The sequence below is a fragment of the Urocitellus parryii genome, chromosome 12, assembly GCF_045843805.1.
Source record: "Urocitellus parryii isolate mUroPar1 chromosome 12, mUroPar1.hap1, whole genome shotgun sequence".
NCBI classification, from domain to species: Eukaryota; Metazoa; Chordata; class Mammalia; order Rodentia; family Sciuridae; genus Urocitellus; species Urocitellus parryii.
In genome coordinates this window covers 79906180-79978268 of record NC_135542.1, presented here as the reverse complement: position 1 = coordinate 79978268, position 72089 = coordinate 79906180, and positions in this window count along the sequence as shown.

Sequence of the window (72089 nt, the reverse complement as noted above, 5' to 3'; positions counted from 1 at the left end):
CAGGTTTTCTTATATGGCTTGTTGGAAATTGATCTTGTTGCTTTAGAGTCCAGCCACGATTGTTTTGGTATAATTTCCAGATAGACGGTTCTTAATGTACTAACTTTCTGGACACCTCTTTGCCTGAATTGGGTGACATAGTATTTTTCCCCCTTTTATCCCAGCAGAGTGCTGCTATGACACAAGCTCACACCTCTAAGCACAGATTTGCTTTACTTCTGACTTCTTTTGGAGTCACCTTTCAAAAGTTCTGAGTCCCTGTCCTCTGCCTTATAAGAGTTCATGACTGGCCTATGGCTAATTCTATAAGCAGAACAAAACTACCAAATACCTTCAATATTTTTATATATAATTCCTGAAAAAAAATCAACTTGATTGAGTCTGTTTGTTCCAAATGGAGAAATCTTGTGTCCTGTGTAGACATGACATTATTCACTGAGAATCTCAATCCCTAGTTATTTATGCATATATATAGTCTTATAAAGTCCAAACACCCAGATTACAGTCAGTCATCCTTTTCTGTATAATACACCAAATAAGGACACTGTAACATATGTACATATCCCAATAGTTAACACCATGGGCTAAACATCCTGATTAGTTCGTGAATTTCTTACATTTCAGCTGGATGTTTTGGCTTTGTGTAGACAGAGTACAGCATGCTTCCTAGTTTGTATCCCTTTGAATCTGCTTTACTGATGTAGAACAAAGTTTCATTTGCTTGCAGATTTTAATTTAAAAAAGAAAAGCTAATGAATGTTGGATCGTATTCCTCAGTGAAGGTAATAAGCCTCGAATGTTATATATAAAAAGCTACCGCCCTCTGATTGTCAAAGTTTACTTCTTTCTTTTCAGATTCTTCTTTGTATTGTTTTACAATCTAGGTATATCTGTTTAACATGAAATGCAGAAAATGACAGGGCTCAGACAGCTACTGCATCCAGTGACAAAGATTACTGTCATCCTGGCTCATCAGTTAATTCATCATTGGCAATGGTCCATTCCATTTCCTGGTAGCCTAGCAACAGCCAATGATGGGGAGGGCTGTTTGCCATGTGACAATGGTATGTGGTACTTTCCAGAATGCTTTTACATAAAAATAGGATGATAATTTATAAATTTACATTTTTATTTTAATAAATGGGAATATTTGGTTTTAGGGGTTGACATTCAAAAGGGAGACAATTTTATTTTGCCGACCATGACTTTAAAGTGCTGAATTGGTGACTTGATAACAGACATGGAGCTATCAATTTCACACATAAACAGGGTTTAAAGTTGAGACTGTGAATGCCTTACTTTACCTCAGTGTGAGTGGTATTTCTCCACAGATTAACTATACAGAAATAAAATAATTAAATGAGAGCTATTCTTATATCAGTGCACACGCACATGTACACACACAGGCACACTCACACAGGACATAGGATTTTGAGGCTGAACTTTGGCTCCTAATTTGTTTTTATCACTGGCTAGAAAAAAAAAAGCCAAGAAACCTTTGAGCAACAATAATAATTGTTGTCCTCAATAGTAAAAAAAAAAAAATGTGGTTTCTCAGAATCTTCCTCAGCCTCTATTGATGATTCATGGTTCAGTAACTCATTGAAAAATCTGCTCATTTGTTTTCACTGATTGAATTCCCTGATTGTTAGTGTGTATAAATGTATTAGCTGCTATTGAAGCTATCTGCTGTTAAAGAAGTGATAGAAAATTCTATTTAAATGTCATAATGCTTTTTCTCTTGTTATGACAGTATCACTGAGTAAATAGTTTTATTTTAGTGCCATAGTTAAGAAAATCTATAATCACCTCTGCATAATTTAAAAAAAAAAACCCTATATTTAGTCCCATCTGCGGAGACAGGAGTGGAAAATAGGCAACTACCTAAGACATGAATTCCGTTAAATATTAAAGAGATCTCATCAATGATTTTATTAGTCTCTGAGCTCCGTAAAGGCCTCCCTGACATCTAAAACCTAATGATTTTTTAAAATATATTTAAAGCCTTGCACTGCACCTTTAAATATTGAACAATATTGAAAAATATTGAAGCCCTTTTTTGTATATTAGCTTTAGGCAGAACTGTTGTATGATTTCCACTCCTTTCATGACATTGTAATGATGTTACCACATACAACTTTATCTTGCATGAAAAGGTGAAGTCATGAGTGATTTCTCCAATTTAAAAGCACTCAACCCTCACAGTGCTAGAAATGAATATTTTGCATATATTCATGCAACAATGATTCAATTTAAGATTTCTATTTTCAAACATTGCTTGAAACCTTCACTATGTTAGTAGTAAAATTGCCAAAATGTGTAATAAGATTTATTATAGATGAGTAGCATTTTATTTAGTATTTCATGTTAACACTAGGGTTACCTGGTTTAGCAGGGGAATTCATCTTTCTTTTCTAATCAGAGATAACATTTTATTATATTTTTAAAAATACTCTTTCCATACACATATATATGTATATTGTGGCACAAACTGAATTTTCTCTTGCTGGCAACGCAAACCCAAACATTGCTCATGTCAATGCTCAGTGTACCCTCACACAAAACCGCTCCGATTAAAAAAAGCAAGAAAGACTTCCATTTCTTCTTTGTAATCCCGGTCTCTTTTTTTCTGCAAAATAGCTCTAAAACCCTCCTGCTATACATCCTGAAAATGGGCTCAGAATTTTGCTGTGGACTTTCCCCTTTGACGGGGGCTGGTTTTACTCTTGTTTCTATGGTTTAGATGCTTGACATCCTAGCAGCATCCAAATGCACCTAAGTTTTCTAGAAGCCGCATCAATGTATAGGTCACAGGCACACAAAGTATAGGTTGGCAGAAGCTCTTAATTGAGGGGCTATGTTTCTGCAGGAGGTCTGCACAGATGGAGGGAGAGATGTATCTAAACGTGGTTACTTACCTGTGGGCTTGGAGAAGAGCGATAGGGAGGGTGTGTAACCATTTCATGACCGCACCTGTGACTGTCACAGGAGAGGCATGAAAAGGTTTAGACTCTCACTATTTTAGTGTTCATTATGCATTTTTAGGCTCTTAAGTCTTCTTTCTAGTCCAGGTTTTCAATCATTTCAGCAATGAAAGAGAGTACCTTCCACAGACAGGTTTTGTAGCATTGAAGCAATGCCCTTCCTCCCCAAGCATATTTATAAAGCATTCTCTCTCTCTCTCTCTCTCTCTCTCTCTCTCTCTCTCTCTCTCTCTCTCTCTCTCTCTCTCATTTGTAAATACACGCTTGCACACAAAACAAGGCTTTGTTAATGTGAGTGAGCTTCTAGCACATGCCCAAGCACAGAAAGGAAACACGACTCTGGTCTTTCAGAGGATGGCTGGAGTTGCCCACAGCTAACCTCAGTTGCTTAAGAAAAGCCACTCACTGATGACATGGACACATGAGTGAGATTTTTCTTTGGTTCTCTTTTATTTTTATGATATAAAAAAAGTTATTAAAAGCTGGAGCAGCAGCATGCCAGTTAGTGACTTGTTCTGCATTTTCAGTTGGGCAGGAGAGTGGTGATCTTATTAGGCCCCTGGGTGGGCCAAATTTTCCTAATTACATGGAAATCAAAGGCAGCCCCTAGACTGTGGTATCTTACCTGTAAGGAATAAACACTCCCCTGCTGTCACTAATGTTCTATAAATCATGTTAAAGAGAAGCATAATTAACATTTTTGATCAAATCAAGCTTCCAAGCCATGAGGTGCTTGAATGAGTAAAGTCACGTTTCTGCGTCAGCAGTGAATAGATTCTCCAGGGAATGAGAGTGCTCAAGCTGGCTTGGCCCTTGTCCCCAGCCACGCACCCCTACTTTGGACACCTGCTGAGGACAATGAGAGTTTAGATGAAAAAATCCTCAGCAACATACCGCACCTAGTTTTGGGAATGGAAGTTTATCTAGAGGCTTGGGGCGTGGGGTGAGGGAGCAGCCACATGCCATGTCTGAGAAGCAGCCCCTTTATGTTTTTGTCCTGATGAAAGTGTATCCTATCCAGGAAGGTCAAAATTAGTCCTGCTTGTCCTTCAAACCACTTAAAAAGGGCAGCATTCCTGGTTAAAGGACAGGTAGCTTGGCACAAATAATTTCTACCTTTGTTTTTCGTGAATCTTGAGAAAATGTGTACCCAATTGCCAAAGGCTAATTAGACCTCAAGCTCATCTGGAGGAGGGTGCCCAAGTGGAAGACATTTCAAAGACTTCCAGTCCCCAGGCCATCATACATGCAGAACCCTGGAGACAATGCTTTCCTTTCTTTCAATGACAGAATAAGAACTGTAGTTGCAAGTTTCCTTGGAAGTTACTTGTGAATTTGCAATCATACATGAGTGTAAGCAGTTCATAGCAAAGCATTAATAAACCCAGGGAGAGAGAGAGAGAGAGAGAGAGAGAGAGAGAGAGAGAGAGAGAGAGAGAGAGAGAGAGAAAGAAAGAGAGAGCGCCCTGGATGCCCAAGTAGGCCATAAGAGGAAGGAGAAAGAGGCTGAATGGGGGAGGTTAGGTGCGGCATGCAATCCTCTTCTTCAACATTATGGTTTTGATCTGGGTTTGAGTCTGGCTGTGAAGGTTTTAGAAAGTAACATTAATAATAACAATAATAATAATAATAATAATAATAATACAGAGGTTATAATGAGTATTTCCATGCCCACACCAGTACATCCAGTGAAACTGGGAAAAGACATTTGTTTTTAGTTCCTTCTTTTCCCTGAGTACTCAGGGAGGAGCATCCCCTGCTGATAGTGGGACCCTGGAAGTAATGGTACCTGGGATTGTGGTCCCACATTCCTCTAGTTCCTCCCTGAAGCATAGAATGTGGACTCGCTTTCTCTCAATTTCTTCTTGGTGAGTCTTGCTTTATTGCTCCTGCACTGGGATGAGACAGAGCCCCTGCGAGGAAGTGATCCAGGCCATTTCCTGTTCCCTCTGTTGGGTGTGTGGATGGGGATGGGTGACTGGGGTGGAGGACACAGATTATATTAAGACTTCTTATTTAAACAAATTGATACAATTTTAAGAGTCCAGGAGCTGTGTGTACCCTGGAAAAGAAGTATATTATCTATTAGGATAATATAAATTCCATTGGTTTTGATGAAGGTGAACTGTACATATTACATACAATGGAAGGATCTGAGTTTCTGGAAACTATCCTAATTTTGAAGTTTCAAATACTGTATTTACTAATATAGATATGCCTGTATCTGTATACGCTGGTGAAATGTATGTTTTTAATTAACTGTATTCTTTTCCAGAAATGAAATTTTAAAAAATCAGAGCTGAGAGTGCTTTTCAGTGTGTAACTTTGATAAGGTTTGTATATAAATTTACATCTCAGAATAATAATAGTGAGTTCTAAATTACATGAGTTCCAAAGTATAACTTGGGGAAATATGGTCACTTTGGATATTCTCGTTGCCCTTTTTTTCTAAATGCTGAGAAAAACAATGGTTTAAAAAGACAAATCAGGCTAAATAGAATATTTGTCTTCTTGGGAAGACCAGTTCCCCCTTTTCTCTCCCTCATATCCTGTCCAGAGAGAACGTACTCCTTTCCTTTTCTCTTGCTTTATGTCGTTTCCCTTTGCTGAATTTAGACAAACTGATCTGTGTTTAAAATAAAGGGAGAAATAGAGTTCCCATTATTCTGAGAAAAATGTGTTCATGTCATTTCTGTGAAGAGGAACCATGTCAACGTGCACACATATTGTCACTCAGGAGCTCCACTCCACGCAAATTCTTCTTGGAACCCTTTGATTGATGTGCCAAGATTATGTTTTCAAGAGTTTGCTGGATTGGCTTGATCATCTTTGTCCAAAAAGAGGGAAAGAAGAGCTCATTCAAATAGTTGACTTAAGTTTTAACATAAACACTCCAATGGTCCTATTCAAACATTGCCTTTATGGAGAGGTCTTTACTGGCCATTACATTTAAAATTGCGTAACAGCTGCCCACTCTGCACATGCATTCTGCCTTACTTTCTGTGTTTCATTGGTCTCCATGGTACATACCACCGTTGGACCTACTATATATTTTATTTATTTGTTTCCTTCCTCCACCCGCCACCAACTACCCACTTTGACATAATGTGAGCGCTTGTCTGCTTTGTTCACTAAATCCTCCGGCCCTAAAATAGTGACTGACATTAGTAAGCAATCAAGAAATATTTGTTGAAAAAAAGAAATGAAATAAATGGTTCGGATTTATCACATTGACTGGTTAAATTTTTAATGTATGACAAATTTGAATTTGATTAACAAGCCCAATTTAATTTTCTTTCTTTTCTTTTCTTTTTTTTTTTTCCTCTTTCATTCGTATGTTTGTACCATGTGGGTCATTTTCTTTTCTATGTATTGTTTCTTTGACAATTTATGTGACACCAAAATGTAGGGAAAGAAACACACACACAAAAAATTCATCATTTAAGTTATTCTACCTCCAGCAGACCAAGAAAACTGGCTGTGTCAGCAAATTTTTCACCTTCCAACTGGTTGTTTTGACACTTTCAGGACACCACTTCTGTTTTATGCACTGTCATTTAGTGTTCATGGTTTCATAGCATGGGAATTTGTTCAGAGGACACTTGACACATTCCCCAAAGTAAAAGAACTTGGGTGAGTAGCTGGAGGTGCCATAGCAGAGTATTGAAGCCTGGAGTCGGAAAGTACTGGATCCCACAAATCTTCCCGATATTCTTCCTCAGTGTGACACATAACAATTTGCAGTATTCACAGTCACTGTCCATCAATGGTTATTAACAAACTGGGCACCTTCTTTTGTGTCACAAACACACACACACACAAACACACACACACATACACACATACACATAAATCTGTCTTTAGAAATTATCTACCTACCTATTGAGATGGTCGGGGGATGACCTCCCCAAGAAGAAATGGTAAGATGGGTGGTGCTTCCCTCGGTGTAACTGAGCACATTTCTGCTCTCTGCTTTAGGCTTCTTCTACCCTGCAAGAAGAATCTGTCCTTGTTTACTTTCTGCCCCTTGTTGGCTTCCTTTTGGATGAGGAAACATGCCTTACACCTGCTGGAGTGCTTTTACTAGATGTTTGGGATTTTCTGGGGGTTTCCCGAGAGGTGACTGTATTTCAGTGGTGAGTGAATAATGCAAAACAGTCTCCAGGCTGTATGCACTCAGTAATCACAGGGAATTCTTCAGAACAATCTCAGGTTGGTAAAATTTTCCACCCAAAATAATAATAACGGTAACAATAGCAGCAACGGCAACAATAAACAAGATATGCCCTGTATGCTTCCACCCAATTATTAGCTAATAATGCATAATTATGATTAATTCCACTCTTTAAATGCAGATTCTAAAGAGCAATAACCATTTATTTTATGTTTTCGAGCTATTTTCCTGCACGTCCTTTATGTCAATTATGTGTTGTCAGGCACATCTGATTGTGCTCCACTGTGGTTTCGATGGTTTGGTAATTGTACATTAAAAAAAAAAATAACAACACGTGTTTAGTATAAAAATTAATTACGTTAAGCATTCCTACTAATTTTGTCAGGCAAAAAAAAATGGCATCCCACAAATTTTCAGCATAAAGCGGGTGGCCAGCCTACTTAGGAGCTTTATGATCTGTGGCTGGGTTTTGTGAGTGAGCTCTGTCAAGGCAGTTTGCTCAGAGCTGAGACAGAATGCAGTGGACAGCAATCTGCCCCGGCTCTGTTCCCTTAAAATTTGTCTCTGGCCTCCACCTAATCAACCACTTCCCAATTACGATTATAATAACAGCGCCGAAAATATCATTTTGAAATGTCGCTGCCATCCAAATTGACAGAGCTTCTGCCAGCAAGCTGGACGGTCAAGGATGTAGCTTCCTTCCTTTGGTTTGGTCCTATTTATAAAAGGCTGATCCTGGGGAGTCATGAAGAATAACACTAGATATGCTATAAAACTCTACCCAGAAAATCTGGGTGCATCGCGAGGGGAAGGAGTGGCGGGGAGAAAAGGACAGGATAAACCAGAGAAATTGGCTGGGGAAAAAAAAAAGTCTGCTCAATATTGTTATCTTTGGGGAATATTTTCTTGTGATGCATTAAAAATATCTGATTCTTCAAAACAATTTTCTGCTCCTGTACCTCAAAATAGCGTTTGTTAAGGGGGAAGGGAGATGGAGCAATTAGTTGGCTTTATTTCTGAGGTTTTATTACTTTGATTCTTTTTAATTTAATCAGCCACGAACACAGCTACCAGCAGACGGTGACTTTTCCCTGAAATGTGCTTCCTGCCCAGAACAGTGCCTTGTGATTGTAGGTTAATGTTAATGAAACATGAAAAGGCAGACCCTTTTTAGGAAAATTTGTTATTAACAAATAACGGCTTGGTAACATTTAGAATCACACCAGGAATCACACCATCAGAAATATGGCTGGAGCAGCTTCTAGAACCAGCCTGCCATGTTCAAGTGATAAATTTGTTTACATCCTTTAAAAGTTCTAACTCCGTCCAGAGCGAGGTGACGTCCTACTTTTCACATTCATGTTCAATTCACAAACATAAAGAGACTCGGAGCCATTAGGAAAGCTTTCATTTTGGCTGGGGAAGGATGAAATGATAGTGATAGTAGCTTTCATAGCAGAAAATAATTGTATACTTTTCTTATTATTATTTTTGGCAAGGCGCACACATTTCAGCTTTCCGGTGTATTACATCATTACATTGTATAATGCATCATAATGATAGAGTGAATAGAGATGAAGAAACGCCAGCGTCTGCTTCAAGTTTAGAGAGAGAGAGAGAGAGAGAGAGAGAGAGAGAGAGAGAGAGAGAGAGAGAGAGAGAGAGAGAGACATCGCACGCGCTTTCAGCTGGGAAGGCTGCTGTTCCGCAAAGTGTTCTCCGAGATGAAACAAAGCTACCTTCCCACTTGGCATTCACATTAATTGTAGACTTGCCAACCGGCCAGTTTCACTGGTGTATAAATTAGTGGGGAATAATTCCACTTGTCTCAAAAACCAGAATATCCAAGGAACGCTTCCTGAGATGGTGACAATTCTTTGTTTTTTCTGTGGTTTGCATCCAGTGCCCAGGAAATCTCACACGATCTTCTAAACACACAAAAAGCCCCATGTTCCACCCCAGCATACCTGGGAGAGGCAGCAGCTGTCAGAAGGACAAATACAAGTTGCATCCTTTCAGCTGCGTAGTTTTCAAATGTATTAAAATGCATCATTTTTCAAATCCTTGTTATTGTGAAATGAAAGACCACAAGGCTCTTTAGAGGGAATTTAAATAAGCTGATTGTTTTTAGTAATAATAGCAGGAAATGTTAATTGAGAGTCAATGATGGTCTGGGAGCTGCCATTTAAGATGTGTCCATAGAGTGCTAAGATAACCTGTTGCAAAAGAAAAAAAAATTCATTATGACTATTATATTTATTTACAATTATGTTGTGAAATGCATGTTTTCTCAGTGGCTAATTTTTTTCCAAGTAATCCAAATTTAGCCAAATTATTTGACACTGCCTCCTAAAGTGGCTTATATTTTTTAGTTCTACAGTACACAATTTTAGTGATTACAGATATATGGCCCAGAGCTTTTCAGTGTCTCTGTAACCTCTTACAGTAACAATTACAATTGACTGAATGCTAACCTCATTTCTTTCATTCTATAATCATAAGCTTGTGGTATGCTTTGTATTGGGTTAGATCAGGGATCTAACAGTGAGTGAAACAGACTTGGACCCTCTCCCTGCACAACTTGCAGTCTGAAGATGTAGACCTCAATGTACCAAAACAACTTGCCAGTTCTGGTTATGACAGGATTTTCAAACTTGCATCAAATCTATTCTAATATTCACAAATACTTGGATCAACCAGCCTTGGATTTATTGAGAAAGATCATGTTGGTCTTAGCATTATTCTATAGCTTTAAACCCTGGCAGAAAAGAAAAAAAATTAAACCAGTTAGTTGGAGATAAAGTATGTGGCTGTTTTCAGTGTCACCTGTTTGTTCGGATATCAAAAATTCCCAGATTTAGGGGTGGGAGTGTAATTCAGTGATAGAGCACTTGCCTCACATGTTCAAGGCTCTGGGTTTAATTCTTAGCACTGCACTGCAAAGCAAAGCAAAGCAAAACAAAACACCTATTTTTTTTTTACTTTTTAGATATTCCCTTATTTTGGGTTTTCTCCACTTTTGCAATGAAAGGTTTATATAACTAAATAAAATGGGGGAGTATTTGGTGATAGGGATTTTCTGCTAGCCAACTAGTCACTTTGGTGTTTGAGGATGTTTGCACATCATAGCTGCCAAGTGCTTTAGACTTTACAAACATTTTTTTTTTTAATATAGCACCTCATTTTCTTAGTGGTTAAAATCATGGGTTTTTGAGTCATATAGATGAACAGGCCTGGATTCAAATAATAATTCTGCCATAAATTTCCTAAGTGACCTTACATTCTGTAAGCATCAGTCCCATCCTTGTAAAAGAGGAATAATAGCCATTTCTCAGGTTTGCTGAGAGAAGATGAGATAATCCATTAAAATAGCTTATAGAAAACACTCAACAAATGGTATCTATTATTTTGTAAAAATAATTTCTAATTCTTATTACAACTTTATGAAGCAGCCTACTAATGATCCCATTAAACCCTTCTGTTTATTTTTACCTCTACATGGCTACAAAGGCAGACTTTCCTTTCTGGAATTTCTGCATCTTTTTTTCTCCACTCAAGTGTTTTCTACTCATTTCCTAGAGTTCAGTTAAAGGCCTCTTTCCTGACTTCTGCACTATACTTCAATACATTGCCCCACTATGTATACGTTTTTAGCCTCCTGATATGCACATCTCCATCTTAAGGGGAATACAGTGTTGTAGTAGAAACGAGAGACCCTGTTTCCACACAGCTTACATTCCAACAGGGGAAACAGGCCGTCAATAAATATTGCAAAGGAAAGTTTTTACCTCAGGTTGGTGAAGAGCTTATAAAAAAGATGCTCGGGGTATTAAGAAAGCATACTCCTGGGGATTGGCATAGTATGTGTTGAGAAGTTTCCTTCAGAAGATGATATTGAGTTGAGACCTATTATGATTTAGATCTGGATGTCCTCAAAATATCTCATGTGTTGAAGACTTGGTCTCCAGTGCAGCCAAGTTCATAGATGGGGCTTTTAGGAAATGATTGGCTCATGGGAACTCTAATCTTATCAGTGAATTAATCCATTTGATGTGTTAGTAATTAAATGGACTACTTGGAGGAGGTGAAAAGTATAGGTAGGGAGGGTCATGGTTGGAGGAAGTAGGTCATGGGGATGGGGTTGGGGGTGTCCTTTTGGAATATATCTTGTTCCTGGCTCCTCCATATCTCTCTTTCTCTGTTTCCTGGCTGCCACGTTCTTCTGCCATGATGCTGTGTCTCACCTTGGGCCCAAAACAATGGAGGTGGCTGCTCATGGACTGAAACCTCTGAAATCTTGAACCAAAATAAACCTTTTCTATTTTAAACTGTCTTTCTTAGGTATTAGTCAAGGTTATGAAAAGCTGACTAACACAAAATCTAAAAACCCTTATTCTCACCCCTGCCCTGCCTAATCATGGGCCTCCTGACAGTCCTACCTGAGAAAGTCTTCTCCCCATCTCCTCCAGCCTGGTCAGTGATCAACAAATTGGAAGAGGATCCAACAGGTGTGTTTAAATGTGAGATGAAATGTCTTGGTTGTACCTGCTTGTGGTTTAGTTTTGTATTTAGGCAAACAAACAAGAAAGGAAATAAACTTAAAAATTACTTGGCATTATAAAAACAAAACAAAAAATTAAAATACTTATTGCTAGTTGGGGCCAACAAAACAAAACAACAACAACAAAACAATGGTGAGGATTATTCCAATGGAAGAGTGGAAGAGGGTTGAGTGGGATGGGAAGAGAATCTGTCATGTTCTTCTCTTGTCTAAAGCCCTGTGGTGGAAGCATGCAATCCTGTCTTCCAGGAGCAAGGAACACCTTAGCTAAACCCCTAGAGAACAATGATTAACCTCTTCCTGGCAGCTCAGATATGCTTACTGTTGAAACTATTCATTTGAATTCTTTCCAAATAAGACTTGTTTATCCATTCTCATTTCTTCAACACATAGGGCCACCTCAGGAAAAGGCAGCTTCCATATTCTGCATGCCATTTATACAGTCACATATCTCTTAGGCATATTTTTTATAACTCTAGATCTGGTCTTGTTTACTATCTGCTCTTGTTGGAATGTGTCCCCCAAATTTTCTATGTTGGAAACTTATGCCCCAGTGCAATGTGTTGAGAGGTAAGGACTGACTCTGCCCTCATGAATGGATTAATGCCATTATCCTGGGGGTGAGTAAATTGGCATGGGAGTGGATTGCTGATTAAAGGATAAGTTTACCCCTTTCCACTCTCTTGTTCTCTTGCCATGTGATACCTTCCACCACGTTATGACACAGCAAAAGACCTCATCAGATGTGGCTCCTCAATCTTGAACTTCCCAGTCTCCAGAAACTTGAGTCAAACCAAGTCCTATTATTTATAATTAATCCTGTCTGTGGTATTCTGTGGTATTCAGTAGCACAACACAGACCAAGGCGCTAGATTATGATGCTGATAATAGGAGACCTGTTTCAATCCTAGTCAGTTACTTGTACACAGTTGGCACTCAATAGATGTTGATGACCCCTGGTGACCTCTGTGCTGATCTCTCACATGGCTCTTATCTGCTGTGCTTTATAAATCCCTGGCAGCATCCTACAATGTTGAATGTTTCTAGTCTAACAAAAAACATAATTAGGAAGGTAAATCTGCTGAAGCTGAAACAAATCATTTAATTCATTCCACAAGCCAAATGGAAAATGATTTTGAGATTATCCACCGTATTGGGTTATCTGCTCTACTGCTCCGTACCATTAGCTCAGGCAGTTGGGAATTGCTTGCAATTCACAAAGAGGCAGATTGTGTTTGGTTTGCGTTGGCTGCGAACCCTTCTCTGAAGTGGCTGCAAGTCCTCTCCAATACAGCGAAGGGAGCCAGTCAGGATGGCCAATAAGCCAAGTTGGTTTCTCCCATGTTGGTGCTTCCGTGTGGTGTGAGCATCTGCACACGTGTGTGCCTGTGCCTTCTTCCATCTAGCTCTCCATCCACTGAGAGGGATACCTGCTAGTTATTTAGCCATCTGGATTTTGGGGTGACATGTGGTTTCCTGTTAACATTCTACCTTTCTTAGCAGGTAGAAGGACCTGCTGCAGCCCTATTCAGAGACCTTTTCTATTTACAGGAGGAGCTGTCTTTCTTCAGGAGGCATTGGAGGGGCATCACAACCATGCAGAAGCTCCCTTGCCCGAGGTAGAGGTTGGGTGCTGAGCATTTTAGCAGTTGAATTCCTTTTGCTGCTTTAATGTAGCTCATGCTGCATGGAGTGTCTTCCTGGATTTTAAAAATTTCTGTGTCTAATGTGGTAGAATAGGGTAGGGCCATGATGAGACATTCTTCCCAAGTTTGGTGGGAATCCATCCTTAGACCAACTTGCCTTAATCCAAAGACAACATGGAAAAAAACAGTGGAGGAAACCGTGCTCATGAAAGATGAAGTTCTAAGTAACTGGGGTCCAGTGCTATGGTTTTAAAAAGGGTGTGAATGTCTGTTTGCAAAATCTGAGAGCAAGCTTTTTAGTAGTGGATTGATAGCAAAGAAGATCCATATAAATGGATGGGTCAGTAGGTGGATAGATGATCATTGAATGCATAAGCATTTCCCATTATATATTTTCTTTTGTGGACTTGTTTCCAGAGTGGCTAGGAAGTTAGATATTCAGTGAATATGGGGTCTCTTTCTGTCCTTTGGAGGTATGAAATTCATATGGCCACTGGTGGTTAGCAGTCCACCAAGTCCTGGCTGTAGCTGTAGGACTACCATGGGCCATTCTGGCAAGGCTTGGCTTATGAGTTCAGGAGAGGCAGACTCAGGCATGAGCGGGTGTCATTCTTTGTTAGGGAGGTTGCTTATGAGTTAGTTGTATATTCTCAGAATGTGGAAGACTAAAGTCTTGCAGGGGTGGATAAGTTAATAAAAATAAAACACCAGATTCAAAGCAGATTAAATTGATTAGGCAATTTGATAATATCACAGTTCAAAGGTTCCTTTTTTTAAAATGCTAACCCAGGTAGAATTAAAGACAACTGAGAGCACCTTAGAAAGAGTGCCACAACTTTTGTATAAAAGTATTGCTATAATTCTAAAGCAGGATGGTGTCATCTGCATGAGTGTGCTTTTGTAAAAGATCAAGAAAGGCCTCAAAGGTATACATCTTGCATGATGGTAGGGTGGCACCAGACAATAAAAACTATTGCCCAGAATTTTTATTCAGGGAAAACTTCTAAATTATTAAAACAAACAAACAAGCAGAAAGATAAGACCTTCTTAATCTTAATAGCCCTGAAGAATACCAAGTACATGAATTCAGATAATGACTCACTTTGAGTTTCTCTTACATGTATATATTTTTTTTCTTTTCTTACTTCTATTTAAACTTGCATTAAAAATGTAAAGACAGTTTCCTGTGGCGATGGCCAGTGAGCAACCAGGATTCTCAGCCAATAACCACAAGCAACTGGATTCTGCTGACTACCAGGTGAGCTTAGGAGAGGCTCTAGAAAGGAACTCAGCGGTTTACTGATGCTTAGATTGCAGCCCTGTGAGATCCCGAGCCCAGAACCCAGCTAGTATGGGCAGATCCATGACCTACAGAGACTTGGAGAAAATTAATAGATGCTTTTTGCTTTAAATATTTTTGAAAGTGGTTGATGGATCTTTATTTTTATTCTTTTATTTATATGTGGTGCTGAGAATTGAATCCAGTGCCTCACACTTGTGAGGTAAACCCTCTACCCCTGAGCCACAATCCCAGCCCACAGATATTGTTTTAGGTCACTAAATTTGTGTCAATTTGCTACATGGCAATAGAAAACTAATGTAATTAGCATTACATAATAAGGGTTGTGGTTGTTGCTCCATGGTAGAGTGCCTGCCTAGCATGTGTGAGACACTGGGTTTAATTCTCACAACCACATATAAATAAATAAAATAAAAGACCATCAACAACTAAAAACAATATTTAAAAAAAATTTTCATGATAAAACTTTTAAATAGCCAAGTCACTGGATACCTTTATATAGGATTTAATGTACAGAATAGTAGTTGAAACACAATTTCTGGAATAGAAGCATTACAATTTAAAGCAATAGGCTTCTCTCCTGTGTCTACCGAGCTGCCTGCAGCTCCCTGGGAGGGGCTTTGATTGCTATTTGGTACCTGTGAACCATCTGGCCTGTCCCACAGTCCACCCCCACCCCCCGCCCCAGGCCGTAGACACTTTCTTCAGTTGTCTCGGTGAAGTCCTATTTGATTCAGGAGGGGATTATTAGTGCTGAGGGGCCTGGGGGTGGGTGTCGATGGTGACAATTCTCCCTCCACTGACAGCCCTAACCATACTTAGAATTTCAACCTACAGCTGTACATTGAGACTTTCAGGGTGATCCAGACAGCCTTCATGCCAGTCCTTTTCTGTTTCGCCCCAGGGAGAATCTGACCAACTATATATTCATTGCTATTTTCCCCATTATTTATTACCTGGACAGAATAGCATGATTAATTATTGATCATAGACCAGTAACTGATTAAAGTGTGGTTCTGATCAGCAGTCAGAAGTCATTTGTTTCCAGGCATTCTTACTTCCTGCATTGAGAATGGCAGAACAATACTCTTTTCTCTTTTCAGTGCATAAAACATGACACCTGTAGACAGGCTGCAGCTATAAGCCAGCAACAGAGCCCTTCAACTGTACTTTGTCTTAATAAATGTGAAATAATGATTTGCCAAAAGAGAGAAACTGTTTGGGAGATTTACATGTGGGGAATACGATGTGAAATATAATAGGAGGATTCTAATTAGAATTGTTTCTCATGGACTAAACACTTTGCTGAAGAGAAACTCACCAGGAATAGCTCTTTACCATCTGGGAAGCATATCGAATTCTCTCTCATTCTTACTTTATTTCCGTTTTTTTTTCTTCTATCTACCTTTTCCTAAAGTCTCTCCTTCTTTCTCGTCTTTTCCTCCTTCCCTCTTCCCTCTCTCTTTTCCTACGTCCCTTTTCAGATTCTTTTTCACTGGATACTCTATGTCAGGAATTGGCAAACTATGGCCAGAAGGTCAAATCTAGTTCCCCACCTATCTTTGTAAAAAAAGGTCTTGCAGCAAAACCAGGTATGTTTTTGCACTACAGAGGCAACTGCAGGACAGAGAACATGTTCTCTGCAAAACCTTTTTCAAAAGAAAGTTTGCTAACCCCAATTCTGTGTTTCAGGTACCAGGAAAACTGTCACTAAGGCATGGTCCCTGTCCATGGTGGCTTCAGAGGGATGTGAGTAACTAATAGTACCATGTTCTGGAAGGCAGACGGCTGGGATGATGGACATTCTGAATGCAGTGCTGTGGGAGCCAGGTGACAAAAGTGATGCTTTTAGCAAGTGGGATTGGAAGAGGACATTTTGGGGAAGGTAACATTTGAGTTAATTTCCTGGCAGATTGGAAGTAGAGAAAAAGAATCAGGACCTGATTTTGATAGCTCAACTGTCTTATCTCGACTACTTTATCTCCAATTAAAAGTTATAATTCCATCTTTGGAAAGGATTCACTTTTTTTTTTTCCTTTTCTGGCCAGTACCAAAATTATTAGTGAATCCTCTGCTTAGAAACATCTCCAGAAATAGGTGGCTTTGAGGAATCTCATTTTCCTCTTGGCTATTGAAAAAAGATGGCAGGGGGTGGCTGAGGATCTTGATTGGAGAAATTCTTTAAGACCTCTGAAGATGTTCACATGGGCTGCTGCTTTGGGCTTAAAAAAATTAAAAGAACCTGTGTCCATTGCTTTGATAATTGCAAACGGAAGTCAGTGGGCACCAAATAAAGGGGAGACACTCGTGTTCCCATAGACATCAGTGAATTTAGGGTTTTAAGCAGATTTGCTTCTAAAGAGATGTGTCCCTGCAGTTCTGGTGGTGACCCCTTCCCAGCTGCCCTCATCTGAACTTGGCTGGAAGTTCATTTCAGAAACTAGCAAACATTATGTTGTTTTCTTCTCTCTTCTTAAAAAAAAATATTAAAATGCTCAATCTCCAAGTGGGCATTTAATTTCAAGAATCTAGTTTCAGTCCACTTAGGATGCTTTCCAGGCCATGCACAAACACAACCCCAATTATGAAAATCAAGTAAAGACCAGAAGCCAACTGTGTCAGATTTGTGAACTCTTTTCATCAAAGCTGAAAGTGAAACTGGTACCAGTTTGCTCTCTGCAAAACAGGAGTAGTAGAAAAATGCTGTAAATCATTTTGAAATAGGGTTTAAAATATTGGGGTAGTGAGCCTTTGACAAAAAAAAAACAAGACAAAACAAAAGAATACAATTCATGTGAGTAGGTGAAACCTTCAGGTTTCATGGCCCAATGATCAAAATATCAAGTACTAAGTGAGAAGATTTTAATTTAAATTTTCTAAGAAAAAGAGAACTCCCTTTACTGAATGCGAAATGAGTGATGATCCAGGAAGGGCCTCATTTTGACTTTTAGACTTATATGATTAGCTGGGCTCAGTGGCGCGTGACTGTAATCCCAGTGGCTCAGGAGGCTGAGGCAGGAGGATAGCAAGTTCAAAGCCAGCCTTTGCAAAAGTGAGGTGTTAAACAACTCAGTGAGACCCTCTATCTAAGTAAATACAAAATAGGGCTGGGGATGTGGCTCAGTGGTTGTGTGCTCCTGAGTTCCCTGGTATCCACCACCCCCCTCCCCCGCAAGAAAAAGACCATACACAATAAACTCTGAACTCTCCTCCCTGGAATTGTTAGATTCTCTCATCCCAAAACTGTAGAAGCTTCTGGTACACCCAGGAAACTTGTTGGTGTTGGGTTTATAAGAAGCTCAGGACTTAGCCAACCAAGCTTGTGTTTGAATCTCCCTCTCCTCGTTCCTGTATTCCTTGTTCATTCACTTAATTTCTCTTGACCTTGCCACCTTTCTTTGTAAAATGAGTACAGCAATGGTGTCTTCTTATGGCAACCATTAGGTTTTCATGAAGTAACATATAAAGCAGTTAGGACGACCATGAACAACACATAGCTGGCGATCAATAAATCCAGAATACGTTTATTTTTAGGCTAATGTTACAAGAATTGGATATCCTAAAGTGTTTTAAGGATGGTAGAGGATGGCTTGGACTTCAAGCTCACACATATTATATTTAGAAAGAGCTCTTTGAGTCAATTAAAATCAGAATGGCGCTTATGGAGCAATTTGCGAAGGCAAATTTCTAAATGTCTGCTTGAAGAATGGACAACAGAAAGGACAATGGAATCTTTAGGAGACAAGTCTATTTACTCAACATCCATTGAATACGCATTATGTGCAAGACACTGGGCAATGGCTCGGGAGACAAAGATAAATAAAATATTGTTCTTGGCTCAAGATTTTATAGTCTAGTTACTCTATGGACATGTTAACAGAAGATTATAATTCTGTGTGAAAAATGCCACAGTGGAGTCTATGGCATTCAGATGGCAGCAGGGGAACAAGGAAGGCCTCGTGGAAGAAAAAGCTTTTGAGCTGAAATTCAAAGACTGAGCAGGTGTTTTCCAGGCAGACAGGTGAGGGGAGAACATGCCAGGCAGAAGGGACCACGCAGAAAATGCAGAGGCACGAGACAGGGAGCAATTCAGAGCTGCTGGAGCAGGAGGTGTAAGTAGGAGATGGTGGACAGTGATGCAGCTGGACAGGTTGGCTGAGCCCTATCTGGTGGCTTATATGCCTCCTAAGTCACTCGGTTTGAATACTACTGGTGGGGGAAACCATTGAGAAACTACGAATAAAAAAATCACCTCATCCAATATGTTTATTAGACAGATAGTCTGGTTGACAGCACAACACGACTCATTGGAGACAGGGAAGCAGGAAGTTGGGTTAGTTATGAGGCTACCGCAAGTATCCAGGCAAGAGATCATTTGGTTCTGACTCTGGTGGCAGCAGTGAAGAGGAAGGGAAGAAAAGGGACATGGATATGATACTGAGGACCTGGGACCCATAGGAATGGATAGGAGTCGTTTACTATGCTAGTGCAGTTTGGATAAGCAGTGTGGCTACTCACACCACTGACAAAATTTGGCATAGGTGTCCAACACCTTTTGTGATCTGAAGTGGGATATAGATCAAAGCATAGCTCTCTTTTTTTGTTTGTTTCATCTGGGACACCAAGGTTGGACAGCTCATGTTAGCTCCTTAGAACTCTAAATGGCCTAGAGACAGTCCTGTAAGGTCAATCCTTGTTGATTGATAATGTGGTTATGTATCTTACAGTGGCTCTGCCAAAGTCAAGGTTAAGGGATGCCCACAGTCTGTGGACCTTAGTTTGTCATCAAAAAGAAATAACTCAGCCGGGTGCGGTGATGCACGCCTGTAATCCCAGTGTCTCAGGAGGATCATGAGTTCAAAGTCAGCTTCAGCAAAAAGCAAGTCACTAAGCAACTCAGTGAGAATCTGTCTCTAAATAAATACAAAAAAAGGGCTGGGGATGTGGTTCAGTGGTCCAGTGCCCTGAGTTCAATCCCTGGTACCAAAAAATAAAAATAAAAATCAGTTGACAAAAATTAAGTTTATGCATCGCCTACAAATTCTGGTTTCTTAGAAACTCTAAATAAAAATAGCAACTTCTCAGTGGTCATATTTTAATGTAAGACTACTCATGATTATCCAACTATTCCTCTCTTCTTACATGCCTCTGTCCATCTACCACTGATTATCTTTGGTTAGCCATGAAAACCACTATCGAGATTTAACAGATCATAGGAATCAATTCACTGACCACTATCATGAAAGAGTTGGAAAATCCAAGATGTAACATTAAAAACATCTATTGTCAAATCAAAAATCCACAGAATCACATGGTTTACTTGCTGTCCTAATGCAATTTTTATGTTTGTTAATATTGAGTATGCAATTGTATAAATGTAACAAAAGTATTTTATACATATAAGATTTGTGTGTGTGCATGCATGCATGCATGTGGATAAGACCTTTCTTTTTTAAAGGATACATCCTAAGGAAGTAATTAGTGTGGACACATATTTGGCAGAGCTGTATGTGTGTAAATATCTGTATGTTTGTGTGTATGAATACACACACACACACACACACACACACACACAGTCAACCAGATTCTTAACTTCCACTTGTCTCCATAGCACATGTTTATAAAAGGCAACTTTGGTAAAAATTAATAAGTTTTGCATATATCCGTTAGCAATTATAGAGGCAACCACTTAAACATAGGGAAAGTACCTCATCACATATATGCCAGTAGATTCGTACATAAGGATTGTCCTTAATGATAATGATTTGCTTTTACAGAGGACACTTAAAATAAGTGTTACTGAAAGTCCTCATTACACATATTGCCGAGATTAGTACATTAAGGATCATGTACTTACATAGTACTAATGCATTTCTGCCACTTAAAATACTACATTACCCATTTCTGATATCTAGCAAATATCTAAGGCAATTTTGAGAATTACTGACATCCTAAAGGAAGTGGTACTTTTATGATTAAGCAGGTTGCCTATATTTTGCTCCAATTTTTCTAAAACTAAAGTTCTGCTAGATGCAGAAAAAGAGAATTAAAAGTGAAATTTATGTGATGACAACAATGATATTTAATTGACTATATATTCAGGCACCCAAGGTGGGGGGAGAAACTCATCTATTTTTATTTTTAACAAGTTGCCCTTTTATAAACAAGACAAGTGAAGTTAAGAATTTGTGGACCATAAATTGGTCCAGAACTGATTGTACCCTTTTTGAACTTGCCTTATCTCAGAAGCAATAAGCAAATAAACACACAAGTTAATAAACATACAAATTAATAGAGGAGCACCTGTCCTGGCCACTTATGTCCTCCATACAATTCTCCCAGTATTATTTTGGTCAGAACTTGTGCTGAGATTATCATCGATATTGGGACGGAATGGTAGGCACCCACCCAGATGGCACCTGGGTGCAGGAGAATTTGTGAGCATGTCAATAGAGTGTTGTTGGTCCTTCTCAAGTGCCTGAGAGTTCTGCAAGAGCAAGTTCTGGTGAACAGCATGACAGTGGCACCAGGCTTGTAGATCAACCAGGGAAAACTTTGGGACATACCAGGATATTCTGAGTGCTAGTTGAGGTGTCTCTTTTACACTTACCGTCACATTTTTAAAAGATTATAATATGCTTTGAAAAATAGAGTTTTCCAGCACACTGTTGGTGGGAATGCAAAATGGTTTAGCCACAATGAAAAGTATTATAGATGTTCCTCAGAAAATTAAATATAGACCTACCATATATGATCAATCTGGGTATTTATCCAAAAAGGTTGAAATATGCATCTAGAAGGGATATTAACATTCCTGTGTTCATTACAGTTCTGCTCACCATGTTGAGGAAGCCACTGAAATGTCCACGGACAGATGAATGGATGCACGATGTTGTGTATAACCCAGTGGATTATTATTCAACCTTGAAAAAGGACATTCTGTGATACACAGCAGCATGGATGACCTTGAGGACATTAAGCTCAGTGAAAGAAGCCAGTCACAGAAAGAAAAATATGGAATGATTCCACTTATGTGAGAAATTTAAAGCATAGAGTCAATGATTAGAATGCTGGTTGCCAGGGGCTGAGGGGAGACACTATCAGAGGGGTATAAGTTTCAGTGTAACAGAACAAATAAGGTTCTAGAGATATGCAGTCAGCATTGCACCTATAGTTAACAATACTGGATAGTACCTTTAAATTTTTGTTGAGAAGACTGATCTCATGTAAAGCACTGCTACTGCAATTAAAAAAAATAGAATTTCCTAATTAAAAATAAAAATTGCGGGCACGGTGGCACACACCTGTAATTCAAGTGGCTTGGGAGGCTGAGGCAGGAGGGTGGTAAGTTCAAAGTCAGCCTTAGCAACTTAGTGAGGCCCTCAGCAACTTAGTGAGATCCTGTCTCTAAACAAAAATATTTTTATAAAGGGCTGGGGTTGTGGTTCAGTGGTTGAATGCTCCTGGGTTCAACACCTGGTACTAAAAAAAAAAAAAAAAAAATCAAATCACTGTACACTAAAAGATTTAGGGTCACTCACTTTCACTTCTAGGACACATGGGTCATCAACTGTGGACCCTAAGTTCTTTCGCTATTTAGATTCATTTATCTTCACCTTCCTCTCTGCACAGATTGCCTGCTGCTGTCTACACCTGTCACCGTGTTGAAGGGCTGTCCCGGAGATGGACTTTCTCCTTCCAGTCACAGTCAGGAGACATCACCTTATTTGGTGCTGACTCAATGGGAGCCAAATCTCTAGCAGGCTACCAACTCACACCTGCAGAATTTGCCGGCACATCCGTTTTGCAAACACACAAAATGGGTAATTGGGCACACAAATGCCTATTTGCATTGCAATTTGGCATTTGTATACACAGTGATGGATTTTTTCATGTGCAAATGAGAGGGATGCAAGTGCAGAATGGATGTCCTCAAGTAAGAAGGGTGCCTTTAAAAAACATATATATCTTTGCAGAACCCTGCTAAACATTTGAGGGATGCCAGGAAAATTGTCAGGTACATGGATGTGTTTCCCTCCCCCACTTGCCCACCTTTGTGGGTAAAATCCCCATAGAACGCAGTTTGTTTGTTATTTTTGGAAGAAAGGCTACTTTTTCCCAGATAGGCAGAGGGACATCCAGAGTTTTTCACTATAACAAAAGACTTGCCTAATGTGTCATGAAATCAGCTAATACATATTAATTCTTCAGCTCTAATGAAACGTAAGAAGCTTTTACATTGTTAGGATGTTGGAATTTTACAGAGAGTGTCATTCTCTGGTTTGGGGTGCATTGTTGTGCTCAGTATTCAAGTTATCCATACAGAGACACATTTGGAACCATGTATTTTTGCAACTAATCAGAATGAGGCCGAAAAATTATAATGGGCTTTGAACAGGGAATGCGCGTAGAGTTTTGAGGGGTTCCCCGTGTTCCATCTTGTTCTCTGGTTTCTTTGTCCCTTCTGTATGTCCTTGCGTTACAGGACTGGGGCCTTTCGGGTAACTGAGGCAGTACAAAGACCCTCCCTTCAAATCCCGAGTCCCACAATCAAGTCCCACAAAGATTTCAGACATGTCACTCAGAGCAGGCATGAGATTATTGAAGAGAGAGGAAAAGGGAAAAGGGAGCTCTCTCAAGGGAGAGAGTGGCTCCTCTCGAGATTGGGACAGCATGCTTCTCCTGCAAGTAAACTTCATTGGGGGATCCCAGAGAAGTTTCCAGAGATTCCTGCCCAAGTTCACTTCTTGACTTCTGACTGACAACAAAATGACTTCAGACTTCCAAGTCCCCACTGCCAAGATAACTCTAGGTCGCTTTGGCCCATGCTGCCTGGTTCTAATGGATTCTTAACCAAAAATTCTTAACAGATTTTATGGTTAGGAAGAATTATTGTTATCTTCCTGATAATTATTGTTATTGGGATCTGGTCTATAAAAAGGGTCACAAAATCTCCCCTTTCAGGGTAACTTGGATCCCTCTTATGAACATTATTTCAGGCCTGCATTTCTCCTGCAGATAGCACGTAGTTTGCTGAGAAATGTGACATGTCCTGTCCATTTAAGCCAGGCAGGTCTGCAGGTGAATTGCTTCTTGGAAAAGAAAGCATGTGGGCATTAGCACAGCAGGCCCATTTTATGGAATTATTCCCTTGACCTTGTGTTCCCACCGTTCGCATCTGTCACTTGGACTATTAAGCCTGGGTGTTGCCTGCTTAAATCTTATCATGACAGAGGGGCCTAAGAAAGGAAGCTAGGAGCATGGAAGGTGTCTAGGTTATGAGCCAGGCCTGCGCCTTACTTTGTCCACCCCTCACCTGCTGATGCTGGTTCTGGCCCTGATCTCTTGCATCGGAGTCCATATTGTCCTCTGGCCACTTCTGCTACAGGCATCTGCGGGGGATTTCTTTTGGCTCTTTCGGATGCTGTCTTTCTTGGTTAGTGTGGCTCTACTTTCTTGCTTTGTTCTGAGAGTACCTGTGATGTGTGGAGGAAACTACTTCTAGAAAGGTCTGTCTTGCAGCCATGAGGTGGATCCTATGTGCCTCCACTACGCCTTTGCCCAGGCTCTCCTCCCTTCCCTCTGGACAGTCTTACTTTCCCAAACTCAGACACACATGTGACATCTTCGCCACCAGCTTGTTTTTGCTGTCATCTGATTCCACATGCCTACGGCCAGCTGTGCTTTTCTCTTCCTAGTTTTCTCCTCCCTAGCATTTGACTCGCTCACCCAGTCTGGTCTCTTTTGCAACTTTTATTTTATCCTCGTTGGTGCCTTGTGTTCCTCTTCCGCTGTCATCTCAAGAATCATTAAGTCTTGTTGTCAAGTCTCCCAGGTTCTAAACCTCTCTCTTTACTGTGCCTGGTCCTCTTACACCTAGATGGTAGGATTTGCTGTCTGAGCCATCTCTGTGCTTGACTAGGCTTCACAGGATGCTCCTCTTACCCTGGCATTGGGGTGATGATGAGGTAGGGAGATCCCTCAGTACCAGATGGAGTTCCGGCTGTCCATCCTGACCTGCAAGGCACATGACAATATGACTTTACACAGTAATAAAGAGAGCTCCTTTGACAAGTTTGCTTTTTTTCTTTCTTTTCTTTTTTAAAAATTCCATACAGATTTTTAATTTGCTCCTAAATGCCTCTCTTCTGTTTGGGGATCCTTTCTCATGTAGATTCCCAACCTGCAATATTCTATTCTTCCCATATTCACCTAAACCCCAAAACAATTCTCAAGGAAAAACAACTCTAGCTCTTTAAGGAAATTACTTTAAAGTTTATTCCAGCCCAATACAATTTTGCTATCAGATTCCTCCAGCACAGGGAGCCTCATACCAGTGGCTCAACAAGTCACAGCAGTTCCCTGATTTGTTTTTCTATTTTGGGGGGTAGTGTGTGTGTGTGTGTGTGTGTGTGTGTGTGTGTGTGTGTTGGGGGATGAATTTTATATCCTTTGCCATACTTAGCACAGTGCTAGCCATATAGAAGATTCTAGATTCTAGCTGAATTCTTCTTGACTTTGTCTTTGCATCTTGGAGGGCTGGAAGTCAGCAGTAGGGAGTTGGCAGGGGGAGTCACCAGTCCATTCAATATTTTCTATTTCCAATGCTGCCAGCACACCAGGTTATTATTATTGTTTTATATTTAAACTCCGGTTCCTTCCCTTTCCTCCTCCTCCTCCTCCTCCTCCTCCTCCTCCTCCTCCTCCAGAGTAACAAGGGCCTAATAGGCTTCATGTACAAGTGCCTATTTTTATTAAAGACAAGTGTAATCTTTTGTAGACCAAATGTCCCTATCATAAATGCTAACGGAGAAAAATATTAGGACTCATTTATTTATGAACCTGTTAATAATGAGGTGCAGTTATGAAAAAAGGCTTCCTCAGCAAAATCTCCTGAACAAACAATGCACACTGGGGAAAAGGAGCTAGTTAGCCTTCTTGACTTAGATAAAGCTATGGAGAAATGACAAGTGCCAGTAATTAGCGCAGCCTCTTCAACAAGATAACCCTATACATCTTTGTCTATTTCAATCACCAAAGACTCCGATCCAGTGTAAAATTAAACCTTGGATGCCATCAATTTCTGTTAACCTCTTTATATTGTTCTGTGTTCATGCCTATGTGATAGATAGATTTTGTCATTTTATTAAATGGTGACATCGCTACAGACACGTGACCTAAAAATCTGTTTGCTCCTCAGTAAAGTATTCGTCATCATCTCCTGGTGTGTTTCATAACTAGGGGACTAGGTTTATTCCAACACACCCTTGGGAAACTTGCAATCTTTACGAACTTGGCACTGCTGTTTGTTTGAGCAACCCTGCATTTGACTGCTAACCTTGACCTGCCCTCCCACAAGTAATCTAGTTAGAATACTAATCAAGGTCTAGGCTCTGGATCAAGCTGTTTATTATACTCACACATCCATTAAGAAAACTGTGATCTGGAGCATCTTTCCCCTTACATATTTATTTCCTTCTTCTTACCCAGTACAACCCTGCAGCCTATTTTAAAGGCTCCTGATTAGCCACTGCTTCAGCATTTAGTTTTAATCTAGGCTCTTTTGAAATTTTATTGCTTAATATTCTTTGCTGCCAATAGGCTTTTATTAATTTATTCATTCATTATTGCAAGGAATAACAATAAAGGTTATCATCTAAATTGGGAAATAATTGGAAATTATAAGAAATCAGTTTGACCTTGGGGTCCAGGTTTATGTACAGGAAGTCTTGCGTGGTTCACGATGGAGCTGGAGGAGCCAATAGGCTTTGTGTGTTTTAAGCTGTCCTACCAGGCGCTGTCTGGGATGATGATGTTGCTCATGGATGAGGGAAACCTCCAACCAGGGCAGAGGAAACAGAGCTTCACTTGAAAGAAAAAAGCTGTTTTTATCTTAACATGCTCTCAGTCCCCTGTTCCCTTTTACTAACTTCCCTCCACATTTTATTTCATGACAGTATTTTCTAGCATTTAATTTTGCCCAGCTCTGCATTCCCTCTGGTCTTCTTCCTAGGAGGCTCACTTCCCTGGTTGAGTGACATTTTTTGCTTCAAGGTACTTCCTCCATCTTTTTCTGAACTCTGTTATGATTCTCTCTTTCTCTCTCTCATTGTTTCATTCAGTAGACATGTAACATAACTACCATGCTTACTCCCTTATGGAGAGGAAGGTGTCAAAATTCAGCATCTGGAAACTTCTCCTCATTTGGAGCCCTGATTACAGTGGGTCCATGGAAATTTTTATCCACTATCATTTAAATATGTATTCACACAATATTTTAAAGCACACGTTCTCCAGCCAGCAGAGCAAAACACCCCACAACGAGGAAATGAAATAAAGCACATCTAAACAGTTTGAAAGCATAGGGTTGCTTTGCGGTAAATGGTAAGGGAGACTTTGAGACAGCCATTTCTCAAGGACCCCCGATCAGGGTTTCTGCCTGGTTTCTGTGATTGTTTTCTGTGACCTGGGGCTTCCCCCTGGGGGTAAGATTACCACTGAGTAAAAGTCACTCTGATCTTTAAATCTCTAAAGCTTCTAATAGTTGAAGAAAGATAGCAATAGAGGGAAAGGAGAAAGAGGTAAGGAAAATTAGGAAGCAGGGAAAAAGAAAAGGTTAGAAGAAAACAGCATTGATATTTTGCAAAGAAAACCTATCAGGTAGATATTATGAGCTAAAAAGGGGTGCAGATCTCTATGGAACAGATATATGCAAACGTGCTCTTTGCTGGAAACTATGATTGGGGCTACTGAGGTTATCAGCACCTCCTGCCCCCCACCAAAGGCTGGCTAAACAGGATATGCAACAACATAGATATGGATTCTATTGAAAGCTCCATCCAACCAACAACAACCACAGGAGAGCCTTGATTTTTACAGAGAGCTTCTGTCCAAATCACGTTTCAGGATGTTAAAAAGTTTACAGAATTTAGCACTCCAAGTCATATTCAGGTTTTCATTCCCTTGACCTGGCTTTTCCCCTTTGGTAGAATTTCTAATGGCCTCCATCTAGAACCTCCCAGGCTGGGCTCAGATTCTAACAGAACTGTCATTTCTGCCCAGCCCTCCGACAGGCACCTGCTTGTCCGCTCACCTTCCCTCCTTGGTAGCGTAAGCTCTTCCCCAGACACATCTCGAAATTTCAGGTGTGTTATGAGTGTCCCTTCCCTATTAAAAAAAAAGAGAGAGAGAGAGAGAGAGAAGAAGGAGGAGGAGGGGGAAAAAAAGCTCATGTGATTTAATTTTCATTATTTTTAGGTGTTAAGTTTTAGATTAGCATACTATGTCTTAAACTACTGTATTAGAATGCTGCTTGACTCACTTCCAAATTGAAGACCTTTTAAAAAAATTGAAGCAGTCCAATAATTTTAAATCACTCTACACTGTGCATTGCAATTTAAAATTATTGGAGTGCTTCAAATTTTTATAAGCCCTTGAATTTGGAAGTGATCAAGGTTCTAGGCATACTCAGTGTAGAGCAATTTAAAATTATAAGAGCTGTCAAATTTTTATATAAGCACTTCAGTTAGAAAAGGGATTTTGGTTCTGGGCATGTGCAGAGAAGAGCCATTTAAATTATTAAAAGTACTTCCATTTTTTTTTTTTCCCCAAGCACCTGATTTTGGAAGAGTTTTGGTTTGTGCAGCCTAAAGTGACAACTTCCTTTGAGAGAGTCTGTGTAAAAAGAGACTTTCAATCTTTTGAATAGGGGCAGCCCTGTGAGGATTGAAGCAGGCAGCTGGCTTTCTGGAGCAACCTGGAGGACACCGAGGGCATGTTCCCCATGAAGTCTTCCCCATGGATTAGCATCGTGTCACTTTTATGGTTCTTATTTTGGTAAAGGTTATTTCCAGAGACCCCTGTTAAAATGCTAACTTCTTACATTAAATCACAGGTAAGAATAGGATTGGTGCATCAGTGAAGAGTTTTTCTCAATGGGTGAGTGAAAACACACTTTTGTGACAGGTCTTTGAGGCAAGACCAATCTCCTGGGGGCACTGTGGGTTGGTCCAGAGCAGGCCCATGGCTCCTATGTCTGTGGCTGACCATAGTCCAGGCGGTGGCCTAGGAGAGAGGGAGGTCAAGAGCATGAAATTCACTTTATCTGTGTCAAGATCCCCTCCCCTACCCAAACTAAAACTGATCATTTAAAAAGGTGAATTCTCTTATACTTTTAATGTTCATTTGCATTACGGCTTGCCTGGGATATCCATTTTCTCTTTTCTGAGAAGTGAACTATTATTCATCTGAAGCATTTTAAGGAGAAAATTGAAAGGAAGGTAGAATCGATAGGTTCAGCTAGAAGGTTGATTTTCCTATTTCATCCTTTGGTTAGGAGTTTCGATGATGTCAAAGAAAAAGAAGGAGGCAAATCTAACAAAATGAAAATAACGTTTTTCTTTCAAAGGTTTATTTACAACAAAAGGAAGGAGCAGATAAATGATGTAAATATTTAGTAGATACTTTTACGATTGTAATTTGAATCAACTTCTTAACTTGGTGAGACTTGGACATCACTTAACATAATATAATATAACATTTCTTTATCAGAAATATGATAATCACGTTGTCACATGTGACTTACCACTTAGAAAATGTTTATGAGTCCTCAATCGCTTAAAGGGGGAAGGCTTTAATAGGAAAACTTTAACATTCAGAAACGAGTCACTCAACTGATCTTCTTCAGAGGGATGTTGATTTTCTCTGAAAGTTGAAAACCCTCATTGTTGCAGTGTGAGCACTCAATTGATCTTGCATTTCCTTAAGGGCTTCATGTATTTTATTTATCATTTTCTCTCCTAGACACCCACAACCAAAGCAGTGGGCCAGTAGAGATACCTTGACCCTACATAGAACATTCTGGTTGCTTTGGGCCTCCCTCTCCTGGGTTGCAAAGATCAGAGAAACCCTGGTCTTTCTGTTTGTCCCCTTGAGGCCTGAGCAAGCATTTGGAAGATGGAAACTTGGTAAACTATAATCCCTTAAAGAGTAACAAGACATTAGAATATGTCTCTGCCTTTGTCAAAAGTCAGTGGATTCACTGTGCATCTACTTGAGGCCTGTGGCCTGTCCAGAGAGAGGACATAGGACAATCGCTGAGGGATCAGTTAATCCTAGTTCATCAGATGAGGGCATGAGCCAGTGTTTCAGAGTCAGCAATGCGAAAACAGCTTCTTGTTTCTTTCAGGCCAGATGAGTTTGAAGTTAAAGTGTCATTCCTTCACATTAATCCAAAAGTTAACAGATTAATAAATATATTAATTAATGAGTCACCATCTGTTTATTAAATACGAGTCATTGTGTTAGGTGCTAAGAGACACAAAGATAAATGAGAAACAGTTATTCTCAAGGAGCAGCTGTAGAAAGATGTACACAAATGGCAAGACTGTGCAATTTTATTTTATTATAATGCTTGTTTGTAATATATTCTAAAATATGACAAAATATTTAATACATAGCTCATATTATTATTATCTTTTATACTGGGCCTGATTCATTGTAGTATCCCTACATGTAGCCTCATTGTTTTATTTATATGGTCTATTTGCTCAATAAATAAATGCTAATTAAATGTGAAAAGTAGAAAGGATACAAACCAAGTACTTGAGCAGAGCTTTCTAAACTTGGGCCCAAGCTTAACCTGTAGGTTCTTAAGAAGTGTTGACTCCCCAGGGCCTCATTCCCTAGGATTCAGATTTAATTGGAACAGGAAATCAGCATTTGAAAAACCTAGTTCCCCCAATATAAGAAATGCTGTACTAGGGGACCTCAGGAGGGAGCCATGAACTGCAGGTGGGGACCAAACAGAAGCTGCTTCAAGGCTGAGGTCATCCGTGAGCTTGAAGGAAGGATGTGTGTGATGGGTACAGCATAGACAGGGTGTGGTGTTAGGTTTGGATCATTCTTAGAAGAGGGAGCAACATGGTCAATAGCAGAGGCAGCAAAGGACATGGTATGTTCTGGAAGTGTCAAGCCTGGGGTGGCCCTACCATCTGCCCTGTGATAAAGTGTGGTGGCAAAAATAAAGAGAAGAGCCCGAGGCAGTAGGTAGGGGCCTGGTTGCAGAAGGAGAAGCAAGCTTCTCCAAAATGTCTGAATTTCTTCTACACGTCCTGGGGAACTATTGGGAGTTTGAAAGCTGAAAGTCATGGTATCATATCTCTGTTTTAGGAAAACACTGGATCACGGTGGAAAAAGGACTGAATGCAGGGAAAACTGGGGGGAAGGAAACCCATTTGAAAGCTGTGGCATCCAACAGACTAAGAGAGGAGGAGGCACATCAGAGCTGACCAGCTTGGATAGAGGTCAGCAGAGGGGAGAGTGGATTGGGGAGACACTTATGAAAAAGCCGATTAAATATGGTGGGTCATTGTGGAGTGAGTTGGAAGACCAGGGTTCAGGCCATGGGCACTAGAAGGAATATAAGAGGAGGAGCAGCTTCTGAAAGAGGCAATGGTGTAGGCAGAACAACTGCGAAGAGAGGTCCAGCGGACAGTTAGAAATATTGGCTCATCCGCACGATTCAGTCTAATGTGCCATTCTGACCCAGAACCCCCCTCCTCCCAGGGCTCAGGCCCTTGCTCTTGGTTTTCCTTTTATCCACGTTATACAAAACAAGCACACGTTTTGTTTGACAGCACACATCAGATGCCATTTCTCTACTTCCGATCACTGGATCGAACATTTTTCTCAGACCTTCTAGAAGAAGGACATTTGTAGTTTATACACCTTCCTGAAAAGTGAAATTTTTGAATAAAAGCCAGTCATAGAATTAAGTCAGGGCAAAGTGGTGTCAGGGGTGAAATTCAAAAGACAATACGTAATAATTGGTTTTAAAACAGGAGCCAGATGGATCATAAGGTCAGGCACATGAAAGGAAAAAGCTTTCTCGAGAAGACTTGGGGCTAAGACTGCAAGGGCTATTAGGAAAAAAGTGAGGATAATAGTGGTGGGGCCTGCAGGTAAGGCCTGCTCCATGTCTATATGTCTGAAAACACTCAGGGAGAAGAAATGGATCTGTCTCTTCCAACCTCTTTCAGCTTCCCCCAGAAAGCTATTTTTGCTGAATCTATACTCATTGCTTTGTTTCCTCCAGAGAAACCATCAGTCAGGGAGAAGGAAGAAAGGGTCGGAATGTCAATATGTTTACTGGAAACCACTGGTCACCAACGGGAATAGCTGAGGGATCCAAGTGTGGGGTCTTAGAAAGAGGCACTAATATTTGGAGTAGAAAGGGAAATGAGATATTGCCTAACACCCCAAATTAATAGTAGGAGGAGCTGAGGCAGAATATGTAGTGATCAGCTCGGTATCAGGTGACTCAGTAGCCAGGGGATCACAAATAGAACCAAGACTTCCTGGCTTCCAGGCCAGAACCAGTCCACCCACCAATGTCCCAAGATAGGCTACTCCAGGATTCTGCATGGCTGTGGTGTCATGGTGCCCGTCTTCCCATATGATTTCATTCAGAAACTGTTTCTAGTACTTACTCTTTCTCTATCCATTGCTGGGTTTTATTCTTTGCTTTCTTGTCCTGAAGTGTAAGTTTCAGATGGCCTTTGGGGATTGGCATGCAAAAGGCTGAACTATGATTTTTTCCCACAAGAAACATGTGCAATAATTTCCCAGTCATGGCTACCCAAATTTTTTGCCTCCTGGATCATGGCTACTTCTATTTTTCTCACAAGACCCTTTTGTTATAAAGGTGATATCATTGTTTTGAAAGAGATTTTCTTTTTAAATCAAAATGTCTGAATAAGCAGTTTCAATTTCTCAGTATTTCTCGAATCCTGCTCCTTCTGAGTACCTTCTGTGCAGCATTGAAAACTATCTGGCCTGCTGCCCTGACCATGGTGGCAAGAATCAAGGACAAAACATTCATCTCAAGTTGGCCAATTTATCCCTTCTCTGAAATTGGGAATTGGGACACAATGGTTCTCTTAACTTGATCTAGGAGGTCATGGAAACCAGTGGACTCTTGGCAGTCTAACTTAGAGCAGAGCCTCTGGGGCTAGTTGGCTGGGGCTCAAATACCAGCTCCACTACTTCCTAATGGTGCAACTGTGGACTTGTCACCTCTCTGCCTCAATTTCTACATTGGAAAAATGGGAATAACGATATTAACAAAATACAAAAAAAAAAAAACACAAAACACCAAAATAACAACAAAGTGATAAAAAATAAGCTTGTTGTGTTAAATACATTAAATTTCATTAATATGTTTAGGTACTGTTCAAGTACTTGCTATTATTATCAGCAGTAATAGTGCTTTCATTATGGTGCTGCTATAGTTTTGAACTTGAATGTTTCCCAAAGGTCCATGTGTTAAAGGTTTGGTGCTCAGTTTGGCACTATTGGGAGACTATGGAATCTTTAAGAGGCGGGGCATAGCGGGAGGATTTAGGTGGTTTGGTGCCCCCAGAGAGGATTGTGGGACTCCAGGCTCTTCCTGTCTCTTTTACTTCTGACCATGAGATAAACAACTTTGCTCCACTACCTGCTTCCCACCATAATGTGATGCCTCCCCACAGGCCCAAAACAACAGGCCAATGGATCATAGACTAGAACATCTGAAACTGTGAGTCAAAACAAACCTTTTCTATTTATAAGTTGATTTTCTCAGATAGTTGTTACAGTCATGGAAAATTAACTAAGGTGCCTTTGAGACTGAAAATGAGGAAAGTTGGCAAAGGAAAGGGGCTTGCAGAACAAAATGGAGAATGAACACTTATAAAGTGAGAAGAACTTGTGCTCCCAAGTGAGAGAGAAGTGTGGAGAGAATGAGTTTGGGATCGATCCCTCTCTTGGCCCCACTTTCATTATTTCTTGAGTCTCCAATATACTTCTCATTATTGGGTTCTGACATCCCCCCATAATAAAACTTCTCCCTTGAGTTTCTTTGAGTGAGAGTTCGGAAGTTTGTTCCCTGGACAAAGGATTCCTCAATGAGAACAAAATGAAATCATGGGGGATGAAAGAAGGAAAGAAGTCTTTCCTCTGTGTGTTTTGCCTGCTGAAGGGAGGTTTCCTGCCTTAGACCACTCTTCACGTTCAGGTGAGTCTCTGGCTAAGCATGATTTTAGCGAATTCAGTTCTAGCACCCAAAACTGATCCCACAACCAGAAGCACTGCCCTGGCTACTGAGGTGAAGACTCGGAGCTGTAAGACGTGGCCACAGGAAGCTGGTTACCTACTTAGTGTCGTAATCTCTCCACCAGAGAAAGTCTGTCCTGTCTAATTTTAAAACTCCATCATCCAGAGGAGTGTTTGGCACATGGCAGGGCTCAATTAATTTTGATGATGGAATACATAAAAGAAGCAGTGTGGGTCAGGATAGGACGAATTTAGGAATTCAGAGAAGGAAGGGACCAGTCCTAGGGGTTTGGGAGTGTGTGAGGACTACATTTTCAGGCTTAAGTGTCCTGTGAGACAATTTTTAGACTGTCTCATTTTTACCTCTCTTCCTAGACCTTCTTCATTCTTAATCACGTGTTATTCCAAAACCTACCAAAATAATCAGTGATGGGAAATCAGGACTTGTACCTGGGTACATTTGTTTCAGAGTTCATCTCTCTAATAACTTTAAAATTAATTAATTAATTGAATTTTATGGTAGCTCAGGGCTTTACTTCAATCTCTTTGGTGCTCAGGGATCTTCCCTGCTTTTAATAAGTGAAGACTGGTTGTATTCTCCTTACCTTCTCACCTGGCTGAGCAGGAAGACAGGTGTGGAGAAAATCTCTACCTGCACATTAGCCTTCATCTCTCTGGACTTTTCAAAGGGATGATATTTAAAATATTTTGCCACCGGTACCACACAGGCCCTGAGAAATGGGACAGAGGTTATCGTAGTCAGGAGAGGGTAGCTACAGATAATCATCTGCGAGTTTTCACTGAATATCAACCTTGCTGTCTCTGGATTTGGTTTAGAAGGATTTGGAAAGGAGTGTGTTTTCCTCTAGACATCCATAGATCGCCGGACTCCTAAGCAGGAGATAGTTGAACACTGCCAGTGTATGGTGTATACCCTCCCAGTGGAAGCTGCAAACCAGCTGGGAGAGAGAGACCATTGCAGCAAAGCCCATTCCCATAATTGACTCTAATCCTACTGTTACTTCACATCTCTTCCGGTCAGGAAAATGCAGGCAATTTTCAACACTTGCCTTCATTTCATTACTTAGGAAATGCAGCCAAAGGGGGGGGGGGGAATGGAGCAGAAATTTTCATAGCAGGACTCCTGGCCCCTGGCCTTTTGAGCCACTCTCCACCCACCTTTGTTTAGTGGTCATGAATACACAGGTACGTGGAGATTCTCAAGGGAGGGACGCAGGGCTTTTTAGAGTCCAGTGCTAATATAAGAATGAGAAGGGACTGATGCTTGTCCCCATATCTTCTGACATGCTCCACACAGAGGGACCTGCAGTCGCCAGCCGGCTCTTTTTTCCTTGAACAGAAACTTCCCTCCTTGATGATCTCACTTCAGACACGGCTTTCCCTAAACCCTTCCTTGCCTAGAATCATGCTAATGTTGACAGCTCTCCCCCGCCCCCACCGCTTTGTTATGTCTGTGCAACCCAGAGACAATGTGAGGTGAGCTTGTCGGAGGAGATGAAAGATGGCAAGAAATGGGTGTTTGGGGACTAGTTCTTTGGTGACATGGACTCTGCAACCCCCTTTTCACTCCCAGGGCCTCGCTCCCTCTCTCTCTTCTCCCTCTCCCTCGCTCCCCCTTCAGCTCTCCCTCTCATCCTCTCTGAAATGGTGTGTGCCTCCAGTAATTTACATAATACTCTTCTGACACCTTTACTTTAGTCATCAATCACGGTACCTTCTCTCAGTCTATCTTTTGTCTGAGCATGTCTCTTCTTTATCAGGCCATGCACAAAAGATTAATTTCACAGTTTTTCTCCCTTCTTTCTTTCCTTGCAAGATACAAAGCTCATGAAATGACAGAAGCAAGATAATGAAAACAACAATGCAAGCAATTTTTTTTTGTTCTTGCAGGTTGGATCTCGAGATACTTTTTCTAACCTCATTGTGTGCCATCTGTCTTAGAAAAGGTCTGCTCTGTATTTTTTTTTTTAATACCTTTCTGATGCTGCTCAGTAGACTACCTGGGGGTGGGGGTGGAGATTACATATTTAAATCAGGTCAGAGGCTTTGGTTTTCAAAATCTTTGGAACAATTAAAGCAAGGGGCCCATCTCTAATGGCAGCATGGACTACTGCACAATGCCCACGCCCCAATTAATATTAATGAGGTCTTATGCATAGCCAATTTATGACATTTGATTGACTCACCCAACTACCCTTCAACCTGTCTTATAAAGTGAAATATATGGCGAAGAGGGCCTTATTTGCATATGCATATGTTCTTAATATTAATTAGGCTAATGGATCTAAGGACTTGGAGATAATTTGGGCACTGGCAAAGGGGAAAGAAATTTACCACCCACAAAACAGAAAATGGTTCCATGTTCTCCTGTCCCTGCTCTTGAACAAAAGAGTTGAACTGAAAGATCAGAACAACTCAATGTTTCCTCCTTCTTTTCTTGTGTTCCGAAGAATTTGGAGTCTTAAAAAATAAACATACTTACCGCAGGCCTTAGTATTATTTCCCCCCCCTTTTTTTTCTGTCTCATTTAAATTGGGAAAGGCAAAGAGATTGTGGAATAACATAAAAATAAAAGCCTAGTTCAATTGCTGCGAGCCGGTGGCCATGGGTCAGATCTCTCCCGTCAGCTAGGGAGACGCTGCGGCTTCAGGAAGAGGCAGTGTCTCTCAGGAATACATGTCGAATATAGAACAAGGGGTCAGGTCAGGAGGAAGTGTGCCCAAGAACATCTGCTTTAGCAGGGTCACTAATGGAATTTATCCCCACGGCAGAGGGCTGGAAGAACCCCTTTGATGTAGCCTAATTAAGCCTCGAGAAAAGTGTCGAAACCTCATGGATTTGATTGTTGGGGTGCAGGGAAACATATACTCTGATTTTCTTTTTTTTTTTTTTCCCAGACCAGCCTGTATAGCCCAGCTGTGAGGGTGTTTGACTCCGACATTAGGACAGAAAACATTTCTGGACAACTCCCTCCTCTGTGCTAAAGGACCTTCAAAATAACTACCTAGCAGACTTTGAACAGCAGAATAGTATGTGTATGTGATATTGCTTCACAGAACCATAAATAATAATCATTCTAAATAATGATGATGATATTACTTGAGGGCTTATTCTATACCCAAATATTATGGAAAGCACATTCCACATTCTATGTTATGCTTGCTTTGTAAAGTAGGAATTTAGATCCTCAGTCCAGAAATCCCTATTAATATGATTTGAACCCCAGACATTGTTACATGACCAAGATCACACACTGGGGAACTCTGAGGCCAGGATTCACACCTAGAGGACTGTGACTCCCAAGAGTAATCTCTTTCCCTTTGTCCTCCAAGGTCAGGGCCACTCAAAGTTATTGTGGGCTGGAAGCAGCTCGCCTAGACTAGATAAAAACAGCAAGAGGCCCATAGGAAGAGCGCACTCCAAGCTTCTTCTTAAGATAGCCAACAGTGTGACTAGTACCATTATGCCCATGGAAAGGAATACAATGATTATTTTTTCTACACAATTTAAAAACTGTGAGATGAAGTAGGGGAAGGGGTGGGGACCCTGATTAACTGACAGGCTAGTCAGGGAAGTGACTTAGAACAACAAATTTAATTTTTATTCAACATTTTAAGTGAAAACTATTTATAGTACAAAGTCTTATTGGAAAAAAGTCTTTTCAGAGCTGGCTAAGGTGGTACCACAAACAGAATAAGTAGTAGGATAGGGAGATGGGGATTCCCTGAGGCCTATACCCTGGGGAAATCCAGGATGTAACATCAGAGAGGAGAAGTGGAGGCCTCCAGAATCTGACATGTCCTATCAACCCTTCTTATCTCTGTTCCCCTTATCTGTAAAGCCTGGTGTCTTGGCACAGTTGGAGCTGAAAATTCTAGAACATTCCTACTGATTTGATTGGCTGCTGGGCATCTCTCTGTTCCAAATTTCTGTGTGTGTGGCTGTGTGGGTGTCTAATTGAGCAAGCATTTGGGGGGAAAGAAGAGGGAAGAGCAGGGAAGAATGAGGGAAATACTTGCAAGGAGTGAAGGAGTCAAACTTCTCAGAGGTCCCTGCTTTGAGTTCAGCACTCTCAGGACAGGACTAGTGGGGACCAAGATGGTGAGTCCTTGTCTCCCATAACCATGTGTTCTGCCCAAGTCTATTACTTTAAAAAAAAAAATCTCTGCTGCTGAGAATGCTTTGACTACATTGTAAAGATGTGACAGGTAGTGAAAAAGAGTGTGTATGAAGCAATCATGGAGCTGATGTGCTTTATTCTCTTCTCACATTAAATATGTGTTCATTAAATAAGGGCTTGTTTGCAGAGAGACAGAGCAAGAAGGAGACAGAAGGAGAGAAAAGACGGAAGAGCGCCTGATGCTTGTTACCCATGATGCCGTGGTTTGGCAAGTGTCAGCCTGGCAGAATGGGGTGTGGGGGCTCTGGATCCACCTGCCATGTCCTGACCCCAACCTTTATGAGCTGAGTTCTTGCTGTTATGCAAGAACCTGCACTTCTGTATGTCCTTCTATATGAGAAGTTCAATAAAAGCACTTCTCTTATAGTGGATTGTTTGAAATTTATATAGACATACAGCGTTGGGCACATACTAAGTACTCACTGCATATTAGCCCTCCATCATTAATTCCAAAGTTTATCCACCCAGCGGGTATACTAAACTGCCTACTTCTCCCATTAAGTATTCTTGGCATTCATTCAAGAGTATTCTGCTTCGGTCAATAGGTATTACCCACGCCAATCAGTTTACAAGTTGCTGGGGATTCGAAGCACCAATGTGGCCACTGCCTTCACTGAGATCTCACTGAGCAGAAAGATCCCCAACAACTGAACACAATAGGGTATGTTGAGTGCACAGAGAAGATTTATGGAAGTCACCAGTGGGAACAGAACAGAGAGTGCTCAAGGCCAGGTGCCAGGGGAAATCTCTGAACTAGGCTCTGCAGGACAGGTCACAGAACCACTGGAAAGAGGACAGGGAGGGGAATCACAGGGAAGGGAGTAGGAATAGCACAAGTCAACTCCTAGAGGTGGGAAGGGCACAGCACAGGGCCTAGGGATTCAGGAAAGGCCAGAGTAGTTGGACCTTAAGAAAATGCAGGAAAGAATATGACAGAGGGCAGGCAGGTGACCACAGGTCACATGACGTGTTGACAGCCACTTAAGGAAATGGGATGTATGGTGTGAGTCATGGGAAGCCACTGCAGACTCAAACAGGATGGTTACCTGGGACCAGATGTACCCTTTGAGAAGCTGGCTAGACTGAAGGGTGGAGGGGAGGGCAGAGGCAGAGCATACTAGCATGGAAGGAGCCAGCTGCAATGTGGTGATTACCCAGAGGAGCAAGGAAGGGGCAAGCTCAGGGGGTATAGGTGATGCTCCCAAGTCCATGGGCCCGACAGCTGTCTGCTGGACAATTGTTAGGGCCCCTGTGAATCCAGCCTGCAGAGGGCAGGTAGAGGACTGGAGGAGTGCTCCAGGGCAGGAGGGAGCCTCCTACAGCTGCAACCCAGAAGCATTTCACTTCAACCCTCCAATTCTAGGTTCCTACCCGCACCTGCCAAAAGAAAAAATGTGTCAAGAGCACCTTAGGAAGAAACACACCAGCAATTTCTTTCCCTGCTTGCTCTATGTCTCTGGCTGTCCTGATAGTGAAACAAACAAACAAACAAACAAAAAATGGCAGCATCTTTCCTAAGAGGAGAGGGTGCACTGGATCCTTGCTTTCTCTTCCTGCCATGCCACCCTAGGGGCGAGACACAAAGTCCGTACTGACTGAATGCACATTGACTGACTCTCTATTGTTTTCTCTCCATCTAAAAGGGGCTCCGGTCTACAGACAGTGAAGCATCTGTGACTGCCAAATGCTCTTTTTCAAAGTGCTCCCTATTTATCAAGGCAAGAGTGGCCGGGCCCCTGTGGAGGAGAGGACATTGCAAGGGGAACCTTGACAGACCAGCCCAAAAGAGCTGGCAGCTTGTCATTCATCTCAGCTGCCGGTCAGGCCCTTCTGGTTCCCAGGCCTGCAGGTTGCCATTTGGACCAACATTTGGGAAGCAGGATGCTTATGGAATCCATTTTGGGTTTGGCAGCCAGAACAAAGAATTTAGGCTGGAATGGAGCAAAGAGGTGTAAATGTAGCCCAGAGCTGGGGGCTATCTGGTGTCTCATAGCTGACCCTGCTGTGGCAGGCAGGAGGGTAGGGTGTTTGGGGAGGCTGTTTGTAAGGAGATCATTTGAACTTCTACATTGAGCCAAAAGAGGGGGAGCCGATTGCAAATGAGGCCTCTAAGCAGCCACCTTCAGAAGAGCAAGACCCATCCTTCTCTATTCATTTGTAGGTCAGAAGTATTTTCTGCTGTGTGCTGCACCATTGGGGCCTACAAGATGAGGTGAGATGGGCATCTTTATATCCGTGGAAGTCAGTGCAGCACAGTCCTGTTAGTCCCCTACTAATGGGGCGCTGCCACGAGGGTGGCCAGGAGTGGCCCCTATCACTGTACATCCCAAGGAATGTGGGGGCTTGCATTCTAATCCTTGGGTACCAATTTCCCAGCCTCCATCCCCACCCCCACTCACACACATACCCTTGTGAGCCCTGTTCTGCTTGAAAACATTCTAAAACATTCTCTGTCCTTCATATACGGGGGGGGGGGAGGGAACCCTTTAGGCGTTAGATACTGCAGTAATTACTATATAATGGAGTAAATACTATACTATAATAATTAACTTGTAAACCTTGAAATAACATTTACTGTAATTTAGACCAAATATGAACTGTGAGTAATGAAGCCCGATCCAACATGAAATCATTTGCAGGGCGCTTGAAGCATATGCCTGGGAAAGAGAAAGCAGCAGTTTCACGTCGTTACCAAAATGGGCCCAAACGAGGCCCTCGCATACTGGAAGAACACACAGATGCCATTATTTTGAAATATCTTGTTAGTATTTTTTTTTCCCTTTTAATAAATTGCTTCCCTCTCAGCCTTTTCCTAAACTATCCTTTCAGGCTCTTGGAAGGATCCCGGGGTTTGGTTTGGTTTAGAATTTAGTTTTCACTCAAGTGATTGCTGTAGCTCTCTACAAAACTAACATTGAAAGCTTGGGCAAGTGTCTTGGAATTGGGCAGAGAGCATGAAGGTTTTGGGCTGTCTATATCAGCAGACAACTGGGGATGCTTCTGGAAAGCATATTTATGGGACAAAGCTGTTTGTGACTGTAGTGATGCCAGCCAGAGTCCTGGGGTGCCCAGAATGTAACAAGGTCATGTGTTTACTCAGGACATCATGGTTTCCAAATTCCTACAGGCCTGTGCAACCCCTGAATGAATTGGGGTGTTGGAGGGGTGCAGAGGGCAGAGTTCCTTCCCACTTCCTCAAAAACTCCCCACAAAAGTAAGGAAGGGGACTGTAGTAAGTTGAATCAAATAAAACTGCTGCTTTTCAAGGTCAAAAACAATGCAGCATCAGCAGCACCACATGGGTCCACCTAATGCAGAGCATCCAGCTCCAGTCTCCTGACACCTGCCCCTAGGCCCTCCTCCCTCCATTTCTCAGACGGACTCCAGTTGATTATGAAAGGGGCCTCTGTTGGTTCCTTAGTGTGCACCTCCCAATCCTCCTGCCAGGAAAGTCAGACTTCTGGAAAACATTATCTGTCTTTTACTTACTTTTCTACTTCTTCTTTCCCTGGTTGATAAACTTTTCATTTTAGTCATGCTGTCAATCATTATTTCTTATTCACATTTCCAGGCTCTGATACTGGGTACTTTTGGGTCCACTCTCCTGCAGGATCCCCATTTGAGTGATTAGAATTCTATCTGTCCTTTAAAGAGACATTCAAACACTACCTTTCCACTAACACTGTCTATGAGCAAAGAATATTAAGTTGGGAATAATATGAACTGTATTCATGGAGCGCTGGATTGTTTTATTTGATCTTCACAAAATCCATAAGAGATATGTTCTATTTCTCTAGTTTCTTTGTTTTTGTTTTTTTGGTACTAAGGAATAAACCCAGGGGTGCTTAACCACTGAGCTACATCCCTAGCCCTCTTTATGGATCTTGCTAAGTTGTTAGGGCCTCACTAAGTTGCTGAGGCTGGCCTTGAACTTGTAAATCCTCCTGTCTGAGCCTCCAGCACTGCTGGGATTGCAGGCATGCACCATCACACCCAGCTCTCATCTTATTTTAGAGTTGAGAAAACTGACATATGCACTGGGGGTTAATGACTAGCCGGTCAAAGGGTTTCTCTCTGGTAGTCATGGCCTGGAGCTCACAACCATACTCTTGGAAAGGAAAGTCTAGTCAAAAGGCAGTCAGGAGAGCCATCTCCAGATACTTGAAGGGCTGACTGTAGGACTGGGGTGATTTGTTTGCAGGTATTGCAGGAGATCCAGTGACCTGAGGGTCTGAATTTGTTACACACTCCCAGGTGTTTCCAAGACTCTCTGCTATAAGGCCCTACACTGAGTGACAAGGCCTAACATTGATGTCTAAATTCTAACTGCCCCCAAAACCGTATTGTTAACCACTTGTCCTCTTAGGTTGGGGATAAATAATGTTGACTGATTGCTTGGGTATTTTCTTCTAATCCCACAAGGCCAAGTTTTGATGATAAGAAAAATAGTCCCTCAAATGCTCACTCTCCACTAAGGCTCCGTCCAAATCACTCTGGCCTTCCTGCCAACTACAGCATTGCTCCTTTGTGAATTCCTTCCTTTACTCTGTTAGGAAAATTTCCCTGACATCTCTCATCGCTTTTGCGGCAGAGACTTTAATTGGGACATGGATCCGGTTTTGAGCAAATGGCAAACAGTGGGAATTCAGATCAGTTGGGCCAGCAGTTTCAATGATGAGGGTCTCTGCAGAGACACACCATTTTGGGAGAAAACATGTCCCAATCTGTCAGATCATTCCAATATATATCTTATTTTTTTTTTTTTAATTTTAAGTCACGTGGCACCTATGGAAAGATCCCTGTCTACCGTCTGGGTGTAGAGTGAGTGACCACTGGGCTCTCATTCTGGATCAACCCGAAAGTGTTAATACTCTTTTACTGTCTATTACAAGTTTCTGGCACCACAGATGGGGTTTTACTCTGCGCTGGATCCCAGAGACTCTGTGTGTGCATCCTGATATTTAACACAATGGATTGAAATCATATTTATTGTTTTCTTTTTCAGAGAAGGATCAGAGATGGGGGGGTTGAATGCTTTTTAGCAGTTTCGCAAAAAAAAAAAAAAAAAAAAAAAACACAAAAGGCTAAATTTTTGAAATGCCAGCTATTACCAGTCCACAGTTCAGACTCTGGAAAGACTCGTTAGCACTTGCACTTCCCTCTCCCTCCCTGGAAACCGGGCAGGAATTACACTCTGAGATGTGACCGTTGAAACAGACTCAAAGTCAATGTGCGTAATTACTTACCACAACAGTGGTTAATGTGCCCTGAAATATTCCCAGCTCCCCTCGGCCTGGGGCTTGATGTTTGATATTCAGATTTTCTTGATGAATGTCCTGGATATTTTGCTTACACCATTTCCCAAAATACTTCTGGATTATCTGCACGTACCTCATCTCTCCAGCTAGATGTTGGACCAAGTGGAGGAAGGAAAGCCCCAGAAAACTGTCACTTTACAGCTGTGTGGGAAAATAGGAAATGCCCTAGAATGTGAGAGCTAAAAAGGGCCATTGTAATCATCTTCCTCGAGTACAACCCACTCATTTTGGAAATGAGGAAATGGAGGCCCAGAGAAGTGGAGTGACTTGCCCAAGGTCACACAGCTAATTAGTAAGCTAAATCCGAATAAAGCCCCAATTTCTCTGATGTGCAGTTTCTGTATTCCCTAATTTGCAAATCACTTCCATCTCATTTGCCATCACCAGCTTGTTTGTTTCTCTCTACATTACCTGGAACCAGCCCTCCTGCCTCTCAAGTCCTCTGCAGTGGGGAGGAAGAGATTTCTCACATCTAGGAATTTTCTTCTTGCTCTCATCTTGTCACAAGGCTGTCCACCAGAAGAATGAGATTTAAGAAACCCTTTCTTCTTCTTTCCTTTTTGGCAGTCCCACCCCTTTCTCTCCAGAAATTCTGAGCTCTAGTCCCACCCCACCTTCCGTGGGGCCTCCAGAGTCCTGATAACTCATGACTTATCTCTTTAGTCTGCCTTCCCCAATCCACCCTTAGGTTGCTGTCTCCCTCCTTCTGTGTAGAAGCTTGTCCCTCTTCTTGTCATACTGCCCCTGGGTTGTGCTCTCTGCCATTACCGTCTGGAGACCATGGATGACTGTGCTGTTACCCACGCCTTTCAGCAGCATCCCCAGCACCAACCCAGAGGAGTGACCAGAGTGCTGGGGGCTCCAATGACGGAGTGGGCAGGAGCCAGGCGGGAGGGACCCGAGATGTTCATGAGGCATCCTGACCTTTGTGCCTGTGGCCAGCCGATCCTGTCCTAGCCCAGCTGTGTAGCATTCACCCAGGGAATACCAGCATCTCCAGAGGTACCAGCTCCCTAGAGGATGGGCGGTTCCAGAGTATGGGGAAGAAACACCCCGGATCCGCACCCAGAGGAGGCTGTGCGTCCTGGTGCTCAGGAGCGGCCAGTCTCCCACCCAGGGCTCAGGAAAGCTTTGCCTAGGAAGTGGTGGCCCAAGAAGGACCGGATGACAGTAAGAATCTTGTTGGGGCTATCAAGGGTGAGGGTGCCCAGGGAAGCAGTAATTCAAAAGAGTAATTCAAAAGAGCATGCTCAAAGTCTGAGGCGTGAGGTCACGCGCCTGCCTGGCACTGAGACCAAATGCCTGTTGTTCTTGGCTCAAAGTTACTCTGATCAGCCTGGTGACACAGTGGGCTGATGGATCAAGCAGAATTTAATGTGGAGGGACCAAAAGGCAAGCCTCACCCCCTGGATCAAGGCTGAAGGCTAGCTGTATCTGGAGTCACAGTCTCTCATGCTGGTCTCCCCAAGGCCTGACGCACCCACCCCAGCCACAGTTGCGCTTGGGCTGTGCTCTGACCTTGTGCTTTCTGTCCTCATAGGGAGACCCCTGCCTGCACCTACAGCTGTCCAGATGCTCTCTCTACTTCCTTCGGCCGCTTGATCTGGTCTTGCCTCTTCTTTTAAGCTTCCAGTTCTTTCCTCCTCTGCTAAGTCTCTGAACATTTTTTCCATTTTTAAGATTCGTTCTTTTTAGTCATACATGATGGTAGAATGTATTTTGACACATTGTACATATATGGAGTATAACTTCCCATTCTGTGATTGTACATAAAGTGAACATTTTATAAAATGTAGAAGAGAAATATCTCACACCCTTGGTCCAGGTCTGCAAAAGTTTCCAGTTCCGTAATTTTCTTTAGATCAAACAGACTCTGATTCCAAGTACCATCTTCGTAGAATGATGCTAAATTCAATCTCAATTATTATTACAACTTCATGCCCTTTCCTGGGAGTTAAAGTTTTCCTATAGCTGGAAAATGGCAGAATGTCCTCTGGTTGTTTTGGCTTTCCTCTCCCTCCAAGCCCATGGCCTCCTTGGGAGTGGGCCACTGTGTCACTCTTGGACTTTACAGAGCACGTGGGATATTGAGCTAGGTGGGAAGCCCAGTTCCAAGGGTCATGTCTTCCTGGGACACCACAAGAAAGATGCCATGGTCCTTCTTTCCAGGGACTCTTGCATGGCCAGGGAGTGGGGCTTGGATCTCTGCTTTTCCTGGATCTAGTGGTCTCCTACTCATCTCAGGTGTTCCCCAAGCTCCTCACTCCTCCCTATGCCCCAGGGCTTTGGCATAACCTCTGTAGTGAATTTAGGCTTTCACGACAGGAAGAGGAAGCACATCCGAATCTTCAGCTTTTATTGTGCCTTAATACATTCTGTTTTTGCAAAGCAATATAAGGGCTTAATCCCCTTAGAAGGTAAAAGGTAGAATTTCTAGCAAAAGAGAGGAGGGAATGCAGAGAAGGAAACTCATAATCAAATTAATGTGTTCATAAATTATCAAAATCATAATCTCATTTATCCTTGAAACTTTAGATTTATATAAGTTTTCCCCCAGTAAAACTCTCTGTTCTGGTTTCATTATCTATAAAATGCATTAATAATAATAATAATAATAATATGATGATGATGATGATGATAATAGTAATAATAATATAACATCCTTAGAAGTAATAATTATTATTATATTAATAATAATAAGCTGTTATTAATATTACTTAATAATAATAAATTTTCATGATTATTATTACTTCCAAGGATTGTTATAAGAGTTAAATTATTTAATACCTTCAAGTTAAAAAAGAACAATATCTGAATCATTGTGAAGCTCTTAAAAACCATGAGCGGCTTCATTTGTTATTATCCATTGGACCATTAACATGCCGCAGGACCATAATGCTATTCTTAAGAGAATGATGCTCAGCACACACACACGATGGAAATCCCTTGCCCGCTGCAGTGCTCAACATGTTCTTGGTGATTCTAACTTGACAGAAGGAGCAAGATTTGTCCCACAGATCCCAGAGGAGAGTCTGCACCCTGAATAACTATTCCAACTATTGCTCACCATATGTCCACAACCAAAAAAAATAATTTTGGAGGGCAGGAAATGAGCACACGTGCACGACTGCGGAGAGTAGCCTGCTGAAATCGACACGTAAGACATATTTACCACCGCGGCAAATGCCTTCATGTGTTTGTAAGTAGCTATTTCTGAACATCCAAAAGGGAAGAAGAGAGAAGCCAGATTCAAATGGCATCGTGTGTTTGTTATTTTGGAGTGAGGTTATGTGGAAGGAGAGCTTCCCTCGTGCCTGGAAAACTTTAAGGGGGAGAAATGAAGTATTTAAAGGTATTTTAATGGTCATGAAAGGCACTGGCTTAATAGGGCAGGAAACTACAGTTTTCTTTTGAGTCCCAGAAGGAAAATAACAAGTCTGTAGCTCAGCCTTCCCTGAAGAGTCATAAACTGGACTGCAAAGAGGCAGCCCCCTGAGACGCCCTCTCTGGGTCTCTGTGGCCTCTTAACTGAGGGTCTGTCTGCCTGGGTTTCCAGTGTGCTTATTAATTAGTGATCACAGCTCCCTGCTTAGGTATCAGGAACCTGCATGGGGTTGGGGGAGAAGCTCTTGTCTTCTAGCTGCAGTCTTAGGGACCTTCCTGAATGAGTTGACCTACTTAGTTCCTGTTTTCTTCTGGCTTCTCAGCCCTTTGTGGCCAGCACCCCATCTACCTGTCCAACTCTGTCTTCTATTCCTCCCCAACTCAAACATAGAAGTCTCCCATGCTAGTCCCTCCTTCCGTCATCAGCCTCACAAGCCGCAGATCCTTGTCATTTGCATTAAGTTACATCTTATAAAGTCACCATGAATCCTGAATTATTGAATACTGAGCCATTGCTCCAGGGGAAAGAAGGAGTTAGGTTCCTGCCCACCTCTGGTCACTTTTTCATTAACTAATCAATATGTAACCTTGTTTTATGTGTTGCTGTTTAAAGAGAATTTAAAAGCTGACTACTGAGCACTCAGGGGTTAAGCAGGATCCAGGGATTATCAGCAGAGATGCCTGGGGGTACAGGCCCCGAGGAACTTGCCTATTTGCATTCATCTTTTCTGTCCCAGCTTGGTTAGACCTGAAGTGCCAACTCAGAAGTCTTCCTTGCATGTCTGGCCTGATAGCAAACTCCATCCATCATACTGCCTCTATTTAAAGACCTTAAAACTTCCCTTTGACATCTCTCACTCTGAAATGGGGTCATTCTTTAAAGGTACTAAGAATTTATTTTTGATCTCTTGGTCTCCAGAATGACTTAATTCTATCTGAATAGACACCTGTCTTGGAACTGTGGTGGGGCCCTCAGGCCACCATCTTAAGGACACATGCCTCCACAGATGTCATGTGGAGGTCATCAGCCGGCAGTGAGCCTGGCTTACATCAATACGATCCGCTCCGCCAATGGCCATCCATGGAAGGCATTAAGAGACAGGGGAAGAGTCCAGAGAGAACAATTCCAAATGAGATAACTGGGATGTGGTAGGCTAAAATGGGTTTATAGGAGACGGAGCAACTCAAAGAAAACAAGACAAGAAAATTTTTAATCTCTTTTTAATCAAGAGAACGTTTAGGTGAAGACTTCAAAGATGTCACCATTTTTGTCTTCAGATTCTTAACAATTTCTGCACTGGGATCAGTGGTGGCTTCTCAAGGAGACATTTTAATGTATTTCCAAGTGAGTTCTTTTGCTCTGGTTTCATGAGTTTAATCACACCACACGTGTGTATTAGTTGCATTATCTATTTCCCTCTGTATTTTTTTCCTCTGCTCCATTCACCACAGCTTTGTCATCTGGATTTTTAGTGACATCCCCCTCTATTCCTCTACATCTTATTCCATGCTTCCACATCCATAAGTACATATGTATGTACTAGATTAGAATCCAAAGCCAATTATTCTCCAAATGTGTGAGAAATTAATTGTCCATAATGGCCTTGAGTAGTGCTTTCTTTGGGGCCATGTTTGTGAACGTACATGGCCTGATCTTTAGCTTAAAAGGAAATACTAACAGGGAAAAATTGGTTGCACATCAAGATGAAAATCTCTGTGAAAGAATGATACCATCTTCATAGGGCAGTTTTAAGAATATCCTCATAAGTATTCCTAGAAAAATAATCTGGGGTAAAAAGAAAATTTCTGTCCATCATTGGATACAGAGAGAAACGGAAGCACAGGGACATCCTGTGACTTCTCAGATTCACATAGGGTGGCAGGATAAGGGGTAGACCTGGGACTCTTGTCTCCAAACAGCTTAGCCTACATGTGTTTTTGTGCCATGACCAACTTCCTACCTGGAGGAAGCTCTCTTTGCCAAATCCAGACCACTAACTCTTCTCTGTCTAAAGTTTTTCACCTGCTCCTCTTTAGGTGGCTTACAGACTCCATCATTCTGTGTCCAGCAATGCCCCTCTTCCCAGTACCAGAGTATCCAAATAGATGGAGTCACTATGGCAGCTCTGTAAACTGAGCCTTGGTATGTGCAGTGCCTTCTGGGAAATCTGCCTGCGGATGGGCTCATGCAATTGGATTAGAGTGTATGCATCCTTTTAAGGTGTATTATCATAAATACGGTCTCGTGCTGCAGGAAACCTTTTCCCTGACAAAGTGCTTACCTCATCCTATTTCGCCCCTGGACTCTGTTTTCTTAATTTTATGCTGAAGAATCAGTGTGCCTGGGATGCATCCATCTCCCTTCACCTCTCTCTTTGGCTCATCTTCTCAAAGGCAGTGAGAGGGCTCTCTCCTTCCCACAGAGGCGGTGGAAAGGGGAGGAAGTACACAAACTGATTTATCTCAGCCTGTCAGTTGTTTTGAGGACATCAGGATGGAGGGTACTTACTCCTCCTCCGTCATCAGCAGGCTTGGAGCAAAAGCTCCACCCTTCATTAAAAGCACACAGAGTGGCCCCGAGGATGTCTGTCACAGACTCATTTTCTGCTTTCCAACATGGCTGCAGGACAGGGTCTGGAGCCTCTGCTTCCAGGGAGCCTCCTATCAGACCTGAGCACAGAGAGAGCTGAAAGCCTGCCGTCCTCATCTGGAAGGGAACTTGATGGTATTGGTGCCATGCTGGAAAGTTTCATTTGGGGTACAAATGAGAGGCAAGCATTGCAAGTGACAGTTATAGCAAATCAGAGTACAGTGGACGGTTCCAACCTTTATTCACAGTATGTGTCATAATAAATGTCTCTTTAGGAAAGACAGCATGTGCAGAGTCAGACAGAATATTCCAGGCTGTAGCTTTGCAAAGGAGTAGGAGGAAGTGCCATGTAAAAGTGGAAAGTGGCCAGAGAACGAGATCACACTGCCAGCTGGGTGGCCCAAATGCCCTCCCTTTGTCCTCTTGGAAACTTAGCATCAGACTGGGTCCATTTTTTCTTCATGTCAGCATTAAAGACAATCAAGTTGCCTGTGAATTACTACTTGGGAGTAAAGCTGGATGAACTTTGAGTTGGTTTTCAGCATCTCAAGGATGGGAAGCTCCAGACTGATCTAGATTATGGGCTCTGAAGTCCTAATGACCAGCAGGAAACCTGGTCACATACCATATTTTAGCTCTGAGGGAGTCAAACTCATGAGGATCCATGAAAAAACCTCAGGTTCTCATCTAAGTGACCAGAAGAAGCCGGCTTTTGGATTTTGTTCCACTGGAAGAAAAACTGAGCTTCCCATGAGTAAGATGCATTGGATGACAGCATATACTGGCTCATCTCCCCAGTGATTTTTTTCAATCTTCTGATCCCCTTTATTCCTGAGCCAGTGAGGGTTTAGAAGCACCAAAGGCCCCATGTTCCTGAATATTGACTCTTACAAATTTGATAATTGGAGAGGTCTGTCAGCATCATGGACAAAAATGGTCTGACATTTCATAGTTTCAATGATCTATGTAATTGAATGACCTCTCCTGGGTTATTTCCTGAATCTAAAGATTCTGTGTGGTACTGAGTGTGTCCTCAAGATGATGGGGAAGAAGTGTTGCTTACATGGAACCAAAGGTAGCACTCCTTAGAAACAGAACTCAACTTTCCTTCTCCCACAGTTAAAGAGCAGGGACTGCAAGATTTAGCAGGTGTTGATCATAACAAGAGACCCCGAGATGTTAGACAATGGGTTTAGAGGTTCAGGGTCCTTGATGGTCTGTGTCTGCTTTGGAAACCTACATTCTGCTTACAATGTTTCCCATAGTTAAGTGAGGGATTCACAACTCCTTCACCCACCACACAAGCCAAAGAAGGAAGGACACACTGGTGGCTTCCCAGGGATTTCTTGCTGTTGAACTTGAATTCTAAGTAAAAGTTGAACAAAAAGGAATTATATCCATTTTATCAATTTCAGTCAGAGTGAAATTACTAGTGGAACAGGGGGTGGAATATCTTGAAAGAACAAGGCCCATAGGAGGAGTGGGCAAAATCTTTTTCATAAGGGACCAGATAGAGTGACCCCTCTGGTTTCTGTCACACCTGTTCAACTCTGCTGTTATAGGGCATGGATTTGGTCCATTAGCCATGGTTTTCTGACCCCTGATTTATATGTAATGTGGAAATAATACTCTAATTTTCTCATAAAAGGACTAATATCCTTCCACCATGAAAGGAGATTCTCTTGTTTTTTTTTTTTTTTTTTCTTTTTTCCCCATTTGAATTTAAAGATTCTGGAAAGAGAAGGTGAGGCTTTTCCAGAGTAAGGACAGCACTACGGCTTTGTATAATAATATTTTTTCTTTCACTCTATAATATTTGAACACATGTCTGTATAGACACTGAAATTTATCTCTTATAAAGCCAATGAGTATACAGGCAACTATCACAAAGATACACAAAGATATACAAAGTATGTTTCCAGATACTTCCAGGCACTCATGAGCTCATGCACACAAGAATTCTCCCAGGAATCCATCTGACTTGATTCCCACCTTAGGTATTTCATCCAACTCATCCAATCACAGATATGCTTAGAAAGTCCTCAGGTACCTAAACTCTTCACCTGCTTGCACATGTCTACTATTCCTTGCCGCAAAGACACCTGAATGTTGACACGAGCAGGAACAACATGGTTGTTCCCTTTCTTTTGCTACCCTGTCCCTTCCCATCTCTCTACCTCTCATCTGTGCGCTGCCTTGAGTCATGGCAAAGGAGTAGCTGCTTTTCCATTTCACCCTCTGTGCACCAGGTTGAGGTCTTGACATAGAGAACTTTCCTTCTTTGGGCTCAGAGATGCAGAGGAAATTGATTGGCACACTCCAGCACAAGGTTTTCTACTTCTCTGGGCCACCTACATTGTGCACCTTTTCAGAGGGAGGGACTGGGGGTACCTGGAGAGGCCAAGATACTCATTCTGTTTCCAAACACATTTCACAGTTTACTTACGGCAGGGTACCAGGAAACTCCAACTGACTTCTCTTCTGGGCTCTGCAGGCGAGCAGGACTCACAGTGGACAGGATTGTGGTGGTTTTATTTTATTCCAGAGTTCATATAAAGATTTGCCCCCAATCTCCCTCTTACGATAGAAATGTAGACTTTAACGGTCTGCAAGGATGTAGACAGGTGTGAGGATGTCTTCAAAGAATGCAATGTCCTTAACTTGAGGCTGGGCCTGGGGTAGGGATATGGTAGTTTCCAAAGAGAATTCTCTCCATAAGGTTAGGAGCTGTTTTCTGAAGCCAAACAAACTTTGCCCTAGGGGTTGATTTTTAGGTGCTGTGGCAGGTGGATTCAAAATGGGCTTTTGGATGCTGAGGGTGGGTGTTCTTCTTTGCCCTCCCTGGGCAAAGAGTCTCACTCTCTGGCCTATAGCTAAAGCAGGAAGGTGTGCTAAAGGCGCCCCACTACTAGGAGGGGTGAGGCTTTCTGGCAGACTTGGACTTGGATCTAGCAATCTGGGTCCTGGAACTGGGATAGAAAACCTAAAACTACAAAATGTGGTTAAGCTGGGGATAGAATGTCCTCACCATTTTGCAAGGTACACAAAGAGCGACAGCTTTGTCTCTGAGCACCTTGGACGTATTAACTCCTATAATCCTTCCAAATACTTTATGAAGTAAGTGGCTCAAGGAGGTAGGTGGCTTGCCCAAGTTCACTAGGAGAAAAAGTTCCCTTTCACAAGGCAAGAAGGGTTATTGGCATGAACCCCCCCACTCCCCCGCACACACAGGTCTTAGGTGTTGGGCAGGCTCTCCCTCCTGCCTCTGCGTGATGCCAGGTTGGGCACACATTCTCACACTCAGAACCATCCCATTCTGTCCATGAATGTGCCTTCCAAGAGCACACAGCTCCTCTTTCGCTGACCTTCTCACCCGTGGCTGCATCCCCAGTGGCTTGGCCTGCCAGATTCCTGCCGCCCAAATAATCTAACAAGAACACACTTCATACTTACTGCCAGGGCTCCTGCATGGACCTGCTGATGTCCCGTTTGGAATGTCATGCAAGAGCTGGAACTGGGCCTGCCCTGCCCAGCCCCGCCTCCACTGAGGCTCAACCAGAGAGAAGGCCAATATGTCTTCCCTTCATTCAAATATAACATAATAAGACAGCTTTCAGATATGGTTTCCATTTTGCGTTAGATTGTTTTCCTCTCTCAGAACCTGTGAGCTGCTATCTATGGTGGGAGTTCGGGAAGTTCCTGTGGCTGAATGCATAAGGGGTAGTCCAGGGGGAGGGGAGAGGGGAGAGTTCCACCACCGGCCTATTGGGTGATGTCCACAAATTGCTTTACTTCTCCAAGCCTCCTCCATTTCTTTCTTTCTCTCCCACCCCACCCGCCACATTTTTTTAATTGGTGCATTCTAGTGATACATATTGTTTGGCTTTGTTGTTACATATTTGCACCTGCACGCAATATAACAATATAATTTGGCCAATATCACTCCATTTCCATCTCTTTAAAAGGATGAGCGGCACAACAATACTTCTTCTGTAGGCCATTGTAAAGACAAAAGGAAACACTGCAGATGACACATGATTGGCATATGCCTGCGGAGCACAGTGCCTGAGATGGTTAGGCACTCTTGCCATGACTGCTGTTCATTACTGAGGTTCAGGGAATGTGAGGTCACCGTTGGCTGATGAGGGAAGGGTGGCAGTTCATGGGTTCTGACAGTCATAGAGGAAAGAAAAGGATTTCCGAATCAGAAAAAGTCAGAGACCAAGACACAGAGCAGGTGTGGGGAAGCAGTGGGAGGCTTCTGCAGGGACTGGTGAGGGCAGCAGGGACAGGTGTGGTGGGAAGAACAGATTGAGGATTTTTTTTTTTTTTGAGGTACAGTTTGGGTTTGTATTAGGTAGGTAATTGGGACTCATTAAAAAAGTTTCTGAACAAAATGATAATGTGGGTAAAATGCCTTTTTAAATGGTATTCAGGAAAGATTAATCAGACAGGAGTGTGTAGTAAAGATATGTGGCAGAGACTCTCATGAATTCCCAAGTAAGTTTGCTTTCCTCCTGGTCCTACAATTAGACTCTATTTTCTAGTCTCTCTTGTAGCAAGATAAGGCCATGTGATGAAGTCCTGACCAACTGAATAGTACTAGAAGATATTTGTGCCATGTCCAGATCTAGCCCATATCGTGTTCCTACCCGTCACCTTCTCTATCTGCCAGTGAGAAGCAGAAGATCTAACAGAAAACTGAAAAAATCCTGTGGGATGGTAGGCTACATGTTGCAAGGAGCCTGGGTCACTGAGTGACTGCATGGACCAGAGTGCCCCTTTCTCTCTCCAACCAGTGGACTTTATATAAAAAAATGAATATTGACCACGTGAAGTTACTGAGCAGCTGGGCTTATTTGTTACAGTAACTATCTTACTCTAACCAATACAGGTTCGAATAAAGAGAGACCAAAAGGAGAAACCAGGTGGTCTCAGTGACTCAGGTATGAAGTGAAAAACTCAGGTTAATTGAGTAGAGGTTGAAGTGAGAATAAGTGAAACCCCTCATTGGAATCCAATGACCAGACAATGGTGGTGCCATTGGCATGAGTTAAGATACTGGAAGGTGGGACAGGTCTGGGTAAAGATGATGAAATTTATTTTCTATGTGGTGAATTTGAGCCGATGGTATGAAAGGATTTATATCCACAAGGATTCCTCAGCTTGGGCACCTTCACTGTCTAGGATCCATAAATCTGGGTGTGGAGGCTGGTCTTGGACTTTGTAGGATGTTCAGCAGTGGCCCAGGGTTCTATCTAGCAGCAGATCTCCTCCATCTCCTACCATGGAGCCAACCCATGATGGCTCTAAATAGTGTGAAATGTCCCTGTGGGTGGGGGAAAAAAAATCATCCCCAGTTGAGAGCTATTGGTCTAGAGGAAATTGGAGGTGTCGATGAGTCAGAATGGCCTCACCTCTGTGTCTTTATAGTTTTGGTTACTTTTCGTTCTGCAAGGCTCAGTTATGCCAATTACCAAAGGTCAGCAGCTTGCATGAGGCCACTGGAGTGTGTCTCTGGGATCTCAGGCCTCCCTCAAGCTCAAGAGAGGCCTGGGATCTCTGAGGCATGTGTGTTTGCTTCCACATATCATCAGCTGAGCCTGTAACAAAGCTTTCCAAATGGCACGAGCCAGTCTCCAGGACGGCAACTGGCAGCGTGGTTTGGGAGGATTCCCTTTTCATTTCCTATGCTTTATGATTTTTTTTCTTCTGCTTTTCAAAGAACATTTTTACAAGCTAGTATTCTATATTGCTCTGCCTGTACTCTGAGAAAAGATAAATATTTTCAATGTGTTTTCTGAGGCATATGTTCCCATTGAGAAAATGTATCCCTTATGGACGTAGCTGTTTTGACCTCATTAGCTGGGTAGATCAGAAGGAATTTGACAAACAGGGTCCTGTATACCCAGGGAGCCTCCATTAGTTGCCAGGGGAGCTGGGGGTTGGGACCACTGGGGGCACACCTTTGGGTGTCCCCAAGGGCTGCTGCAGGTAGCTGAGGGGAGCCCTGTGAACAGGTCCATCAGTGACAGAGGCTTGGGAAAATGACCTTACTCCTGATTTCCAACTCCAGGGTCCCACTTAGCAGGAGTAGTGAGGAGAGACTGGAGCTTGCACTAATTCTACAGAGGCTCCAGGACACCCCAGGGAAGCTCACACACCATGCAAAACCTCCAGCAGGTAACTACGACTTCTTTCTCTCCGAAAGGCATTCTGAGGGAGGTCTCCTTGGATGGAGAGTGATCTATTTGTCACGATTTGACTAAGACTTGCCCAGTTTCAGCACTAAAGTCTTGTATCCTTGGAAACTCTACTGGTTCTCTGCTACCTGGAGAGACTTGGTCACTCTTCCCAGGTGAATGGGCCCAGGTGGCAGCTTTTTGTACTCTGAGGAAAACGGGAAAAATCTGCTGCTCCACATCCCATTCCCGATATCCTAAATATTAGACATTCAGTCCTTTTGTCTTCGGGCCACCCTATATTATATTTTGGATTTAGAATCCCAGTTTCAGACTTATTAACTGGGTGATTTCAGATAAGTCACTTAACCTCTCTGCAAGTTTTCTCTTCTATGATGTTGAGCAATTCTACTGACCTCCGCATTTGTTGTACCCATCATATTAGATTAGTGTATATAGAACACTTGGCACATGCAGGCTGCCACAGTGTAGATAGTAAGAGATGGTGATTACCATAATTAGTATCTGGTTCCCAAGACCTTTATTGATGGACAGTAGCTCCTGAGAAGGACGATCTTATAAATCACATCAGCTGACAAACCAGGCTAGTGTCCATCCTTATCTTACTTGAATTCCCTGCAGTCTTTGCCCAGATGATAATGCTGTGCTTGCAGCATCATGAAACACTTTCTCTACTTGACTCTGGAGCCCCCACTCTCCTTAGTTTCTCATTCTCCTTTAATTGAGCCTCCTCGATTCCCACCCTCTACATGCTGGGGGCCTTAGGTTTTAGTCTTAGGAGTTTCTTGTTTCTGTCCACCCTCATTCCTTAGATGATCTTAACCCACTAACCCATCTCATGACTTTTAATACCATCTTTGCATGAAAATTTCTGAAGCTTCGCCTCTATATCTCCAACCTTTTCTCTTACATGTAGCATCAAGCACCCAATTTATTCTCACTACCAGGTATGAGAATATTCTTTGTTTGTGACGGACTTGTGTTTTCCTTCCATCCGTATGACTTAACTCCTTGTCCTTTCTTCCATCACCTATTCCATGAAGGCTCTTGCCATCTCAGGCCTCCTTGCAATAAGACCTGTGTATAGGTTGGTATATCTGAGATCTAAAATCCTTAGGTGAAATTTTTGCAGACTCTCCTAGAAGCACAAAGGACTGGAGCAAGAAGAGACCCAATTCCTCTTGATAAGTAGCCAAGACCAAAAACATTATGGTTAAGTCAATTCTCTCCAAGGTCACTAGCTCAGTTGTTTCTTTTTCCTTTATTTATCTTATTTTGTTTATTTATCTTTTTAAAATTAAGATGGGATGATATGTAATTGGCTTAAGCTATACACAGGGGTTAATCAACATGAGGTGACATGGCACAACATTTCATCATCATCATCATCATCATCATCATTTTGCAGTTCTTTTGCAACTGACTTACTGAGAATCTTGTTATTTATGGAACAAGGTGAAGATGCAAATAATAAATGCCTCTTTATACCTATGATCTACTCTTCTGAACAGCATTAGAAATAGTAAATATTGCTTCTTTCAGGGTAAATGTAATACTTAGAAATAATTAATTGGTGATACATAATTACTGGTTTAACTTGCTGTGTCACCTAGGACAAGTTACTTAACCTCCCTGAACCACTGTTAATTGATTTGTAGAATAAAGGAGTTGTACTTTTTAATAGTTAAGGATCTTTCTCATCTTAGATTCTGTAGTCTAGAGGACCATTTGGCTATCTGACAGTTCAGAGATTTATACTAATCCCCATGTTTTTTACCTGGGTAATTCTTCAGTGGCTCTCCATATACATGATTGAATGTGGTATGAGTGTATATTGTCCATGGAGAGTGGAGGTTATGTGTTTGGATAATAAAAAATTGACTATGACTTAGAGATGCCATCTTTGGTCCCTGTCTTTAGACAAAACCAATCCAGAATATTACCTAAAACAGGTGAAGGATTGGTGCACTTTGAAATTCACAACAACTCTCAGAGTGTTGTGTTTTTTGGTTTTGTTTTTAAGAAATTCCTTCTGGAGGTTCAACTAAATCTTTCATCCTGTCCTGCAGCCATGGTCTCCCTTACTGGGTGGACACACACAGTATGATATAGGACACTTGAAAATGAGAGTTTGCCTCAAATCTATAAGCAGCAGCCAACAAGAGGGAAAGGTAGACATCGGATAAATATGAGAAGAGAAAGAAAGAAAGAAAGAAAGAAAGAAAGAAAGAAAGAAAGAAAGAAAGAAAGAAAGAAAGAAAGAGAGAAAACTCCAAAGTCTATCTACCTATCTATCATCTGTGTCTCTATCTCTGCATTCTCCTCTGAGGTGTCTGTCCCAGGGATATGTTCGTCTCTGTCCTCAGAGGCAGAGCGATGTCAGAGGCAGTCAGTCATCCGTACTAATACTAGACACACCACCAAACAAAAACTCACACTGAAGTGTGAATTTGAGGGCCATTTAACACTGTGGATTTTCCCCTTGTATAACAATTATGGAAACACGCGTGCTAATTGATGATGCGGTGCGGCACCATGGGGACCCAGCCTTGTGCAGTATCCTCATAATTCTTCCTCATGGGCTGGTGGTAAGCCTGTCCAGAGGATGTCACACCCACCCCTCATACCTGGGGGACTTCTCCCACCTGACCTTGTCCAGCATGCCCCTAGGTGCACTCTCACCATTGGCACCCATGTCTGGCTCTAGTTCATAGAACTTGAGCCTTAGTCTCCAAATGCCTACTGCTTTGTTTCTTGGTTCAGCGGGTTGCTGGTTATTTTACTGTTTGATGCTATTTTATTTTAGTTTCCTCATTTAGTTATTTCCACTTGAATCAATGGGGGAACACTATTGTACCAAAGAAAGCAGCTTGCACTCTGACGAGGACTTCCCTCTCCCTGGTGATGTGGGGAGTGGGCTATATTTCTGTGTGAACTTCATATTTACTGGGTACCCAATGGGTATCTAAAAACACAAGTTGTTTTTTTTTAACTTAAATTAATCCTGGTTATTCTTATCAGGATACTAATCCCTTCTAAAGAATCTGTCTCTAATAATGACCTTGCTGTCTCTCCAGGGCATCTAAAAGAAGGCTGACTGCTAGTCATTGCAGTTTGACGACCTAGGTATGAGTCCTGGCTCTGCTCTTATGCTAGCTGTGTCACCGGAGGAACGTGCTCACTTTGAATAGCACTTTTCTCACTTGAAAAAATAGGGATACTACTGTAGTTGTTAAGAGGAGTCCTGGAGGTGGTCCATGCAGAGAACTTTACCAAGGGTTCGGTGCATGCTGAAAACACATCATGAACAATGTTCGGCAGGCTGCGGTGAAGACTGGCTTTGGGGATAGCCAGGTGGTGCTGAAATTCTAGTTTCAAATAATAGCTGATGTGTTACTGTGCTTGATCCTCATTCATGTCAACTCCGTGAGGATGTGCTCCAAGTCCACAACACAGAGGGCTCCCCTTCCTCATTGGCAGGGTGGTTCCAGCTGAGCCCTGGACTCCAAGAGCTCCCACTCCGCCATGTCACAGGGCTTTTAACTTGAACTCTTGTCCATGCTGATGGGAAGTGGCCAAGGTACAGTTGTTCCAAAGATAAATGTGTGAAAATGAAAGGGTGTGTTGGAGGTTTCAGGAGCTATGTACATGCTATTTACATTTTCATCTAGACTTGTGGTATTGCACCTTATATTGGATCTGTTTACTATTGCTAATTGCACAATACCACAGACTAGGTTAATTATAAAGAAAAGAACCACAGCTCATGGTTCTGGAAGTTCAGTGTCAAGAGCATGCATCTGGTGATGGCTTTCTCTGCTGACACAGTTCTGAGCTGACAGGAGACAGAGGACACACGTGGGCTTGCATGTCTCTGCTGATCTCTCTCCCGCTTCATAGAAAGCCACCAGAATTCTATCAGGGGGCTTTATCTATTCCTAACCACCTTCCAAAGTCCTCACTCAAAACACAATAGGTTAGATTTCCACCCTCCTTCTACCTCACAACAGGATTAAATTTCAACACCTCAGAGAACACACTCAGAACATATTCAAATCAGATCATAACATTTTTCCTTAAAGGTCCTTGGTTTATAAGATTTGGGCACTGAGATTATGTGTGTGCACAGAAGGGCACAGGACTTTGACCTTGAACTCTTGTCCATGCTGACAGAAAGTGACCAAGGTACACATTGGCTTTTGGAGACTAGACTTTCTACCTTTGCCCCAGGATTGGCCCCAAGAAAATGATCCTCTGGAGCAAATACCAATTTTTGTTGTCATTACTGTTATTTTTGTTATATGCAGAAAAGAAAAAAAGGGAGGGTAGGGAATATGAGGGAGAAGAAAGGGGAATTGAAGCATTATGATTGCTAGTGGTATTTCAAACTGATGTTAGTTACTGTTAAATTAAAATTGCAACTGGGTTTGAACTGACAATTTCCTTCCTTTAAAGTGTTCTGGTACACATGATAAATACTTAATTTAGTAGATTTAGAAATTCTCAATGACATATCATTAGTGGGCACATCCTCACAGCCACGTACTTACAGATATGTATAAGAATGTGTAGGCGTCTCTATTGCATTTGGTACCTTTTAAATTTTTTTTTTTAAATTTCCTGTCTTAGTTTGTGCTTTTGTTTATTTGTGTTGTTTGTTTAATCTCTCAAATCCAGCCACAGCCTGTTCCTTTGAACATCAGTCTTGTTCCCCCTCCACCCATACCCCCGATTCTCCTTTTGCACAATGAGGTCTCAGGGGGTGTGGAGGGTGGGATAACACAGGGCAAAAAATTAGATTATAACATTTTATAGGTTGTCAAAGCTCTAATGTCATTAGCCACCTTACTGCAAGGTAAAAACCTTTGTGATGTCATTTAACAGGTTGCCACGGGCTTGATAAACCTTGGTGAGATAAACAGAGAAAGGAGCTGAAAATACCCACAACACATCTGTGTCCCCACCCCGAGTGCCCATCACCACCCATGGACATTCCCTTCCTGCTTATTAGCTCCTGAAGGGCAGTTTTAATATAAAATATATATAAAGTCTTCCCAAATCAGAAAGGTCTCCAAGTCTCCAATTTAATTGGATTGGAAAATGCTAACTAATTGGCATCAAAATTTGATTTGTGGGAGAAACCTCCTTTTTTGTTGGAAACACAACGGTGTGTCTGGGAATACAAGCCCGGTCCTTCAAAAATCATCTGTGGGTGCCGCCAAGGAATCAATTAAAGTTGATTTGGTATATCTGCGTTTGACAAATATAAAGAAATCTCTGATTAGGGGAGAAGAAAAGGAGCATTCCCTTTCTTGCTCTCTCTTTCTCCCTCTTTCTTCTGCCTCTTCCTCTCTTCTCCTCATTTCCCTTTAAAGGCAGTAGGTGTCAGAAGGGGGTGGGTAGTGATATGCAAAACACGGCCTCCATAACCAAAGTAGCCTGCAAAATTAGGTGTCAGCATGCAAAGCTTATTGATGTATGAATGCGGAAAATGAAAGGCGGCAGTAGACAGCCGGGGCTAAAGGTGAGACAGGCACAGCTAGAGCAGCTGTAGATCCACGTCAAGGTGTTGCTATATGAGCTCGGGTTTTTTCTGGAGGGCCACAGCCTAACAAGGTAAGCCTGGCCATGAAATGATGGAACAATACAATCTAGGCACACACAGTGTGAATACCAAATAAATTGACATGGTGTCTCTCCACACTCCCCCCACCCCAACTCCTGCACTGCTACCCCCTTCAAAGTCTGCCTGTGTATTCATTAATAAATTCATATTCTGAGTTTTCAATAAAAGAAGAAAATGCAGTGTAAACTGGAGTTACTTAGTGACACCCAGCTCATTGCTTTTTATTGTTGCTTGCAGCTACGAAGACTTCACAGTGCACTAGTAGAATTTATTACTGTCTGTCTCTGTGGCAAGTTGGCGAAGTGCGCCTTTTGAAGAAAATTGACCCACACTTCATGAATATGATGAAAAATGCCAATAACACTACAAAGACGAAGCTCTTGACATTACTCTGCAAAGAGCTAAAAGACAGTAATGAAAGTATTGCAATTACAAATCATTACCTCCTCTCTAGCCAATCAGCAGCCTCCCTCCTCCTTTTTTTTTTTTTTTTTTGGACCACTTTCCAGCTTTGCGGCTGCCCCAGGTGCTGTTTTCGCGTGGCATGATGGGAAGTGGAGGGCGGTGCAATGGCTCCAGCTGACTTCTCAAAGAAGGAGGCAAGAGGCAGAGAACCGAGGATGGGAGGGACTATGAGACAAGTGGAAAAGAGCCCCTGGAAGAAAGAGGGAGGGAAATAGAAGTTCTTACAAGCCAGGGGTCAGAAGGTCATGACCTCACTGTGAGGCCTTCGTCCACATGAAAAGTGGAATTATTAAGAAGACCCCATCTATTTATTTGCTGAAACTCTCCTCTATTGGCTGGGCCTCTTTTAGTCTGCCGTAAGGGAAAGCAATCTTTAATCTCTTGTCTCTTATTATTTGTTAGGACATAAGCAAATAAATTATTTAAAAAAATGTGTGTGTGTTTGTGTGTGTTTAACATAAGAAGTTGGCCTATTTTCTTACCCTCAAAAGTAATGTGAAAGAGGCAAAACAAGAAGAGAGGGAGAGAAACTAACTTTAGGCTTTCACTTTACACTTCTCATGTACCTTAACAATGGAAGCTTTTGTCCTTGGTGTTTGACAGTTTTCTGACATGTCCTTCTGTTGCCTCAGTGGTCTTTAAAGTCTCGGTTTGCTTGCTTTCTTCACTTATTGTTTTTTTTTTAATATTTATTTTTTAGTTGTAGTTGGACACAATGCCTTTATTTCACTTATTTATTTTTATGTGGTGCTGAGGATCGAACCCAGGGTCTGGCACGTGCGAGGTGAGCGCTATACTGCTGAGCCACAATCCCAGCCCTCTTCTTCACTTATTTGACTTATGCAGAGGAGGTGTATGAGTAGATGCATTCCCTGACTTATAAACACCCCTATTCCTAAAGGAGAAGAATAATGGCTCATCTTACCTGGATGGATGGTGGAGTTATCTTCTGCTTCTGCAGTGATAGAGCTATTAAGAATTTTTAACTTACAGAGAATGTAGGATGTCAAGTAGAAACAGGGAAGAGTTTACGAAGAAAAGAAAGTGACAGTTCCAGGGGGCTGCCTTGGGGAAAGGAGGAACAGAAGGACAGACACGGAGGCACAGGTATTTGACTTTGAGGTGGTACTCCTGCTTCCAGTCCCCTCCCCCACCTCCTGATTGGAGATGCTGCTGGAAGTGAACTCATTGGAAATTTGGTTTGATGTTACAATACCGCATTAAAAAGGCAAATTCTTACAGGACAGAGAAGAGGCTGTTAGCCATTTACACCTCAGTATTCAGTTGTTACATCAGATTTGTTTTCTTTCTGTAATCTAGCCAAACATTTGAATGGCCAGAGGACACAGGAAATTCAGGCAACATTAATGTAGGGAGAGGTGAAAAGTAAATCTAGGTGGGCCTGGCTAGTATGGGATTTTGAAGACCTTGGAGGAATTGAGTTTGGGATAAAAGAAAAACAGATGGCAGAAGGTCTATCTATGAGAGAAGGTGCAGCTGGGGTCAACACAACTTGGCCCATTTCAGGATATTGCTCAATGCTAGTCTTTGACCAGAACATGAAGAGAAACCTCACTTTCCCTTCCCTCTTTTTCCTATATTGCTTATTACATTGCCCTTTTCCTAACCCATGATTTGGGTTAACTGTAACATTGTCATGAACCAGCTTTTGTGATTAGGTGCAGGGATCAAAGTAACACACACACACACACACACACACACACACACACACAGCATGATTTATATGCCAAGATGCATTACAGTTTTCAGAAACCCAATGTATTAATTGCAATTCACACTTCAAGCAAGGGACGGATACTGTGACCCATGGAGGCTAAATGGTTATGCGTGGGTAATAGTTGGCCTGGCTTGCTAGATCTCATGGAAATGGGGAATAACCAGGGCCATTTGATCCATTGTCTTTCCTTTAGGCAAGAAAATACATACCAATGACACTGAACTTCTATAGGTTTTATTTCTTCTTTTTAATAATAATCTCTTACATCTATTAAATTATTTGCCGATCTTCTCACTGAGAACATCCAGGTCTCATAAGTACTGCTTGTGGAATACAATGTCAACCAAGAACCTGCTGCAGGGATGATACTAGCTAGCAGGGACATCACCATACCTCTCTACTATATTTATACTATCCATTATTAATAGAATAAATAGTCATCTTCCATTGTGCCTCAGAATCTTTCTCACACTGTATTCCAGGGAACTCCTATTAATGGATCAAGTTGCCATGTCCGAGTGGATTTATTTGCCATTCTTGGGTTTTACCAGTTAATTGAATCTCAATATCCTCAGCAAAATATTCTTTCTAAGAGTAGTAATTGGCCAGGGCATCTCCAAAAGGGGAATCAAGTCTGAGTGGTCAAACAAGTAACATAAGGCAAATATTTCCATGTGTTCATTCCTTCATTCCACATAAACACAGTGAGTCTCTATTATTTGTTTGAACCTCTTCTGGGTCATATGGACACATGAGTGAATCTTTCGAAGACTTGACTAGAAAGCAGGACCTGAGAACTGATACACAGCTGGAAATTGGCCTACCAAAGAACAGGGTCATCCAGATGGAAGATAAAATTTGAAGAACCCACCATTCTCTATAGGGAAGCATCACTGGGTAAAGATCCTACATAAGCACATACAAGATAACACTGGGGCTCCTCACTAGAATCTGGATTAGAACTGCATGAAAGCTTTACTTTGCACTTAAAAATAACACTTGCAATAAACAATTAGCTAGAAAAAGACATAAATGAATATGAGAGTAGCAAGTATTAAAAAACAGAGCCTGATATTCATACATAAATAGGAATAGGATAAAATTTTTTATCTACAAATATATATGCCACTATATTTGTCCAACTATCAAAAGACTTTGCATGTACTTTTCTACCTTCTGTCTGAGTGAGACTATGCCAAATTCTCTTTATTGTAGAAATCCGAGTGGTAGAATGAGGCTAGAAATGGAAGCTGAATGGGCTGCTTAAGGAATAGGACTCTATGGGTCCAGTTGAGGACGTGGCACAAAGTTGGTGTCCACTAGATGATGACTGAATCAAAAATGTTCAGAGGCTCAAAGGAAATTGGAGTTACTTGACATGGGGTTGATTTATAAATTTAGTCTATTTGTCTTCAAAAAGCTCAGCATAAGCCAGGTATGGTAGTGTATTCCTGTAATCCCAGCAGCTCAGGAGGCTGAGGATCTCAAGTTTAAAGCCAGCCTTAGCAAAAGCGAGGTGCTAAGCAACTCAGTGAGACCCCGTCTCTAAATAAAATACAAAATGGGGCTGGGGATATGGCTCAGTGGTGGAGTGCTCCTGAGTTTAATCCCAGCCCTGTTTCCCACCCTCCAAAAAAGTCCCAGCATAGCCTCTTGGAAAAGGTAAACATTCAGAGGAGGTTTGATAAATGCAAATTTAATTTTAGGTGGCATTAGAGAACTTGGGTGAAAGAACAAGGAACGATAACTCTGTGTTACAACCATGTCTCATTGGTAGACATAGTTCCATAGATATGTAGATAAGCCTGCTCATAGAGATAGGCTTCTTTCATCTTTGCCTTTCTCACTTACTAACCTAGCAGGTGAAGTGGGCTAACCCCTTGTTAAGATGCTGTAGCAAATATGGTGTGAAAATTTCAGTGGTTAACCACTCTAGAAGTTTATTTCTTACTCATGAAATAATCGTATGTGTGTTTTCCTGGTTTGGGGAACAGTTTCCTCCATGTGGAATTTGATTTTTTTGTCTTTTAGTCTTGCCATTCTTTCAGGTCTTGAAACCCAAATGCCATATCCATTGATAAGAACCCCTTTCAGACCACATCTGATAAAGGTGAGGGTCAGGGTGGGACTGGACACCAACTTCCTAGAGAGAACCATGCATGATGGATACAGAGAAAGGATGCTGGGAGACCACCAGACATCTTGCACGTGTCGGGCAGGTGGGCCTCAAGTGGAATGTTCAATGAGTTTGAGCTTTCCTCCCCTCTGCCACAGATTGCATTTCACCACTAGTCATCCTTTGGGCTTATTATGCCTACAGCTGCTCACTTAAAATTCAGAAATGTGAAAAAGCAATAACACATTCAAGTTAAGGAAGGTGGAAAGAGAAGGCTGCTCCCTTTGCTGCATCACGGAGGAAAAACAATAATGAGATGACAGACTTTAGAATCTCATTCTTGATGTCCAGGCCCCATGTTGTGTGAGTGTCAAAAGAGTAGTGTGTCCTCAGGAGCTATTCATGAGAAGCCTTTCCTTCCAGGGCCATCAGGTAGGTGCTATTGATAAAGCAATAGAGAATGTTCCAAGGAACATCCATGCTATTACCAGTCTTACTTGGTGTAGATCCACACACGAATCCCTATCAGCACTTCTCAAAGTTTCTTGGATCTGGAGGCAGCAATATGTTCCCACCTGCATGCATCATTTGTCCTAACACCATTGTCCCCCACTTCTGGATATTAAAGGCTCAATTTAGGAGGGATACAGGGGTGGGGGCATCTATGAAACACGTGATCAACGGGCTCTGATGTGACCAGTACTACATGTAGCAGAAATAATAATATTGAAGTAAAAGCCATCAGCAAGGATGGGGTCGAAACTGGAGCTCATTTTGACCTAAAACAATCATCTCCACTCTTCCTTGTGGTCTCTTGGTCAAATTAATCCGTGTGAAAGTGTCATTCAAAAGCTATGGAGACAGCTTGTTTTTTTGGCATTGGGGTACTTATATGGCTTCATTAGCTTTACATACTTCTTGAGCTGAATTTGCTGTAAAAATTCTGATTGGCTTCTGCCAAGGCTGGCAGCCTTTTTATGAGTGGGCCAAGTGGGTTACCTTGCTTCTAAGGGCTGGGGGTGGGCGTCAAGCTCAGGAGGGAGCCTGTTTTATTGTGCTCCAAGCACCAGACTTCTTGGTGGAAATAAACACCCAGATTATTGAAAGAATGTAGAGACTTGTTGGCAGTTCTGGGTCAACGTAAGTCAGTAGTTATATATATATATTTTTTCTATTTGGAATTACACTGGGGAGAGAGACTGGCCTCAGGTGCTGGGCAAACAGGCTACATCTCCTTGTTACTTCCCCATAGAAATTTGAATGGGATTGTATGCACAGAGTCTAATATTTCAGGCTGTTTACTTGCTTTGTAAGTGATGCAGTTTCCCCTCCAGTTTTGCATTTGCACTAAACGAGATGACCATGATGTCTTGGCTAATGCCTTTTAATATCTAAGCCTTGGATGTCTAGTGCTTGGTTAATAACAGGGAAAAAGCTCTGGTGACTCACCTTGACCTCGAAAGAAAAAAAAAAAAACATCCTTTTAATAATCTGGGAGTTTATTTGGATCGAAGGCATACTGCATGTTACACAATCTTCTTGTAGAGCCACGCAGGTCACAAACCGGCACCCTTGTTTTTTATGAAGTCAGCAAAGATGTATAGGGGCCAGGCTTGCTGCTTCTCTGAGAGCCTTCAAATTCATCTTTAATATGTAACCTACTAGCCGAGCAGAAACCCTCAGTAAGTTTAATGGACTTTGCTCAGACAACTTTTCTAAATGTATAACCTTGGTTGCAATTAAAGGTACCTCTTCCAAATGTCTTCAGAGAAGAGCACTCGCCTATTTTGGAGCCAACCCACAGTCTCTCAAATCTTATCACTTTAAACTTCCCCCATAATTAATTGGAAACTCCTTGAGGGTAGGGACAGTTCATTGATCAAAACTGAACAGGGTGGGGTCAGATTCATCGAATAAACAAAACGAGAAAGTTTTTTTAATTCCACCCTCCAGATGTTAGGCAGTATCTGGAAACATTTTGGGGAGGGATGCTACGGGTGCCTAGGAGGTAGAGGCCAGGGATGCTGCTAACATCTGAGAGTGCACAAGCCCAGTCCCTACAATAAGAGGTATCTGGTTCAAAATATCAGTAGTACCGAGGTAGAGAAAATTTGGTCATATGCATCCCATAATACCACATGTTTAGAAGACAGCTGTTGGTCTTTGGAAGATTCATTTAGCAAATAGTTGCTAAAATTTTTTCATGTTGAAATTCAACAAAAGCATCGCTCAGAAAGTCCTCTGACATTCTCTCTTTGTCCTTATCCCATCTTCCCCTTCTCTGTCCTGCCCTCTCCTCCCAATCTCTCCCCATTTCCCAGCATCCATAGGGGCAGAACAAAACAAACAAACAAACACCAAAAAAAATGATAGCATATTGCAAAAGGGAATGGCTGGAGTCAAAAGTACAGCTCTTTATAGCTACTAATTTAATCACAGCCATATCTTTTCTGGACCATTTCTTCTGAAGATAAATATGTTTATGCTTCAAGTGCTGCCCTGCACAGCTTGGGAAGCCCTTTGGAGATGGCATTGAAGGTAAAGAAACACATTCACAGGATGTTTACTCTAATGGTGCACTCAAAAGCATTTGGGATTTTTAAACATATGCTTCCAGCATCTCTCTCCCCTCTATCTTCACATTGCTGCTAAATTGTGGAAAAGCTGTAAATAGAAATAATGGACTCAGTTTATTTTTAATTAGAAGGCTGCTGCTTATAGCAGCAATCGTGACACCACCAAGCATGTCTTCCTTTCATTTGGAAGGAAAGAAGGAAGAATTCCTAGGGTTTTGAACTTGAGCCAGGTTCCCTGAGTCTGCTGGTCTCTGAGCCCCAGCAAATCCAATGCCTTTCAGTGGCATGTGGCCGTAGGATGATTCTCTGCATCACTTAATAAAATCTTTACATGTAGCAGGAAATGCTACTGCTTCTACCAAGTTAAAAATAAGAGACATTTTAAGGTGCCAGTCTGTCTTTTAAAAAAAAAAAAATTCTTTGTAGTTATTCATTGATTCAATTGAATGAAAAAAATCATACTTAAATTTTTTTTCAGGGACATTTCTGATAAAGTTTTAGGCATGTCAATGGAAATAATGTCATCATGCTTCCCACTATCACTCAAATAAATTTATTCTGGAAATATAACATTGATTGATAGATTTCTGAGGCTCAGTTTTTTTCCCCCAATTCTAAGATGATGTGAATGAGAACAAACCTAGTATCCTATTATTAAAGGGGGCCCTGGATTATTAGGGATCTTCATGGATGTTGTCTCAACCTCCTAAACTAAAGTAAAAAACAAAATGGTCTTGCAGGTGATGAAATTCTCTGGAAATGGGTTAGAAGGAACCACACGAAGATCTACTTCTAGGCCTATGTATTGTCCTAAATGTTGTGATTTATGAAACACCACCTCTTTCAAAGACATGTCTCTCTTTTCCCCTGACATTTGCACTTTTACCCACTGGGTTAACATTTCCTCTTCTGCAATGGATGCAAAGTGTAAAGAGTAATGATCTTTGGAGAGTAAACTTACTCTGGTACCATTCATACTCTTTTAAGAATGTCTGAGAAGAGAGTTTGATGGAACATGAGAACCAGCGTGTTTAGTGATGCCTAATTAAGCTTAAATGGATATGCTGGGAGGAAAATGGGTTCAGAGGAAAGGGGTGTTGAGAGATGGTTTAGATCTGCACTGTGCAACACGTGGCACATGTGGCTATGAAGTTCTTGACTTGGGACTAGCTGAATTGAGATGCAAGAACAAAATACACGACAGGTTTTGAAGCAGTATAAAAAACATAAAAGATCTAATAAACAACATTTTATACTGACTACATATGGAAATAGCTATTTGGGAACCTATCACCTTAAATATACCATACCATTAATGCTATTTATTTCATTTTGCTTTCTTAACATGGTTATCACAGCACTTAAACTTATATATGTGGCTTACGTTTGTGACCTGCCTTATATTTCTACTGTCCTGCTGCTTTAGAGTGCTGTCTAGGAGTGATCGGGACCTCCAGAATGTATGGCCATGGCTTACAGGTAAAAGTTATAAATTTGCTACTGTTTACTTAAACCAAACTCTGATGTACGCTCGAGTTCCAGGAGGAGTAAATGCCAGTGTCACAAAAACACCCCTGAACAGGGTGTAGAAACTTAGGCAACTGAGCTCTTAAGGGGACCAGTGGATAGATTTTATTGGATCTCTGAAAACTTTAACATTAATTGGAATTAATTAAGAATTAACATAACATTAATTCTTGCATGTGAATTCCATGGAGCAGAAATTTCTTGACTTTCTTCACATGTTCCGGTGGTCTCCACTGGGACACCTGCAATGTACACCTCTAGGGACCACAACTCCATGGACTTGAATGGGGACAAGTGCTTCTGCCCAGAGTTGGGCATCATGGTGAGGTAGCCTAGACCCCAAACAGTGTAAGAACACAGGACTCTCAACTGGGCCTTTCTCTGTTTTGGCCTTTAATCCTTGATGGCTTCCTGTTGCCTTCAGAATAAAGTCACATTTCCCAGGATGACATTTAAGATTGTTGTATATAAATAATTTTCTAGTTCTATATCCATGTATCTTCTAGCCATAAAAGTCTACTCAATGTTCTCAGAGTCTAACTTCCATTTTTGGGAGGAATGGTACTGAGGCTTAAACTCAGGAGCACTTGATCATTCCCAGCCCTAATATGTGTTTTATTTAGAGATAGGGTCTCACTGAGTTGCTTAGGACCTCGATTTTGCTGAGTCTGGCTCTGAACTCATGATCCTCCTGTCTCAGTCTCTGGAGCTGCTGGGACTAACTTCCATTTAAAATGGAAATGTCCTTCCCTCATTTTGAAATTTGAAATTCTTATCACCTTCAGCCATCTAAATTCTACTCAACATTAAACTAAATTATAAAGATGAGGGAGAACATATTTGCTTATTTCTTACAGGATTAATATATCAAACAAGCAGACCTCCCAGAATCAGTAATAAAATGATATAAAATATAATGGAAATAAAATATGCAAATGATAACAATAAAAATTTGAGGAATACTAAGCAGTAACTAGTAAACATGAGGATACTCCATCAATAAAAACATTGTATTTAAATTTTAATGTGCCAGATATCTTTTGAAATCCTTCACATAGGCTAATCATTTAATCTCATTATTCACCCATTAATAAATAAATTAAAATTAAAATTATAAGAAATTTCACTCTTGGTGCTGTCAGGGAGAATGGGTATTCTCATATAGAATTGGGGGAGGGTGTTGTACATTGTGCAAACTTTTAGAAATGTAATTATATACTTTCTAATCAGAAGGGTTAGAGACATGAACCTGTGACTAGAAACCACCCTTTGTCCTCTATAAATATTTGAAAAAAGTTTATAAAAATATAGATAGCCTGTATTGTATGCAGTTTGATGCCAAGATGGAGCAGGGCCAATAATAACAAGTGCAGTTCAATGCGATTTTCTTGGAACAACTTTGGGAAGAAATGTGGCCAGTAAATTCTTTGAAGATTTAAGGGTCTTGAATAGAGATGATGAGAAATGGCCTAATCACATCTGAAAAATGAAAATTAGGGGCAGTAATAAAGGTTAACCCATCTACTTTAGCTTCCTTGGACGATGAAATAGTCCTTGATAAAATGGGAGAAGAGGTTGAAAGCCTTTTGCACATGACACTTCGTAGGTGATCAGTAAAGGTAATGTGTGTCCAGATATATCACAGGAATAGAGGTGCCACTACCTCCTGCAGTATTCCCATGTAGGAACAACAATAACAAGAAAAGATCACAAGAATCATGTACTATTTTATGTAACTTGAGAATTTACACAAAAATAAATGTAAACTACAAGAAATAATGATCAGGAATGAAGTTCACTTGATTATTGATCTACCTATACATTTTTTTTGTCTCCACCCTTAAAGATAAGGGATTGATTGGTTAACTGGGGAAGCAATCACACTTCCAAAGTATCAACTGGATGCCACTGTAAACTTGGAGTGATTATTTCTTTAAAAGTGATTGTTGAGTTGGAAGCACAGGCTGTGACTACAGCCCTCAGCAATAGACTTGACTGGTGGCAGCCACAGGCAGAATTGGCCTCCTTGATCTGTGGATCCTGGTTTAACCCCTGAATGCCCAGCTGGTTTTCAATAGATGTGCAAAGGTATTTGACATGCCTTTTTTTTTTTTTGTATGCTTCCTGTGGGATCACTCAAATCACTCAATTAATTATAATTATCTTGCCCTACAGAGCATGGCCACTGGCAGATAAGAGGGTGTGGCCCACCAGCGGTTTTGTTTCAAACCTTAGCTTACTGAGGACAAGTCAATCAATAGATTCTCTTCCTCAATATTTAATCAGATGGCAGAAACTTCCATGTCACAGGATCTCAGCCTTCACTAGAGAAACATTGAGTCTTTGTGGCCTCCATCAAAAAGAAGAAAAACAGACTACGTTTGCAGGTGAAGAATAAGCAGGATTGATATTTCCACTACTGTCAAAGACCTATACCTGTTCTTTCTCCAACAAGGGCCAGGATATCTCTCAGGGACTTTTTTTTTTTTTCAAAGTATTGAACTCACCTTAACACTGAGCTACATCACTAACCCTTTTTATGTTATTTTGAGACAGCCTTACTAAGTTGCCTCGGCTGACCTTGAACC